Source organism: Adiantum capillus-veneris, chromosome 13 (genome assembly GCF_014529385.1).
Source record: "Adiantum capillus-veneris isolate H3 chromosome 13, ASM1452938v2, whole genome shotgun sequence".
In the NCBI taxonomy this organism is placed as follows: domain Eukaryota; kingdom Viridiplantae; phylum Streptophyta; class Polypodiopsida; order Polypodiales; family Pteridaceae; genus Adiantum; species Adiantum capillus-veneris.
The window spans coordinates 139,890,672-139,951,619 of record NC_140943.1 but is presented as its reverse complement, the minus strand read 5'-3'; the positions used below and the strand labels follow the sequence as shown (position 1 = coordinate 139,951,619).

The 60,948-nt window shown below is 43.8% G+C and overlaps 1 protein-coding gene across 1 annotated transcript; it reads right to left on the bottom strand.

Annotated features, from left to right (window-relative positions):
• Nucleotides 1–381: 381 nt before the first annotated feature.
• Nucleotides 382–42,579, bottom strand: LOC147444968 (dolichyl-diphosphooligosaccharide--protein glycosyltransferase 48 kDa subunit-like). Its single transcript, XM_086527473.1, has 14 exons — nt 42,375–42,579; nt 42,115–42,225; nt 35,888–36,024; nt 35,672–35,797; nt 9,603–9,656; nt 9,418–9,531; nt 4,074–4,129; nt 3,946–3,987; nt 3,771–3,846; nt 3,605–3,676; nt 2,920–3,045; nt 2,684–2,788; nt 1,284–1,367; nt 382–1,131 (listed from the first exon to the last, which is right to left on the bottom strand). The coding sequence occupies exons 1-14, from the start codon at nt 42,571–42,573 to the stop codon at nt 1,084–1,086; spliced, it is 1,350 nt and encodes a 449-aa protein (XP_086383599.1). The 5' UTR covers nt 42,574–42,579; the 3' UTR covers nt 382–1,083.
• Between the last annotated feature and the right edge of the window lie 18,369 nt (nt 42,580–60,948).

Below are 60,948 nucleotides of genomic sequence, written 5' to 3'. Positions count from 1 at the left end.
TCCACTAAGACTAGCAAGCTTTAAAACCTCATCCAAATTAAGCGGGGTTATTAAAAGATTCTTGACTTAATCCTTGATTTCAAACAGCACCTTACAGTTCACACTATATTTATCCAGGATAAGCTCGTCTGGATAAAAACAGTATAGCCACCTTATGACATTCTCCATTTATTATGTTCTCCATCCCCAAAAAATTTGCTACATAGCTACCTCTTTACACCGTGATAAATTGTCTTCTGATGTATCAATCAACTCTCTTTGAAACAAGGTAAGGATCACATTGGCATTCTAAAATAAAATGGAAAGGAAGTCAAGTCATGAAAGGCTCTGAAATGAAGGGATGCATTGACAGACTAGAATAAAAAAAGAAGATTTCCATGCTCACATGAAAAAGTAGATCCAATCAATATAGAAATAGTAAAATATGAAATGTACACCTAACTCTCTACTTCTCTGAGGCTTGTTTTAGCAAGCCAAAAAAAGACCAAGTAGCAAGTACAATTTTGCTGACTTCATATAATGATTGAGTGGAAAACTAAAGCAATCTCACTAAAGATTTTCGAGACAAACAGAACCTTGCATTTGCATCAATCATGTGAGAGAATTCAAAGACATCATGTGTTCATGCTGACTTATGTGAAAAGCGTGTTTCATTTTGATTTCCATTTAACATTTATCCTAATTCTGCACCCTTGAGATGAAACACATGAACCTGTGCACTTCCTGACACAATGCATTTCACAAAAGGTGTTTCTGTCAAAAATTTAGATTTCCGGTGCATTCAGCTGCGAATCGAAGAAGTTATCGCCAAACTACCGATGCATATCATTCTCTTTTAAGGGTAATAGGATTGCGCTCCACTCTGCAACAATATTCTTCAATTTCAAAGGCCACTTCAAAATTTTCTTTTCATAGATCCTTGCAAGATTTGATTTGCACTGCTCCATCAAAAATGCCCGCAACGCACTTTCCGTGCGCTGACGAAGGAAAATTACGCAAAGAGGCATGCGTGAGGAAGTCTCATTCGTAAGAGCTGCATGGATTTATCTGTTTGAGACAGCTAGACGATCCATGTTGCTGTCATCACTTGTGATACAGAAAAGCCAACCCAAAAACAAAGAATCCGAACATCTGGAAAATGAGGGAAGGAAAAGCATACTTAGATCTTCTTATAAAATGAAAAGTGAAAACCAGATTCAAGTCAAAAACACGATGAAGTAGAGAATCAAAGTTAGAAACAGGTTTTCCCTGCCTACATTTTGCAAGGGCATAGAGAAAGTTACCATAGAAAAGCAGGAGCTATAATATGGATAAGCAGCAAAGATAAACCGCTCATAATCATTATGCCTGAAAGGCCGCACAGGTATCTGCAGTGAAGACAAGACTGTCAGTACAAAGAACTTCGCGAAACCTGATATTTGCATTAAGTTTATCATGTCCAAATCACTTTTGAGGTCACCAGAAGGCTTAAGATATTCTGGAGAACACGGTTCCAGCAAAACTAGACACACCTTTAAAGCTTCAATGACCCATAGTCACCCTTTGAAGGTAATGTACAATACATTCAAATTTTAAGAATGCCAAAAAAACTTGATCCTGTGAAAAATCATCAAAGACAAAAATTTATACGAATATAAACATAGTTTGAAACATACGGGAAGCATACACATACACATATGGGCATGGAAGTATGTTTCAAAGGGGAAGCCTAAAACATACGTGACCCTAAATTCTAGCCAATTTTGTAGGTAGATATGCTAATAGAAAAAACAATGAGAAGTTCATACAATGTTGAAACTTACGAGTTACAAGTTATCATGGATAATTCAATACTAGCTTTCAAAGCTCCAAAGTCCAAAATTTTGAAGTTTGAAGGTTTTTTCACTTTTCAAAAGAGAAGTATGGTTGGGTCAAACATTTTCCAAAAATAGCCAATGTTTGTAGCCTCCAACATCCACATAGGTTTCAAACTATGGATATGAACTTGGTTTTCTAAGACACAATTCAAAATACGAAACATTTGAGATAAAAGAAAGGTGACTTATCCACCACCAAGGTGTGTCACGTTTCCTAAGACACTAGTTTGGTCCAATGCTTTCAAGCAACTGGCTAACAAGGGTCCAGCCTATGGACTCCTACTGGGAGGATGAAGGAGGTGATGGAGGGGAGAGAGAGCATAAAGCCCCAAAAAGGGGTCTCCCCAAGTATGAGGCTCTGTGAAAGTCGTCTTATAGGTCCAAGAACCACATATGACACGGGACATCTAGGTAATCAAGGATTTGCAGTCTCTTTTTTTTTCTTTTTTTTTTGGGGGGGGGGGGGGGGGGGGGGGGGGGGGGGGGGAGAGAAGACAAAGAGAGTATTCTGAAAATAGAGCTCTCAAAGACGAGTGGTGTATATAGATAGCCATATGTTATTTCCCTCCATGAGGAAACGCATATGTCATTCACACAGCAGGTAGGGACTCAATAACCAAGGAGACAAGAGGGAGGGTGTGAAGAAGGGGGAGATGGAATTGAGGAGAGCCCACAAGCACAATCGCCTTACTCCTGTGCAGTGTGAGCAGACAAACTTCAAGCACTCAACCCAAGCTGTGTGGAACCAAAGGAGTCATATATCTACTAATACTAATATTTGAACTTCCAACCGTATATATTAGTGAGCAAGCTGTCAGTATGTTTACCTGTTTGCTAAGAGAGAGACTTGTGTAGCCAAGCCTATTATATTCCACTTTGAATTGAAATACACCATACACATCAGGAACTTGAAAAGATGTGCTGTAGAGGCCCTGAATCACAAAACAGAGGGTTTCATAAACCATTTGTTTAAGAATATGAACTGGCTGCTAAAATCATGCACAAAACTGTTACTCTGCAAGCTTACAAGGTGACATGCATACTTATAATTGCTTTACAGTACCTGGCCATTGTGTGTAAGTGTCTTTAAAACATATGGACTCATCATATAGAACTGAAGTTGAACATCGTCTCCTGCATATGGTAGCCATCCATTCACACTCCACTCATAGATCTCCATAGAGTACTCCTGAAAGAATACACAACACAAAGGCATTAAAGCTTCAGCAGCCTAGGATTCAATCTCATGACCTAATTTCCACCTTAATCTGTTAAGGAAGAATCAGACACAAGCTTATGCAAACAAACCGAGATTTTAAAGCATGTGAGGAAGAGTCACCCACAAATGATGATTGGATAGCCATGAAGCCACATGTCAAGACAAAAGGGAACAATACTATCCAACATACATGACGCACATTTTCAAACAAGGTGGTGCATGCCCGCCAGCATGAGCCACAACATACATATTCTATCCCTGAATGTGCTACACCACTGCCATGGGTCAACCCAGACTGCTTCAAATTGATTTCATCTTCAGCAGAACCAAAACAACTCGACAGCTCAAAATAGAATTTATGTCAAGAATATGGTGTACGTTGTTAAACCCTCTTCACTACAAGATAATCATTGAATACAACAAGAAACCAAGTTCAATCAACAATCAGAAGACAGCAAATTAAGCATATCTAGACAACAGCATGAGACATCAGCAAATTGGGCAATCCACGAGACAAACATGAGCTTACAAGATTGTCTGTTATACGGTACATCGATGGCTCTTGTGTTTCTCCAATTCGGTGATGATGTACATTGACAGCCTGCCAGATTTCACAGACAAGCACATCTAAATACCAAATGCACGAGTAAGAATTTTCATAGGTATAGAAACAGAGCACATTGAACAATCCCCACCTTCAAATGTCCCCTTTCATGAAAAACCCATTTGCTAAGTTCCGTTACAAACTGCTCATTGCCAGATTTTTCATAGCTAAACAGAAGCAAGATGTCAGCCACTAATCACCTCAAAGCAAGGAAATAAGGCAGCTTAGCTTCACTTCAGTTTGGCAAGAATTTTCATGAGACACACCTGCTTGCGCCCCCATGCTTCTTCACAGGTGACGTAAAATATCTGCCAATTAAACATCAAAACTTGCATGTTACTAGTATGACATAAACACTCCCAGAAACATGCCATAACCATGGGGGATCTTCTACCTGTTGCTAAAGAGAGCCAATGAGCCAAAAATAACCACTCGTGCATTGTTCCTTGCCTATGAATAACACCATTCCAGAATAAATATGCTTGTTTCACTGTCATTCAACGTACATAAAGAAAAGATGCATATGGGAAAAAGCATATCTCTCTCCTTGTATTGTACCCTTTTGTTACAGTTTCGTTCCAATTGTTGCACCCATTGCATTATGCATATATTTGACGTTTCTAGTGTTAGTCCACTTTTTCAATTTTGTTCACGCAGTTGTATTACAAATAATAGTAACTTTTTTTGGTCTCATAGGTCGTTTTGGCCTTTTGCAAACTATAGCATGCGACAGTGTCGAAAAGTAGAGCAGATCGTGACTTCGAAAGGCTGTGTGCACTAGGCAGCAAGCCACAAAGCAGGCGTACAATTGATTATAGCAGCAACAGTTTGGGCAAATCGCACGCATTGGTTCCAGGTCAGTGGGCTGGACCTAAGGTTGCTCAGGAAAACACAACGCCAGATTTCAGAGCAGCAATGGACAAGTTATAAAACTCAATGACACAACCAAGCACACTTGGAGCACTTTCCAGAGTCATGGACTACCCAGATCAGAGGTGTCTTGGTTTATACTTATTAGAGATACGCAAACTCAGGGGTACACTTCTGAGAGAGCCTACCTATGCACAGAGAGCGTCAACAGAGAAAGACGACAGATTTTTCATCTCCCAGGCTAACAGGCAGGATACACTAAAGGCTCCCACACAGGGTATCCTAGTGGATAGAGCCATTCAGATACAGCACTTGAGACGGCCTAGACTTCGAGGGAGATCATTGTATTGACACCGCTTACATAGGAGGATACACGCTATATTACAGATACAAGGAGAGGCCTACTCGCTTCTTTACTGAAGAGGAAATAGATACCCTATTGCAAAGACCCGTGCAAGAATTCATGGGATGATTCCTCCCCCTCTCCCTCCTTTACATTTTGATCTCTTGTGTTGTAGCCTCTTTGACTATTTGACGCCCTTAGTCACACCCGCTACATATATTTCATTTTCCGAGTTTTTAGGTCATCTTTTATTCAGCTTTGTTCCAAGCAATGGCATCACACACATGATGATTGTAACTTTTGTACGTCATTTTGGCCTTTTTAGTACCCCCCTGTTGCTGAATGGATTATTTTCTTATTTTTTGAGTAATTTCTATTTGATGAACTGTTAAAATTTAAGTGTGTACACTGAACTGTTAAAGTTAGAAACTGATAGAAGCCATCAAGAACGGACAACTCTGATGTGTCATATGATGGGTGACATTAAGCATCGTGAAGGAGTTGTTCCGTAAGTTTGGTGGGAGAGACCTGGGAATGAATATTCTTGATGCGTCACATGATGGGTGACGTGAGTATTATATAGGGAATATTCCATTGTTATGGAAGAAAATCCGAACTGGGTAAAGGATTACCCTTATAGATGCAGGTACAAGAATAAATATAGGTTTTGAGAAGCTTTTGGTAAAAAGCAAGATGTTTTTTAAATGCTTTCCAGGAAAGCATCTGCGAGGAAATCTATGTCTGCATTGCATCTGTGCATGAAGTTGCATGCAGGGAGTGAGCAGCTGCTCTTTGTTATCCACCTTGTGCCATCCTGCTGAAGTATGTTAGTTGCCTCTTCACCCTCACCTTCGTCACCAACTGCTATCTCCCTTCTGTTCCTCCATTATCTTTTGTTGTCAGACTTTACCAGTTAGACAAGGAGCTTTCATCCAAAAGAGCATGTAACAGGATGGGCACCACATGCCAACGGAAAAGATCAAACTAAACAACTTTAAGCACTTCAAATAACAACTGAACTGAAAGAGATTCAAGACACGAGAGATGGGGGAGTGGCAAAGTTCCACCCTAAGAGAGCAATGGCCCCAAACCCTCCTTTCGGTATTTCTTTTTATTGCTTAAACATGGTACAACTCCCATGGCTCTGCTTTCATCTCCCGCGGGTAGACCGCCAAAGTGAGCCCCCATGGGTCTTATTTAGAGGCCCTAGGCCCAAAGGCAGTTTACATGAAAAGCATTCAAGTTCTAAAAGCATCTGGCCTCCCAAAAGCAGCCAACGCAAAAACAAGAAATCCGTACAACTGCCACGTCAACATTATCAATACGTTCTACGGGACACTCTCCGTACAGTCTGCACGTCAACAAGTCAAAGCAAGATCCGAGATTGTCGTACAATCCTGCCACATCATCAACATGAATCTCGAGCGTCCGTACAGCTGCCTCGTCATCACGTTTTTACGCTAGGTCTTTGTGTGGGTTCTGCTCCTAATGCCTTGGGCCCCATCGGACGAGGTCCCATAAGTTGGTACAAACTTTATTATTTTGAACCCCCTCCCCCAAACACTCGGAGGCGATCTGTAAGTTGGTGGGACTTACTTCTTCTTCTTTTGTTGCTTCTTCTTAGGGTTTAGGCCCCTCGATCAAGATCTATACGTAGGCTCAAGTTTTCAGTGACTTGACACGCCAACAGTTTGTGACATCCCCCTTTGTCACGTGCGCACTTCACTTGCTCTACGTGGACATGCTTTTGCTACAGTCTAGCATGATTCTTAGCTTAGGACTAGCAATCCCGGTATGGTTTCGTACCTCGATGGCACGTCACTGACAATTTGGCAAATGTCATCATAGGCATGGAATATGTAAAATACACTCAGCAGGATACGTTGGTTATGCAAGTTGATATTGAAAAAGCTTTTGATACTGTTTTATGGGACTATCTCGCAAAAACAATGCAAAGGCTGGGATTTGGGCCGAAAATTTTGCAGGTGGTCTACCTCCTAAATGCTCAAAGCACTTTTGCAAGTATATTGGGTGGTTCTATCACGGATGCTTGGAATCCAGGGCATTCGGTCAGACAAGGGTGTCCTCTTAGTGCTTTGCTTTATGCAATTGCTTTGCACCCCTTGTTGTTACATCTTGAGGCCCTCACTTCCCCAAAAACGTTAAGGAGAATGTGCAACAGATTATGCATGCTTTGTACTTATTTGGCCTGGCAGCTAGATTGCATGTTAACTTTCCTAAATCCAAGTTGATGCCTCTGAAGGAATTCGATTGACATAGGTTTTTGTGGTCAGGGGAGACTGTTTCCCCTCAAACCATAGTACGCCATCTGGGATATCCGATCGGAGAACTTGAATGGGTGCTACAAAGAATGCACTTAAAGCTTAGCTATTGAAAATTGTCAACCTGGCCATTGCATGTGCGACTCAGGATTGTTCAATGCATACAGCTGGCCTACGTACAGTTCTATTTGCCACTTTTATGCTAGCCACAGTGGTGCCTTGGGTCTCTTATGTCATGTACGTTGGAACATTTCTGGCGTACTTCCTCCCACAAAAAAGGATTGCAGCTTCTATCTACGGATAAGCTATGCACGCCTAAGCGATTGGGAGGGGTTAATATTCTGGATTTACGTCGACACGTTTTGGCTTGAAAAGCTATGCTTCTGCCCACGCTAGTGGATCAACGACAGCCATGGACTCACATTTATGTGATGACATTGTCACGCATTCTTTTGGTCATTGGCATCCTTCATATTGGGATGTCGTTTTTGAGTAGCTGGATGGCCATATTCCAGGATGTCCCTTCACTTCGTCTCTTGCTGCGGATTGGAAGGCTGTCACCATGCACTTATCCTGGCACGGTCGTCAATCTCCTCCAAGAAATTCACTTCGGTTGAAGAGCATACATTAGAGCAAAGCATTCTCTCTTGCTTTGGTTCAACGTTCTCCTCAACAAGCTTACTTTCTTTCGCAAAAAGGGTTCTGCCAAGTTGATCAAGTGGTGGATAATTTGGGATAGGTTCTTTCTTTTTCAGTTGCGGCTATTTGTTATGATTTGGGAGGTCATTTATTGGAGCAAAGCATTCTCTCTTGCTTTGGTTCAGCGTTCTCCTTGACAAGCTTACTTTCTTTCGCAAAAAGGGATCTGCCAGGTTAATCAAGTTTGGGTTAATGCGGGACAAGTTCTTTCTTTTCCAGTTGCTGCTCATTATCGACACTTATGGCAGCAAATTCAGCAGCTACTTGATGTTTCTCCCATGCCTCCACTGTTTGCGGACTCTCGGCTATCTGACTGGCATCACGGCCATATTAGGATGGACTGCATTTTACTGGGTCTGTTTATGCCTTGTTGTAGTTTGATGCATGGATTGTGGCTCACGGAAATCAATTGTGGTCGCTCTCCAGATCTCAATTATGGTGACAAAAAACACTCTCTTGCATTTGGAAGAATCACTTACCACTCAAGGAACGCATTTCCTTGTGGAGATGCATGGTAGATGCTCTACCGGTTGATACTTTGTTGCATGCACGATGCATTGCTTCCGCTCGTTGTGTCCGGTGTCATGGGGTTGACGAGTCACTTAGGCATTTGCTTTGGGATTGCTGCTCCTCCCATACTTTTATCAAGCAGGTGTCCTCTACTCTGGGCCTTCATTTTCCATCTGGAATCTTTCATAGACGAGTTTGGATTTTTAGAGTTCTTCAACTACCACAATCTCCGTTTGAGATCTTTTTCAGTTGGGTCAGATTTTGGGTTATGTGGACCATATGGCATCAATGCAACTCCCGGATGTTTCATGCATTAGAAATTGACCCTTTCCCTTACTTCAAGTTTTGCCTTGGACAAGCCCTACATTATGCTTATAATGTGGGAGATATCTCTCTTGAAGCTTACAAGATTTTCTTTAATTGTTTCTATATACCTTCATAAGTTCATAATAATATGAACTCACGAACACAAATTATAAGAGAGAATAAAGCACTCATAAAACTATAAAAGCAAGGGACACAAGAAAACAAACAAACTAAATCACTTTATTTGCTACAAAATAAAACTAGATGAAACAAAACATTATTAACTTAAAAATGTTTTTAGAAAAGGCATGCGCAAAATAAGTTGACGCATCTTACTTGGCTTAAAACAAGTACTCAACTTTAAACAAAAAAGAATAAGACATCTTAAAAACTTAATCCTAGAAATCAAACTTCACACAACAACTTCTAAAGGAACAAATTCTTAAGTCCTCAAGTAAGCTAAATACAAAATCGAAAAATGAATACTACTACAAACCTACGAAGAGGAAAGATCCATCTTGAAGATTTTCTTCGATTGTTTCTAGATTTCAAAGCATCATAACGCTCCGCTTATTGTACTTTTTTACTGTGGGTTTTCCTTGTTTTAAGATTTCAACTTGTAAATTAAATCATGATTTACAACAAAAAAAAGGTGTGTGTGTGTGTGTACCTATATATACATATACGTGTGTATATATATCCATATTTGAAAATACCCAATCTTCTACCTGTATTGCAGATACGAGACCCACGGACGATCCTGTTAAAGTGGGTGGCTCTTTCGAATGCACCCTGGGATTTGCAGAGTAAGCTGTTGGGGAACCTGTCAATACTTTAATAACCTGCACAGAATTAAATGTCAAGACTCTTGATACAGATATTGACATTTACATACTAGTATATACCACTTTACCATATCATTTGCGGGGGGCACTGAATGAGCAACACCATGAAAAAGAACCGGAGCCTGTTCAAACATTTGCACAAAATTAAACAATTGTTTGCACCGACTGTAATTACAGCCAGCTCTCCAATCCCCTCACAACATGTAATTCTGGGGTGGCTTTCAAGTTACAATGAACATCCATGCAGAAAATGTGATATTCTTTTGATCTTTCCAAAATCCCTGATTCAAATGAAGCTCAAGAGTACTGCAGAAAGCAAACCATTTAAAACTGGGAAAACCATACCTTACAATGAAAATAAGAGGGAAAGCATGGCTAGCATGGGACATATTGTAATGCAAGGTTAAATAAGCAAGTTTCTTGAGAATCAAATTAACATCCTGTCTACTGCAGTTTGTAAAAGAGAAATTGCTTTACTGACCCTCATGAATTCTAGTTAAGTTCCAAGATTCCATGATAGCCAGAAAGAAGCTACATTACAAAAGATCATACTAGTTTAAATCACACGAGTTTGCATGCATAAAAAGGGCCCCATAAAGGTAAAGTTCGCACTTCCTTTCGTCAGTTTCTCGCATATTAGGGCGGGTTCACAAAGGGCGGTGGAAGAGGAAGCCGTATTTTCCTCTTCAGCCAGTTCATGTTCACAACAGGCGGAGGCATATGCAAGAAATGAGCTTTGGGCACGTGGTTAGCTCGAAAATTCCGGCCTTTCATTGGCTAGACCTGGATTCAATCCTAGCTGGACGCACAAAATTACCTTTTCCAGGCGGAAGCAAATGTATTGGCCGCGGGGGGGGGGGGGGGGGGGGGGGGACCAGTTCTGGTGTGGGTCGGGAAAAGCTTGCAAAAGCTCCGTGCCAATTGAGCCACGCCATGTAGGCAAGACACCCCTTTTGGAGCTTCTTCCACCGGGCTGTCTGAACCCAGCCTTATTGTTTGCCCCCAAAAAGCCCTAGATTTAGAGCTGTTAGAATAAGGTAATCAATTGGACAAACTAATGCACCAACATAGCCAGACTGCACAAAAAAACTCGATTTAAAACACTATAGACAAGTGCAAAGACTTGATTCCAAAATGGAAACTATTGCAACAAATCACATAAGGAAAACAGTGCAATTTCTTACTTCCTAAAGTAGACTTCTCTGAGAGAATGTTCTATCTGCAGAAGGCCATCTCTAGGCTGCACCTCAAGATATCTCCATGGACATCGAGCAAAGAAGTGAATAGGGAAAACATGGATAAAGGAACATTCAAGAAAGGGAGTGTTAGGCGGATGAGGCTCTTTCCCTTATTCATGTCCGCTTGTTGAAGTACCAGCAACCACCTCTGAAGGCAGTAGATGAAGACTCCTCTACCTGAGGAGCATCCCTAACTGGCTGCTCATCAGTCGTTGGGAACTCTAGGAAAACTTTACCAGAGTCCCACCATTCGGTGGTCTATCAAAAGGATGATCCTCCTCTGTAATTGGTCTATATCTCCTATGGTATACAAGAATAGGTTGTTTAAACCTAAATCTTTGCCTCTTGCATACCTCGTGACCCGACCGGCACCAACCAACGAAGGCGGAAAACAATGGGCATGAACATCATCTCTTCCCTTCTTGCCCTTTTCTCTTCATTATCAAAACTTTCTTCATTGCTATGGGCTTCAGGTGAGCTTGGATCACAAAGATACTCATATAGCAAAACACTAGACTTAATCCAGAAACATATTCACAAGCTGGAGAAAAAAAAATGCTCATAAGACACCATGACAAGGTCAACCTCTTGAGAACTTCAGTACTCAAGGCGAATACAATCTCGTACAAGCTTTGGGGGTTTCTCAAACGAGAACACCGGGTTATCCACACACGACCATAGAATGGTTCTTTCATAAACCTGTACTTCACCTCCATATACTTGTGAAAGTGGCTGAAAATCAACCACATAAAACATATAGTGGATGTATGCATTGCCCTAGCAAGTTACAACTTGAAATTTCTCGCCATCTCTCAGTAGGTGTCTCTTTTCGAGCTAATAACCTTGGAGGTCCACTGTAATTGCTATGTCTTGGGACTACCATCGCTGCCAGAGGAACATTGTCTGTCCAAGAGCTAATGGACCATGCTGTGGTCCTATAGAAGGAACCTAAACCTAATTTTTGGTGCAGGTTTCAGGATGGAAAGTCAGTCGACTTTTCGAGCTCGACTGATGTCAAGATTGCTTTTTAAGTTTGAATCTGTTTGGGAAATTGTTTGGTGATCCTGTTTGGAAATTGTTTGAAATGGATGGTATTTGTTTTGAACCTGTATTGGTGCCGATTTGAATTGTTTGACTTTGGTTTTAATACTGGTTTCAATGATTGGTGATTTACTCTAGGGGGAATAGTGAGAAATGTGGTTTTGGTATTGTATGAACCTCGGAATGGCGCAGACGGGATGTCTAGCGAGTGGAGCATTTCGTTGTATGCTGGAAAACCTCCGAACGACCCAGACTGGATGTCTGGGGAGCGTTTGGTTGTATGCTTGAACCTCCAAACGACGCACGCAACGATCTGGGGGGCGTTTGGTTGTAAAAGGCCTCTATATCTCCAGTCCCGGACCTTGTTAGGTTATGCGGGAGGAGTGATGAGAGAGTTGTTAAACAACTCATGGCCCGGACCTAGATTGTTTTTTGTGGGGGGTGTTCATCGGCGACTTTATGTTTCTTTGTCTTGTAACATGCATATGTGAGCATTTGTGTTGCACTGTGATGTGACAACCACTGAATATATTCCTTATCGGATAAGATTCTTCTGGGAAGCCACCGACCCAGGAAATCAAGAGCTCCGATTTGGAATAAGAAAACTGATTGTCCCTCGGAATGACCCTGGGAAATTTTTGAGCTAACTTGAGTTGTTTTGTAGATATGTTGTAATCGTCCACGATTACTCTCTTTCAAGAAGGGTGGATGTCATAAATTACTGACGTGTCAAGCCACTAAAGAACGGAGCCAACCTGCAGATCCCGACCGAGGGGCCTGAGAAGAAGCAACAATAGAAGCAGAAGCAACAAAAGATGTTTTACCAACTTATAAAATCTTGCCGAGTGGCCTATTTTTTAAGAAGAGTTCCCAGCAAGTCCTAACCAATGGGATAGATCCCGATCGAGGGGCCTAAAACCTAGAAGAAGAAGAAGAAGAAACAAAAGAAATCCCAGACCATCTCACAAATCAGTAGCCGAGGGGCCTAAAAACCCTCAAAGTCAAAGAAAACTTGTTTAAAGCGCCCGAAAGTGGTCGAAACGAAGGCATACAAGTTTGTAACCTCAAAATATGATGATGTGGCACTTGTACGGACATCCCAAATTCGTGGCGGATTTTAAGGGAAATCCCAAAATTTTTAGGAAAGTGTTTTTTTAGGTCAACTTTTCATATTTGATGCTTTTAGGCTTTGGGCCTTTAAATATGAGCCTTGGGAGCCCTCTCTGGCACTCTTCAACACGTAGATTGCAGAGGAGGTGCTCCCCGGTTGTTGTACTTTGTGGATTAGCAATAATAAAGAAGTACCAAAAGGGGCGCTAGCGTTTGGGGCCAGTGCACTCTTGGGGTAGAACTCTGCCACACCCCGTTTCGTGTCGTGCATCTCTTTCAATTCAGTAGTTATTTGAACTGTTAAAGTTGTTCAGTCTGTTCTTTTCCGTTGGCACATGGTGCCCATAACCGTTACAGAAACTCAATCTAACTCCTAAGATTATGAGCAGAGGACCCTCAAACTTTAAGTGAGAGGGAAGGTCTTTGATCAAAGGTACATCTTTTAGGAAATCATAAAGTGCATTTTTCTGAGGCACTTCACAGCACAAACTATAGAGTCTGGCTTTCCCCTTGTCTTGGATTACCCTACCTACTAACAGGACACCATACGGTGGTGGTCCGTGCGATCTCCTGGTGATTGCTTCAGCTTACGGTAGCTTCTACAATGCAGATTGTTTAGTCTGGCTTTCCTTGTTTCGGAGGACGTTTACGGTAGAGATTGCTACATCTGTCCCTCCTGGAGTTTTACACAGCTTAGCCACTTGACTTGGGTTGCAGGTTCATGCATTGACAAACTTCCAATCATTCTCATGACGGTTCCTGGACTTCCCCATTTTCTCCAAACGGTTTGACTACACACCACAGATCCTATTGGGAAGGACACTTGCAGGTCTATTGGCACTTCTTTTACGACAAGGAGTTGTTTTCACACTCAATTCGGGACCTTCACGCAATACCTTCACATTGCATTAGCGGAGTACAGCAGTTTGCTACACTGCTCGTGACGGCACCTTACCATGGAGACCTCTCGGAGGTTGTGACACCTGAAACCGGCCTGTTAACTTCAAAAAGGGTGGTAGACTTTAGACTTAAACCTTATTTGCTTTCACCCATTTAATTTGTCGCCCACTTTACCTGTACTTTCAAGACACAACAAAGGGGAAAGGGATACAGGCTGCTAGATTGCACCTGTGTGAGAAGACCGACACCAGATTGGCCCCTAACTTAGGCGCCCCTTTCGGTAGTTCTTTATAACGTTGTGGTTCCCTACAAGTTGCCCCGCACAAGCTTGGCTGAATTTCAACTGTTCCTGCCCGATTTCGGCAACATAACTGTACTAGGACCCTTCACAGTCAGTATTCCCACGCATTGACCGGCTTTCCCGTCCCATACGGGCACTTTGCAAAACCTGGCGAGAATCTGCAGCACACTGAATTCTCTGTTTTCAGCCCCGAAAATGTGCCAGATCACCTGTACAGCGGTCCCCTCGCGTCCCCGAACCTCCCGGGGGTATTAGGGTCCGTTTAGGGCCAAAACCCTAAACCTGCAAAAATACACAGCAGGCTGTAATTTACTGTTTCGGGCTCCATTTCGCGTGCCGGTCGCATCCGTAGCAAGTCCTCGAGCTCCCGCACCTGTAGGGCTACTTGCCCTTTGAATCGGACGAGATTTCGGGCGTGAAACCTCTCCGAATCACCTGTACCTGCGGGGGATTAGCCGCTAGCTAATCTAGTACCTGTGCAAGAGGCTCTTGCCTCGGCAATCGCGCATGAACCCACACAATTGTACAGTGGTCAATTGAAAAGCCCACTAAAGGGGCATAACATACTGCCATAGGGGAGAGAGAGGGCAATGCGTAGCATGCAAGGCATCACTCCTGGCACCGCACTGTACATAAGAGGGAAAGGAAGCACTTCATAGCTCTTAACCTGACAGAAGCTGCAAATGAGCCCTCCTCCCTTCAAATTCAGCGCCACTTCTTCCTTGAGGAGGCAAGTGCACAGAAATGTGCCACTTGGCGCATTTACAAGTATTTTCCCGTTTCGGGTTCGCCGCTTGAAAATATCTTGACCGGTTGCCCAGTTGACTTCGCGACAGAGTAATAAAATGTTCCCCTTGTCATTCCGGAGGTAATGACGCGAATACATTTTCAGGTCCAAGAATAGCAGTTCCCTAAATTTTAGGAGATGCTACCATTGTATCTTTCTAGGTCATCCGACCCTCTTTGTACACTGCAGCCACATCAAAAACTGAAATGTAGCCTATGTAGCAAAGGATTCCACTTTGGCTAACCATAGTCCTTGTCCAACCTTAGTGCTCTCTTGCCCTCAGGCCTGGACTCCCTCTGGACAGTTCCACACTAGCTATGCAATGCACGGCAGTTAGATTTCCCAAGGGATGTTTCCAAAAAGTGAAAGTAAATAAATAATAAGAAAGAAATCAACAAAAAGGATAGATAGTAGTCACACGCTGGTGACATACCCCCCTCTTGAAATCTCAAACGTCCTCGTTTGCATCTATGTCGTACATGCTCACAGTCAACACTGATGTATTGAACACCTGTCGACATATGTACGACACATACATGCTCATTGTCAACCCTGGTGTATTCAACACCTCGTCGAGACATGTATTGCCTGCGTGTGAACCCTGTCCCAATGACATAGTGGTAGCTTCGCACTGTGCCATTGCTTTGAGTCATTAACTTTCCAATGACAAAATGGTAGCTTCATATTTTGCCACTGTCTTTTAGTACACGTTGGGCCCAATAACACTTTCGAGCATACCCAAACCGACAGTTTAAGAATGCAGTTACACATGTACCCTTTAATAGAAGCAATTACTGTATCCTGACAAACTGACAAGAAATACTCACTTCTATAGCACTAACCAAACTTTTAGACATTCCATAAGAGCAATTGCCAAACTGACAATCTGTACAACTCTAACATTCATGTAACATGTACTTGATTTGAGCTCACTTTAAATACCATGTACATCATTTGTTTCAGAAGCCATTGTCACACTAACAATCCATGTAGCGTTGAAACTCAAGGGGTCAAGGTAGCTTGCAAATCGAAGGCTTCAAGGTAAAGTGATAACACAGTTGGCGACTTTGCAAGTTCACCTTCTTCCATCCACTTAGCATCCATTGGTGGATAGTTTCTGAACTTTACCAAGTAACGCCTAGCAACCTTGCCTTTCACTTTTCTTTCCTTATGTGCCAAAATCTGTTCCGGGACCAAGATCTCGTCAAATTCCTCGACTTCCGACTGATCTTCAGCTGGCATATACCCAGACGACCCGGGTTCAAATTCCAGCAATGGAACCATGAAACCGGACTGTTAACTTCAAAAAGGGCGGTAGACTTTAGACTTAAACCTTATTTGCTTTCACCCATTTAATTTGTCGCCCACTTTACCTGTACTTTCAAGACACAACAAAGGGGAAAGGGATACAGGCTGCTAGATTGCACCTGTGTGAGAAGACCGACACCAGATTGGCCCCTAACTTAGGCGCCCCTTTCGGTAGTTCTTTATTGTTTAAAAGAGGGAATAAACGTTGTGGTTCCCTACAAGCTTGGCTGAATTTCAACTGTTCCGGCCCGATTTCGGCAACATAACTGTACTAGGACCCTTCACAGTCAATATTCCCACGCATTGACCGGCTTTCCCGTCGCATACGGGCACTTTGCAAAACCTGGCGAGAATCTGCAGCACACTGAATTCTCTGTTTTCAGCCCCGAAAATGCGCCAGATCACCTGTACAACGGTCCCCTCGCGTCCCCGAACCTCCTGGGGGTATTAGGGTCCGTTTAGGGCCAAAACCCTAAACCTGCAAAAATACACAGCAGGCTGTAATTTACTGTTTCGGGCTCCATTTCGCGTGCCGGTCGCATCCGTAGCAAGTCCTCGAGCTCCCGCACCTGCTAGCTAATCCAGTACCTGTGCAAGAGGCTCTTGCCTCAGCAATCGTGCATGAACCCACACAACTGTACAGTGGTCAATTGAAAAGCCCACTAAAGGGGCATAACATACTGCCATAGGGGAGAGAGAGGGCAATGCGTAGCATGCAAGGCATCACTCCTGGCACCGCACTGTACATAAGAGGGAAAGGAAGCACTCCATAGCTCTTAACCTGTGACAGAAGCTGCAAATGAGCCCTTCTCCCTTCAAATTCAGCGCCACTTCTTCCTTGAGGAGGCAAGTGCACAGAAATGTTCCACTTGGCGCATTTACAAGTATTTTCCCGTTTCGGGTTCGCCGCTTTAAAATATCCCGACCGGTTGCCCAGTTGACTTCACGACAGAGTAATAAAATGTTCCCCTTGTCATTCCGAAGGTAATGACGCGAATACATTTTCAGGTCCCATAATAGCAGTTCCCTAAATTTTAGGAGATGCTACCATTGTATCTTTCTAGGTCATCCGACCCTCTTTGTACACTGCAACCACATCAAAAACTGAAATGTAGCCTATGTAGCAAAGGATTCCACTTTGGCTAGTCAATGACCCCACTTTGGCTAACCATAGTCCTTGTCCAACCTTAGTGCTCTCTTGCCCTCAGGCCTAGACTCCCTTTGGACAATTCCACACTAGCTATGCAATGCAGGGCAGTTAGATTTTCCGAGGGGTGTTTCCAAAAAGTGAAAGTAAATAAATAATAAGAAAGAAATCAACAAAAAGGATAGATAGTAGTCACACGCTAGTGACAACACCCCAGACTTCTGCACACATCACAACAGACATCTTCATCATTTGTCTCACATCTTCGACTTCACGTTCAGCATCCGATGCTGCGAAGGGGTGTTAGATTTACACCACTCTACAGCTTCACATAGGTCTACGGCATACTTGCACACTAGTATATCTCCGGCCTAGCCATCCATGTATAGGTTGCACTCTTGTACTTTTGTCCGGCCACCCAAGTTTGGGGCGGCTGCCCCAGTATGGACTCCCTTGGGCACTCTTATATATGGGGCCAGGGGGGTACCCATATATTATCTCTGATCTTAGTTGTATTGAGGGTCTCATGCTCCGGTAGTCGTGGAGGGTGATCGCCCCTCTTCCACACACCAGTGTCTCTCTCTCTCTCTCTCTCTCTCTCTCTCTCTCTCTCTCTCTCTCTCTCTCTCTCTCTCTCTCTCTCTGTGTGTGTGTGTGTGTGTGTAGCAGGCTACAGTGTCACTTTCACAGGACACACAGTTAGTACAGTTGGTCTGGTCTAGTTCACACTAGACGGACTGTCTGGGCTGGGGCAGCGACACGTGGCAGGGATATGATGGTGGTTCTAGTGGACATCGTGGCTAGGTCACCATCACCGAGATAGACTTAGATGGCTGACATTTATGAGCCGTTGGTGGCTCTTTATGGTGGGACATGAGTAGTAGTTGTTGGGTCATCGGATTATCTTCTTCATATATGGTCCCGCGTCGTCGTGAGGAGTAGCGAGTTTATACACACAACACTTCTTCACCATCCCTGCACATTTTGAGCCTAGACACCCCATTGTACCTGTGAGTCTTGGGCTGGAGCTGAGTGTGCTGCCACGCCAGAGTCTGTATCAGTTCTTTGAGATAGTCGAGTCATATGTTGCGGTCTACTGTTGTGTCTCTGTGAGCTCAGTTGTTGTCTATTTGTTCCTTTGTTTTCAATCTGTTTGAGTGAGATTGTCACGCACATTGCATTGAGGAGCACCCACTATAGAGAGCACGACACACTATCCATGCTACAGGTGGTCTCATTTTGGCGATCACAGTGGGACCTCAACTGAAGTCTCACTCTCTGTGAGATACAAATCTTGAAGCTAGTTGGGTTTATCTAGCTTCGCCTACCTTGCCTTGCACGGTTCTCCTCTCGCCCTGGTCCAACTGGTCTAGTCCTATCTCGCCCTAGTCCTCTCTCGCCCTGGTCCAACCAGCCCTCGTCCCTGGACTAGTCCTTCCTGGACCCTGGTCTAATCCTCCTCGACCCTGGTCTAGTCCTCCTCGGCCCTGGTCCAGCCTGGACCTAGTCAATTGCCTGGTCTAGTAGAGTCTAGACCAGTCTTCAACCAGTTCAAGGTTTTCTTGCCCAAAGCTTGGTTGGATTGGTGGTCGCTGCATGACACATACAAGGCGGTCAGTCGAGCGTCAAAGCGCACTACTGAGTCCTCTGAAGTACTACAACAGACGACGACCCTTGGTACCTAGTAGAAGTCCATCAACCTCATCACCCATACCTCCACATACGACATCACCCATTCCTCCATCCGGTTCCACATCTTCCAAATCACCTTCCCCAGTAAAGCTCTCTCCTATTCTGTTACAGCAGGCTATTGAGCAAGGGGCCATGGAACCATTGGCAAGTGTTTTGGCCAAGGTAAACATCAAAGTTCCCTACCTTCAAAGGACTCTCTTCAGAAGATGCTAACGACCATGCAAGGAGGTTTGTATCTCTCTGTAGGGGTCGTGGTCCTAATAGAGAAGATGCTTATTTGGTACTCTTTCCATCTACCTTGGATGGCTTAGCAGATAAATGGTACAGTCAGTTTGCAGAGAACCATTTTGCAACTTGGGCAGCTTTACGACAACAGTTATGTGCGGCATTCAGGCCAGGTGACTACCAAGAAAAGGTTTTAGATGAGTTGGCCAATATGGTGCTCTAGCCAGAGGAGACTTTTGTAGAACTAATGACTAAAACCAAGTCTCTGGTTGCCAAGCTTCCTTAGCAACCAGGGGAATTTATTGTTAAGAAGTGGGTGGAGAAGGCTCTTCCCAATACTTCTCAGCAACAACTCCGAGAGACTCTCCGACCTGACGCCACTCTGGAGGAGTTTGTCGCGGCTGCTACCAAGATAGAGGGAGCTAGGAAGCTGTTCACCAACTCTCCTCAGGTAGAGACCCCCTCAGTGTCTTTGGAAAGTCCTTCTGATCCTTTAACTTCTTTACGCAGAGAACTGGAAGCCCTAAAGTTACAGCGAGCTCTTCAAGAGGAGAGGTCCTTCTCTCTTAGACAAGAGAAGCCTCCACATCACAAGGCATTGGAACAGATCAAGCGCGAGCTAGAAGAGCTCAAGTCTCAGCAGGAGACTAAGGCTATGGTTTGGTGTAGCTAACGCCGCTCTCCAGGGCACCCTCCACAAGAATGCCCCCTTCATGTTTACTGCCACTTTTGTGAGAAGTCTGGACATGAGGACAAGGACTGCTACTACCTCAAGGGATTGCGACAAATACAGCAAAGTCTTGGTCCTACTCTTCAACAAGGGCCAACGTCTGCATCCAACATGGTTTCTCCTTGTGGCCATCCACACCATATGCCACCTTTATTGACAGCCCCTCCTATGCAAGGTATGCAAAGTACTTTTCCGTCTCACAGCTTTTATCATACCCATGCTCCCTCATCACCTCAGAACTTCTATGCCTCCACCTCCAACTCCATGCACCACTAGTAAGGACCACCTCGCCCTTCGACTCGCCCATTGAATTGGCCCATTTTGTGCTACAAGTCATTACCAAAGCAAATGCCCTTTGCCCGAAGGGTCCCCTCCCTGCCGTCATTGCCCCGAAACGCAAGATCACTGCAGTAAGGATTGCCCTAAAATTCGTGCATCCACGGCTTCGAACCCAAGTCAAAGCCAGAATGAGTTTGCCTTTCCCAAGCTCAATTTGATAGCAGTTAGCAACGTTTCTCAGCCGCCCCCTTCTACCCACGTGGTTACCCCTCAAAATAAGCCGTCGCAGTTGGTAGAGGAGCCATTTGACCCAGGCCCAGAGAGCCGCTCTCGGTCTTAGCATTCCAGCAAGTCCAACTCCCCTACACATTCTCACACCAGTGGATACCTTGCCTTCAGCTGTTATAACAAGCCATCCCCCAGTGCCATGAAGGAATCCAAATCTTTGCTCTCCGATATTGATGAAGCTTTCTTGGAAGCCATTTCAGTTTTACAGAAGATCAAGGTACCAGAGAAACCACTGGTAGAACAAGAAAAGCTTACAGCACAAACAGTCTTGAAGAACACTTTCCAACAAGTGTCCCTCTATCACATGTTGCGGCTAGATGCGAGTTTCAAAAGTGACACCCTTGCAGTTATTCAGTCATTTTACCCTGGAGCAGGTCCTAGTCGCGGGCACCTCCCAATGCGACTGTCAGAGTCCTATATGATATCCAATCCCGCTACTCCACTCACTGTAGAAGCCCTCGCCTGACAATGTCCGTTTTGGGTCGGCAATTCTCGGGAGTGATAGTGGATGGTGGATCTGACATCAACCTGATGCCCGAGTTCACTATGTTAGCTCTAGGTCTACAACCTACTCGCTCTGCTCCCTTCACAGTTACATTGGCCGACCAACGGACAGTCTACCCAGTGGGCATAGTGGACAATGTGCCTCTGCAGGTACAAGACTTTACTTTTGACTTGGATTTTGTTGTGGTTCGTCTTCCCCAGGTGGAGGGCGGATTTTCCTTGCTCATTGGAAGAACATGACTGCGACACACTAAAGCACTTCATGATTGGGAAAACGATACAATGTGGATACATACTTCTAGCTCCCCGATGCAACCCATTCTCTTAGGAGGAGGTATGGATCCTATGGTGCAGCAAGTTTCTTTGTCAATGGAAACTAACCCTGAACAAGAACAGCCTACTACACCTGAAGGGTCAGACGAAGATCTACTGGAGTGCTTGGAAGCTACCAAATCTATGCCATGTTATGGAGTCTCTATTCACTCCTTGCCTAGAGAGAATACTCCTGATGCGCCCTTGGTGGAAGCCTTTGAATTTGGTGAGCCTATGAAGAATCATAGAAGCGGAAAGAAATCCCCTCTACAGGAGTTCACCCCCCTTCACCATCAGCCCCATCAGCCCCTGTGCCTGCTTCTCCGACCAGAACAAAGCTCTCCTTTGTGTCTAGCTTCCACAAGTTGGGATACGACCAAAAGGATGCTGCTTTCAAGTTTTATGAATTCCCTACTCATGATAGCTGTTTTGCTCATGATACCTCCTCATGCTCTCCATCAGCTGCTGCGCTCTGTAGCATCTCCTCTTTCAGCCAGTGGACCACGGAATTCATCTACAGTGGAACACGAGCTCTTCCGGCTATACTTTGCATTGGAGATGAATGTTTGTTGTCTCCTATCCCCTCGACCCTACCCTCCCCCTCACACTCACTCGCCCTCTGTCCACTCACCCTCACCCCCTATCCTGCCCTCACACCTCCCCCCTCCACTGCTCTCGCCCCCCTACTTACCTAGCCCTCGCCCCTACCCTTTCCCCGTACCCACCCCTCGCCCCTAGTCCGCCTACCCACCCCTAGACCCCCTACCCACTTCCCCCTCGCCCCTACCCACCCCTCGACCCACTATCTACCCACCCCTCGTCCACCCTACCCACCCCTAGACCCACTATCAACCCACCCCTCACCCCCTACCCACCCCTAGACCCCCTATCTACCCCTCGCCCCCTACCCACCCCTCGTCCCCCTATCTACCCCTCGCCCCCTACCCACCCGTCCACCTACCCACCACTAGACCCCCTATCTACCCCTCGCCCCCTACCCCACCCTCGTCCCCCTACCCACCCCTAGACCCCCCCATCTACCCCTCGCCCCCTACCCACCCCCTACCCAGGGCTCGCCCCTCATAGTAACAGGGAATGGCCATTTTCAGGTCTCCGTTCCCTGTTCCCATCCCAATTTCCCGTTCCGGATTCCCGTTCCGTGTTTCAGGCGTGAGTATTCGAAACAGGGAATGGCAATTCATGCATGTTGCCGTTCCCCGTTCCCGTTCCGGGTAATTATGTCGCCCCTACCCACCCCCTATCTAGCCCCCCCTCGCCCCTATCTAGCCCTCAACCCCCCTACCCACCCTTTCCACTCTGCTCTGCCAGGGTTGCTAGCTTTGGAGTTTCTTGCTAGCTTTGTAGTTTCTGAAGCAGGTCTTTTGGTGTTTCACAGCAGACGATCAAGATGAAGAGCCTTTTAGCTGTTTTTTTGTGGCTTTCAAGCATTCACCTGGTTGCCATTCCATTGCTGTAAATGCTTTTCGTTCTGACCATCACAATGGCGCTTAACCTTAGTTGCGGTTTACTCGAGCTTCTGGTCATCCCTATTTTCGAGCAACCTCATCTGCAAGCATGGACCAGGTCATTTTCCTCTCACTATGGTTATGGAGGATAAAAATGCGCTAGATCCAACCAAGTATATCTCTTTGTTGTGGAGCCTCGTTCTGTTTTGTCAATTGGGATTCTTGGACTATGCAATCATGTTGGGTTCTTGCCTATTCAAAGGCTTAAGGTGTTTGCAAGCAGTGCAGTGTTTTTAACTCCACTTTTGAGGCATGTAAGCTCGTGGTTGGGCCTAGCACCTGCTTCAAGAAAGACGTACAAATGCGGTACCTAATGGTTTTCTTTCACAGTTTTTTCAGTAGTTCCTCTCACTGAGACGGTGAGCGGTTTTGCAACGGGCAACCTGTAGCAAGCTACAGTGTCACTTTCACAGGACACACAGTTAGTAGAGTTGGTCTGGTCTCGTTCACACTAGACAGACTCTCTGGGCTAGGCAGCGACACGTGGCAAGGATACGATGGTGGTTCTAGTGGACATCGTGGCCAGGTCACCATCACCACTCAGTCTGGAGATAGACTTAGATGACTGACATTTATGAGCCGTTGGTGGCTCTTTATGGTGGGACATGAGTAGTAGTTGTTGGGTCATCGGATTATCTTCTTCATATATGGTCGAGCGTCGTCGTGAGGAGTAGCGAGTCTATACACATAGCACTTCTTCACCATCCCTGCACATTTTGAGCCTTGACACCCCATTGTGCCTGTGAGTCCTCGGCTGGAGCTGAGTGTGCTGCCACGCCAGAGTCTGTATCAGTTCTTTGAGATAGTCGAGTCATATGTACTGGTCTGCTGTTGTCTCTCTGTGAGCTCGGTTGTTGTATATTTGTTCCTTTGTTTTCAGTCTGTTTGAGTGAGATTGTCATGTACATTGCACTGAGGAGCACCCATTGTAGAGAGCACGACGCTATCCGTGCTACTCTCTCTCTCACATCACACCAGCTAGAAGGGAGAGCTGCACATGTTCCCAGAGTAGAGAGGATATGCAGACTTTGCACAGCAGAGGTTGAGAGCGAGGAGCATTATGACATGTGCATATGAGGAGATTAGAGGCAGATATGCGACCTTGTTTGCAGATCAACCCACTCTACATCAGATTTTTGAGTCCAAAGACCAGCGACAATTCGACCGCTTCCTCATATAGGCACAGCAGCATCGGGACTCCCTCCTCCAGGCGGCATCAAGTGTGAGAGATGAGCGCCAGACACAACTCACTGACTTTTTTCAGAGGCCTTCAGCAACACCAGCACCTCCGACCATCCAGAGAGGAGTGACTCTACACCAGGCTGAGGAGGTCCGAGCTGGCAGACGCCCACATACCCATGGACGTAGGGCACCTCGCCTACACCAGAGAGAGATTCAGGAGATCCAGGAGCACTACTGTAGATCTTTGGAGGAGCGACGCATTCGAGCTTTTGTAGATCCAGCCGCCATCTTACGCGGATTGTTCACACCCTATCCACCCATGCATTATGTATTACATCCTGACTATGCGACTGGATGGAGCTAGAGATAGGATAGCATCTCGTGATTGTATTTACCCTAGCATATAGGTTTGCATCTTCCCCCAGTTTTGGAGCTCCCCCCCCCCCCCACCCTTGTATCACTTACCTCCTCCCCCAGTCATTACACAGGATAGCTTACTTTTACTTTTGTACCTTTTATCCTTTATGGATACACAGAGGACACCCACCTCATGTACTTTGATTTGTCTCATAGGCCAACTTCGGCCTTTTTATAGACGTTAAATATCTCTCTCTCTCTCTCTCTCTCTCTCTCTCTCTCTCTCTCTCTCTCTCTCTCTCTCTCTCTCTCTCTCTCTCATAGAGGAAAACGATATAACCTTTCTATCGGTAGATTGGTTATGCCATTTCCCTCTTGAATAACAAGTCTTGAGTTCAACTCTCGTCGGATATATCTTTGAGGTCTCTTGGAATAGTTTCCTGCGACGTTAAAATCCTCCTCTTCTCGTGTGTGTGTGTGTGTGTGTGTGTGTGTGTGTGTTAATAAAAAGAGGAAAACGATATAACCTTTCTATCACCCAAGTGTGGTAGATTGGTTATGCCATTTCCCTCTTGAATAAGAGGTCTTGAGTTCAACTCTCGTCGGATAGATCTTTTTTGAGGTCTCTTGGAATAGTTTCCTACGACGTTAAAATCCTCTTTTTCTTCTTCTTCTTCTTCTTCTTCTTCTTCTCTCTCACACACAATTACCTCCAACTGTAGGTAGGACATGATGACGAAATCATTCCGAGATTTTAAGCAAAAAAAAGCTTTAACTAAGCTTGAGTACTCTTTACGTCCACACCTCCTACCCGGTAAGGGAAGAGATGGTAGTGCTTTTCGCACTAGTGAAAGGACTCTCTCTTTCTGAGGGACGGAGCAAGTAAAGGCTACAGCATGTGCTCAAGGAATTCCACGATTGAAATCTCAATTTACTTAATGAGCGGCTTTGCCCTACGATCAAGTCGAGGGATCGTCTGATTGAACGTGTTCGCTCTAAGAATCTTAAGAAGAGAGGAAATCTCCCAAGTTTACCGAAGCTCTAACGCAGCACAAGTATTATGTACACCTTCAGGCACATGGATAATTGTAATCGGCTTCTCTCTGTCAGATTCTCCGAGAGAACCCATGAGTAATCTGGAACTCTCTAGGGCTTATGCCCTGTAAGACAAAGCGATGAAGACGGGAGTGCGCTCGATGCGCGATGTACGAAGGGTGGGAGTGGCTAATAAGTCCAGGGTCGAGGCACGAAGATTCTTTCACAAAAACCTGCATGTGCTGCAAAAAGGATCCATGTCACAAGACGGGCACCACATGCCAATAGAAAAGAACAGACTGAACAGATTTTTAGCACTTCAATAACAACTGAATTGAGAGAGAGAGACGACGTGCGACACGGAGTGGCGGAATTCCACCCCAAAGAGTATTGGCCCCAATCCTTGGCACCCCTTTCAGTATATCTTTATATTGCATCAACACAGTTCAAGCCAGTACTCCAAACTCTGCACCTTCTCCAGGAAGCATGCTAGAGAATGAGCCCTAATCTCATATTTAAAGGCCCTTGGCCTAAAAAGCAGTTACAGTGAAAAGCTTCAAACTCAAAAGCTTCTGGTCCAAAAGCAATGCCAAAAGGCTGCCAGCGTAAATCACGGAAATCTGTATAGTATGTCACGTCAACATGTCAACACAATTTCCGAAAATCCGTACAGTGTGCCACGTCAACAGTGAGCGCCAAAACCGGGCTGTCCGTCCAGATTTGCCACGTCATCAGTTGCTTCTGCTTCTTATGCTGCTTCTTCTAGGGTTAAGGCCCCTTGGCAGAGATCTGCAGGTTGGCTACGTTCTTCAGGGCTTGACACGTCAACAGTTTGTGACATCCCCCCTTCTTGAAAGAAAGTAATTGTCCGCGATTACAACATATCTGCAAAACAACTCAAGTTAGCTCAAAAATTTTCGAAGGGACATTCGGAGGGACAATCAGTTTTGCTATTTTTTTTGTTAAGGAGTTGGCTTCTCCTTTTGTAAGGTGCAACGGAATGAATGTTGAACTTTGCTCAAGATGAGTGCTCCGAACTGTGCTCAAGGTTCCTTTTACTTAGGGAAGGGAGAGCCTTCTGTTCTTTAATGAGAGAGATGCAACGGACACAAACAAAGTGAATGGACACTGTGAGTGAAGGTGTTGAGACTGAGAGATAGAGAGAGAAGAGAATACGAATCCAGAGACGTTGTAAAACCCTCCTCCAAGGACCCCTCTCGATGGCAAGAGTGGTCTATTATTGATTGCACAATCTGGTACAAGATGCTGATGCAATCTAAATGGGGCTATGTCGAGGCCGACGGTGGTGACGACGAGGACGAGACTATGGCCGAAAACTGAATGCTTCGAATCGCTGATTTGTTGCTGAAAAATCGTGTCTTTATGGTGCTTAAAGGTTGCCCCAAACCGCTGTATTGCTGCTGTGGTACTGCTGCAGGAAAACGCCAATGTAGGGGATGAAAAACGCTATGTGCAGAGGCTGAAAAAACGCTGCTTGCAGAGGCTCTTTCTTGCTGAATTGGATGGCTGAAAACGCTGGAAACCTTGCTGAAAAACGCTGGCAGAAATGCTCAGGCAAGCGCCAAGTGCAGGGCTGAATTTGCTGATGCAAAAACGCTGGTATGGCTGAGTGTTGCTGCTGCAGAATCGCCAAGGCAAGGGCTGATAAGCACTGGAGTTATTGCTGAAAAAACGCCACGCTGCTGGGTCAAAAAACGCTGGAGTCCTCTGCTAAAAACGCCAGGTTGAAGGGGTCCTTGTTCTTGCTTGAGAATTAGCCTATTGAGCAATGCTCCCGTTGCCTCCTTTGCCAGAAAGTGCTAAGTCTGATTTGCTTTTATATTATCTTGGCAAAATTGCCCTACTTAGTTCCCAACAAAAGTCACTTAATAAATAAGTGAAAAATGTCCAAAATAGGTTTAAAGCACTGGAAAATTCCCCCGATGGATTCTGATGGGAATTCTGATCATCATGTTGTGTGCAACTGGAGGATATGCATCTAATCTAAGTGTATGGTCTGCGAACATATTCACAAAAGTGCCACATCACTTCCTATCCTAGACTGACTTGACTGACTGAACCCTGGTCATGCTGTAGCTTGTCCACGGACACATAGGATTGGATGTGTCACGTGACACCTTTCGGCTCTTTTGATCAAGGAGTTGGCTTCTCCTTTCGTCCAGGTCGTAACTCTTGATCCCAGACCGCACTGATCTTCCATGGGTGTCTTAATGCACTAAAATTACATACCCACGCAATCTCATCCAGTTAGGAATATTCAGTAGTTGGCACATCACAATGCAACACAAATGCTGACATATGCATGTTACAAGACACAACAAACAACGCCGCTGAGCACTCCCTCGAGACAAACGGTCTGCGGTATGAGCTACTCAACGACTACCTCGTCACTCCCCCCGCAAATAACCTAAAAAGGTCCGGGCCATGAGCTCAAAGGACTATACAACCAAACACTCCCAAGACCGCAGTCTGCGTCGCTTGGAGGTTCAAGCATACAACCAAACGCTCCCTAGGCATCGGCCTGCGTCGTTCGGAGGTTTTCTAGCATACAACGGAATGCTCCCCAGACATTGGCCTGCGTCGTTCCCAGGTTTTCAAACATACAACGAAACGCTCCTCGAGCATCGGCCTGCATTGTTCCAAGGTTTAAACAATACCAAAACAATATTTCTCACTTCTTCACCGGGGAGTAAAATCACCAATCATTGAAACCAGTATTAAAACCAAAGTCAAACATTTCAAATCGGTACCAAGAGAGGTTCAAAATAGATACTATCCATTTCAAACAAATTCCAAATAGGATCACCAAACAAGTTCTCAAACAGAACTCAAACTTAAAAAGCAATCTCGACATCAGCCGAGCTCAAAAAGTTGACCAACTTTCCATCCTGAAACTTGCATAAAAAATTAGGGTTAGGTTCCTTCCATAAGGTCGTAGACCACCAGAGCATGGTCCATCAACTCTTGGACAGACAGTGTTCCTCTGGTAGCAAGGTAGTCCCAAAACAGCAATCACGTTGGACCTCCAAGGTTTTTAGCTCAAGAAGAGACATCTACTAAGAGATGTCGAGAAATTTCAAGGTATAACTTGCTAGGGTTTCCATGGCAAACATTTCAGGATACCCCCCTCTGTCAAAAGTAGCACTCCGAAGGAAAATGTTAGAAACCATATAACTTCGGGCAAAAAATTTCTTGAAAGCTTGTCAAGTCCTTGAAAGTGTGCGACTTGGTAGCTATAGACTTCCACCACTCCATGGCACTGCCTCTGAGAAAAACAGCAGCTCGAAACAAACCTTGGATCCTTCTCTTGCAAGTGATCTTTATGGCTTATGCCTTGTAAGACAATGAGCGGTGAAGACGGGAGCACGCTCGATGCGCGATATATGAAGGGTGGGAGTGGCTAATAAGTCCGGGGTCAGGACCCGAAAATACTTCAAATTAAATTCTAGTAGACTTTTGGAAGCGCCGGTTTGCTCTGTCTGCTCTTTGGTAGGACGGGTACGCTTTTAGAAAAGCACACGCCTGATGCTCAGATACCACTATCACAAGTCGGGCACCACGTGCCAATAGAAAAGAACAAACTCAATACACTTTTAGCACTTCAATAACAACTGAATTGAGAGAGAAGACGACGCGCGACACGGAGTGGCGGAATTCCACCCCAGAGAGTATTGGCCCCAAACCTTGGCGCCCCTTTTGGTATTTCTTTATATTGCATCAACAGAGTACAAGCCGGTACTCCAGACTCTGCATCTTCTCCAAGAAGCATGCCAAAGAATGAGCCCTAACCTCATATTTAAAGGCCCTTGGCCTGAAAAACAGTTACAGTGAAAAGCTTCAAACTCAAAAGCTTCTGGTCCAAAAGCAATGCCAAAAAGCTGCCAACGTAAATCACAAAAATCCGTACAGTCTGCCACGTCAGCATGTCACCGCAATCTTCGAAAATCCGTAGAGTGTGCCATGTCAGCAGTCAACGCAAAATCCGGGCTGTCCGTACAAATTTGCCACGTCATTAGTTACTTCTGCTTCTTATGTTGCTTCTGCTTCTTCTTATGTTGTTGCTTCTAGGGTTAAGGTCCATTGGCCGAGATCTGCACATTGGCTCTATTCTTCAAGGCTTGACACGTCAACAGTTTGTGACAATCCGATCCTCCGTAGAAGAAGAATCTTTCTGTGCTCTTATACCAGTGTAATCGACTAGGACACTCCAAACCCGAAAATCAATCGCAACACACAAACAAATACTTCAAAATTACTGAACTTCAATTAAAAGAGAGAGAGTCGACACGGCCCAGCATAGTTCCGTGCCCAGATGTATTGGCCCCAAAGTGTGGGCCCGGCCCCTTTCGATATTTATTTTTCATTAATCATTGCAAAGTACAAATCCCGAAGGACCTCTGCTCTCAAACTTTGCGTCCAGATCCCCTCAGAGTGAGGCCCCCAGGGCTCTTATAAAGTTTACAAGGGATGCCAAAAGCAGAGCCCCAAAAGCTTCAAACTCAAAAGCAAATAGTCCCCAAAAGCATCTAGTCTAAAATCTGCCCCAAAAAGCAGGCAACACAAATTATGAAAATCCGTACACGCTACCACGTCATCATGTCAGAGCGTTACGCGAAAATCCATATTGCTACCATGTGGCACCTTGCCGTACAGTCTGCCACGTCATTTGCCATACAATTTATGCGACGTCATCAATTCTATCCGCAGGGTCATGCCACATCTCAACTTGTGCCAATAACGCATGAAGGTGCAAACCTTGTTGCCAAGGAAGAGGAATATAGTTTGCGATACTCTCTGCAACGCCTTTTTGTGTGCAATGATACTTCAACATGAGAATCTCTATATAAGATGTGTTCGGTAGCCGTGAGTTTCTCTACTCACACGGGGTTTTCTGATGGTCATTGATCATCGAGTACGCTATGTGGATTGACCACTGAAGTAGCAAGTTATGGTTGCAACTTACGCTACTCCATAAGCAAGTCAAGTACTATTGACATACTGCTAGAATGAGCATGAACACTTATGTTCGTGAGTGTATGATCGGTCAACCGTTCTGAGACGGCAAGAACTACCTCAACCACATATGGAAGAACATCCCTAGGGTTCAACCGAGTTTGAACATACATTTTGCAAGCCATCATTGATACTTGCAAGGTGAAAATTTATTGATGATCTCCGCAAGGAAGAGTCGTCGATGCTTGTTAGGAAAACACTGCCGGTAGCAATAACTCGTAGGAGAAAGATGCGAAAAGAGATGCCGTAGTGCACAAGGGATCTTCAGAATAGAAAAATCGGCCTACTCTAAGCAAAGGCCCAGAACAAGAACTTGATTCTAGGATAAGGAAACTTCCCATCTGTTGGAAGACGTGACTAACGAGTTGCCTACGTGACTCGTAACATTCATGATTGGTGAAAGACATCCTCGAGGAACTAGAGTAAAGACATGAATTTCTCCTAATGGAGTTAAGTACCCATCTACTTTCAAACCGGTAAGGTAAGTATTGAATTATTGATTTTTTGTTTGAACAAATTTTTAAGTTCTCTCCTGAGGAAAAGAAAAAGCTCAACACACCATTGAGCTAGATTTGGAATTTTTCCGGTTTCTCCCCAAGCAGTTCAGTTGGACCTCTACTATTGAGGACAACTATTTATAAGTGAGGAATGTTGTTAAAATCACAAAAAAAGAATTTTAAATGGATTATTGGATTTGTAAGTGAGAGGGTTTTCTTGCTTGAGACACCAGGAAAAATAATTCTAAATGAATTATTGGAATTATTAGTGAGAGGGTTTTTCTTGCTGGAGACATCCAAGTATAAATATTTCTCGTGCATCGTTCAAAGTAATGATGGGAGCTCTGTGAATGGGGATATTTGTAGGGTCACCAAGAACAGGTACTTTTGATGCATCAGATTGGATGGTTGACAGGGAGCATCGGGAAGAAGTATTCAACCATCTGGAAACGGACACCTTTGTTGCATCATAGCATGGGTGACAAAGAGCATCGCAAAGGAGATTGTACTGTAAGTTCGGTGAGAAAGAACTAGGTGATGGGTATTCCAGATGCGTCACCAGGTGGGTGACGGGAGCATCAGAAAGGAAATATATATAGTCGGGAGGAACTTCTGAACCGGGTTAGGATTGTGCACAAGAATGAGCAAGCACTTGAATGAAGATAGGTCCAAAGGAAACTTTGAGGAAAAACGGATTGTTTTAATCCTTGAGTGTTTGTTTGGAGGAGTACTTCCTCTTTGCAAGGGAGTAGGGCAAGGGAAGGCATAAGCCTCTACAGGAGAAAAGCACTTTGAGCAACTAGAGCCAGATCAGTCGAAGGGTTTCGCACCCTTAGTTTGGGAGTAGTAGACTCTCGAGTTGGGATCCGGAAGTTGAGATTCCCAAGAAAGGACTTCGCGTCCGGGCAAGCAAAGTTGTTGTGCAAGAAGAGGACTCTAGGAGTAGAGTCGAGGAAAGAATTGCAAGGATGCCATGCCCAGAGTCTAGACCTAGAGGCAAGAACCTTGGTTCTCGAGGATTCAAAATAAGGAACGGAAGTTCCTTGGAATAGGGTTTTTGCCCTAAGAATAGGAAGCCGAGGCTTCCGAATACCATCGAATCTGATTCTAGAACCAATGTGGTAATTCGGTTCGAGTGCTTGTATAGACTTCTCCCCAAGAATAAAGATACTCTTACGAGGGGACCAACCCATCGTCTGGTGCCTAGTGCTGTGTCAATCTTCTCGGTCTTTCTTTCTAATTCTCTCTACATCCATTGGCTTTAGTATTAAGAGATAAATTCTATTTATCCGAGTATATTTTATATTGTTATGCACTCCATCTCTCTCTCTCTCTCTCTCTCTCTCTCTCTCTCTCTCTCTCTCTCTCTCTCTCTCTCTCTCTCTCTCTCTCTCTCTCTCTCTCTCTCTCTCTCTCTCTCTCTCTCTCTCTCTCTCGCAACAGCTGAGTAGATGGGCAAAGAAGGAGGGGATACGCGCAACCGAACATGCAAGGTTCAGGAGGGGTTTTTCTACTCTTGACCATATCTTGACACTCAGAGCCATCATTGAGAAGGGCGGATCACGTGGGAGACGGATCTATTGTAGCTTTGTGGATTTCCGCAAAGCATGACACAGTGCCCACAGCTAGATTGATGCGCAGATTACAGTAGATGGGAGTACCCACAGAGCTCATTTGGGGGATGATGGCATTATACAGGTCAATAGTGGGGCATGTACGCACCTCAAAGGGTCTATCCACACCGGTTCACTCCACTATTGGGGTGAAGCAGGGCTGCCCGCTCTCTCCTACTCTATTTGGTATGTATATGGATGAGGTTTCTGACTACATTGAGAGAGATGGTGATAGAGGTGCACAGCTCACAGGGACATGGATTCCACTATCGTTACATGTTGATGATATTGTGTTGATCTCCGACTCTCCGGAGGGGATGCAACGTCACTTGGATGCTTTGCATAGGTTTGCCTAGGAAAGTGGTTTGTCCGTCAACCTTGGTAAAACCAAGGTCATGGTATTTAATACCACCCCACAGTAGATCAGGAGGTCAGCGCCCGCATTCACATACAACCGGGAGACAATGGAGTATACAGATGCTTACACTTACCTTGGAGTGGTTTCTAGTGGGCCAGCATTTTCATTGAGGAGGGCAGCAGAGACCAGATTGACCAAAGCCCATGCAGCATTGAATAGATTGGAAAGGATGTGTTCACAGGTTCAGTTTCAGGAACCTCCGACGAAGCTCTAGCTCTTTGACACTTTGGTGGCTTCTGCATTGCTTTATGCCATATGGAGCTGAGATTTGGGGACCTTCATTGGATCATCACGGGAGGATAGGCTTGCAGTGATGGATGGGGGGACATGGAGAAGCCTCTGGTCTCTATGATCTCGCGGCTCATTAGAGCCAAGGCTTCAGTACCACGTGCTATTGTCCGAGCAGAGCTAGCTGCCCCCCCCACTAGTGGTTGAGGCGCTCACCAGATCTGTCTCCTTCATACACCGCATGTGGGAACTTCCCAGAGACAGATATGCCCGCCTTGCACTTGATTCCTCTCGACAGTTAGCCATGGAGGGAGATACAGCATGCTGGTATGGGGAGATGACATCATGGTTTCAGGCACATGGGTTCAGCATAGACAGATTGCCTCCCTTCCAGTACTCATTGGATGCACCCTCTCTGACTCTTACACAATCCGAGATCACCAGGCTCATCCACCAGGACTTGACTCAGCTAGACACCAGGACATAGATACAGCCAGCACAGGAGCTGGGCACGAAGATGGCTTTCTACAGAGAGCATCTTCTCCAGCTTACGGAGGATGGTTTCGTGACGAGGCCCAGATACATGGGCACCCACTTGTCTCATGGGATACGATGTGCTATTGGCCAAATACGCACATCTTCAAACCAGCTGCGGATCAAGACTGGGAGATACAACAGAGTACCAGCAGAGGCCAAGACATGCCCCCTGTGTGACATCGAGCCTGAGACAGAGTTGCACTACACATGTCACCGCCCTGTCTACTACGAGATACGAGGCCGCTTCCATTGCTTGTTCAGAGAGGGCTTTGGACAACTCTCCAGAGTCATGCGGTTCGAGGATCAGAGATGCTTGGGTTTGTTTTTGCTCGAGCTGCGCAGACACAAAGAGAGCCTGATGAGAGGAGAGGCTAGCCGGTCTTCTTTAGAGCTGCCACGGGACACCCGGAGGAGTTACTACCACAGCAGAGCTCGTCGCCTCACACCAGAGGCACTCTAATCGACCGAGCAACTCAACTGGGGAGATCCAGACGCCCACGACTGCAGAGGACTACACAGCATCGACGGAGGCTGCATCAAAGGATTCGCATCACTTTGGCCCGATATGCACGACGCCCGGTTAGACTACTTACCATGGAGGAGATTGGTGAGATCCACCAGTGAGACAGATGCTGGATCTCTTGTGATCTAGCTATCCCAGCTAGCTGCTTAGTTCACACCTAGCAATTTAGGATGCCATAGTATTTTATTTTGTCATTTTGTCATCTTGTTACTCTGACTTTGTATCAGATCCACCCCATAAGATGTTAATATAACATTTCCTCTCTCTCTCTCTCTCTCTCTCTCTCTCTCTCTCTCTCTCTCTCTCTCTCTCTCTCTCTCTCTCTCTCTCTCTCTCTCTCTCTCTCTCTCTCTCTCTCTCTCTCTCTCTCTCTCTCTCTCTCTCTCAGCATCTAGATGCGACGACCATGCAATGAGCAAGGCAGGTACAATCCTCGCTGGAAGGCATGCAACAACAAGCAGCAGAAGGCAAAAGGCAAGGTGCAGACAACGAGAGGCTGAAGAAGTAGCACATAGCCACCTAAGGGTGCCAAAGAGGAAAAAGGAGAGGCCAAGGAAATAGGGGGTGAGGCCGTGGGGTCAGGTTTCTAGGGTTTAGGAGCGACCTACACATTCCAGGCACTGTCGACGCCTCTACATCAATACACCGTCTCTAGGATTCCTCTCTTATTCTCTATGCTCCAAAAGGGCAAAAGGAACATCAATAATAAAAATCAATAGAAGGATTCGTGATTTGTGTGAAGCTCAATCTTGTCGCATTTATCATAAAGTTGTGCGTACCAACACCCTTGTGACTAAAAATTTATATCTGATAATTGTGTTCTTAAGGTGTTTAGTATACATATCACAAAAACACAACTAGAATTCTTTGAAGTCCACAACTAAAATACCCCAAAAAAAAATCACGTATAGAATTCTCTGATATAGATTCGGCGCCATTAACCAACAAGGACAAATGAAGTGAATTCAAAATACCCAAACAAATTTTTACAATCATATGGTCTAAAGATCCTTTCCTCAAAGGTTTGAGGATGAGAAACACAAACAATTCCTAATTCTGAGAGGAAAAACAATGCTAATAGCCTTTCAACTACTAATGAGATTTGTATCCTTTGTGCTTAAGATGGGCTCTTTAGGGATTTGCTTTTTGAATTCGGAAATGTAACTCATGGTTAGTCAATCTATTTTGTTGTATAAAATGTGCGGGGAAGATTGGTGGCTTGTATGCTTTGGGCTTGCATTTGTGAGGTAATCTTCCATGCAATAACCTCTTCAAATGTGAGTTTCTTTCCGATTCAAGGGCAAGTGAAGAGGACACGAACTCACCTGAATACCCGCTTCTCCCAATATCACACTTGATGCAATGAAGGAATCTGCGGAAATCAAAGAATGATCTATATCACTTTTGGCAGATACAAAATTAAAGTGATCGAGGACAACTGCATCTGGTTCCTGCAAAAGGAAGAGTTTCCTTTTCTAAGTACTTCATTACAGCCAAATCAACCTTACAATGACAATTGGGAAATCTACGTAGAAGAACACCTCTTCAAAATCTACACCGCATTCGTAAGCAATATCTCGTATAACATCTGACATGCCAACATCTCCTGCTAAAATAAGATCCCTGCCTGAGTCCACAAAGTCTATTATGCTAGCAGCATCTACAGAGCCTCCAAATTCTGCACATACATTACAGAAAACGCTCAGTAAGCTCTTGTGGGACCAGCTCATAAGCCCTTACCAATAATACAAAGCCAGCCTGACAAGTCCCTTTGTTGCAAGTTTATATTCCTGTTGAAAGTCCTCTTGTCAAGCTTAACTAAGCACTCAGCAAAACAGCCAACAACTCTAAATAGACAAATAAGGACACCTAAAGGATTGAACTTTCAAAAGATAAGACACTTACAAACTAAAAGAGGGCTAAGACCTTGCACAAAACATGAAATTAGAACACACAAGAAAACTGTTACAAAAGTATGACTGAGTCACCAATTACAAACAAACATAGAATTTTTAAAAACTAATAGTTTACGTAGGTATGCCTTGTGAATAGACCTAGGCAAAATAAATGAGAAAAGCTTTCAATGAAACTTTGAGACAAATAAACAACCACAAGAAGGATAAGACAATGCCAATACTTAATCCCTAAATTTAAAACTCACTACAACAACATAAACAAAAGACAAAAGAGCAAGTTCTTAAATCCTGATATGAGCTAAACTTTACAACAAGAATCACAAAGTACAACAGAGAAGAAACAATATATATATCGCTAAACTTTACAACGAGAATCACAAAGTACAACAGAGAAGAAACAATATATATATCTTAATAAGGCCAAAAAAATGTCTCAACTGAAAAATCAATAGTGAGGCTAAAACATTTGCAAAAAAACACAAAATCAAGCAGCTAGCACACATCACAACGTATAAAGAACCAAGACTAAATTACTAAATACCTTATTTGTTCAAAACAACACAATAAAAACGTAACCAAATTAAAACTATACATCAAAGAAGCCCAAATCCATTATTATACAAGTTCTGAAACTCCCCGCAACACTCCCAAGTTTCCCTTGCGTTTTTGCACATTGCATCTGTGTTTTTCTTTGTTGGTGCCCATTTGTCCTCCGTTGTCTAAGAACTCACTTTTCTTAGCATTAATTACCGGCCGATGGTCCTTCAAAGCTGAAAACGCCTAAAATGTTTCATGGGCAGCGAGGTGGCACATAAGTTGATTACCCCACTAAACATTCTAAAGACACGCGTGAGTCCTCCAAAGCTGCATAGGAGCGGAAAAACAAGAAGGCCAAAACTACAATTGGATTAGTACTTGATATGCTAGGGATGCAGCTTGAAGATGACTCTATGAAGTTATGTCAAGCTTGAGGAAAAGTCCGGGATTAAGAGGTGTTAATCTTCTTTGATGATCGAGCCACGGCGAATTTTTTCTCTCCTCAAGTTGCGGCAAATCTTGGTGTTAGTCCCTAGCCGGATCAATCCTGCACACATGACATGAGTCAATGACACAAGTCATATGCATAAACAAGCATAGAGAGCAGACATCGGGCTCACGTCCCAGCCATAGAGACAATACAGGCTCACCCTCGAGCTTGGGAGCTTGCATCCAACGGGCTAGCCTCTACCACAAGGGCTAGTGTCCATACCACCAAGTCCACACCAAACGGGTGTGCGGGTAGAGTTGCCAAGGGCCTAGATTCCAAAGTGTGGTGATCACAGAGATAGCTCACAAATGAGCCTGGGGTCCTACTTATAGGATTCCTTAACCGCCCTAACCGTAGGGCCATGTTCAAACTTGGCCGGACATAGCGCGAACGCCCATCCTCATGTCTGGGGACGTAACATTAGTGAGTGAAACAAAGAAAAAAGGGACCACCAACGCATGTTGCCATGGCAAAACCAAGACATAAAGTGGCGGTTACTTGTTTGGTCAGCCAATTGCGCTTGCATGTCCACAATTATGCTGGACAAGAAGATTTCTACATCACACCTCTTGAAGGGTGTGATGTCTTGTTTGGGATGCCATGGCACCATAAAAATCATGTAATAAACTCCCGAGATAAGAAGTTGTATAGTTTGTGCTCAATGTCAAACTTCACAGTGAGTTTACTCTAGGTGTATCTACTTTGACCGTTTCCAACTCAATGAAAACACATCTTTCAGTTTACTTGATTTTTGTCAAAGAGAGGTCGTCTTCTTCACATAATTCTAATCTTTCACAAATGAATCAAAGTCGCTTTCTTGCAGGACTATGAGGATTGTCTCTCTGAACAATTACCAAGGAAATCTTCCTCCATGACAGCCAGAGGTTCTCAACAAGATTACGATTAAGAACCAATTTCCTGTTCCAAGGATTCACGATATTCTTGACAAGTTACAAGGATCTTCTTGGTTTACCAAGATTGATTTAAAGAGTGGCTATCATCACATACAAATAGCACCATCGACGTCCACAAAACTGTTTTCATAACTACTTTTATATTATACGAGGTCTTAGTGATGCCATTCGGTAATGCTCCCACTACCTTCAACCGAAGGATGGATCACATATTCCGACGACACAAGAAGTTCAAACCTTTTTCAACGATATACTTGTTTTCTCTAAACCAAAAAGTGAGCATAGATCATAGTTACCGGGGAACGCCCCCTAGCCCCCGTTCCGGCGTTCCGGGGGGCAGTTCCCTTCCCGAACGTTCCGGAACGTCCCGGAATGTCTGACGTTCCGTGTGGCCAATGCAAACCGGAACGGCCGTTCCGGAACGTTCCGAAACGTCCCCGGACCGTTCCGGAATGCCCCTAGAACGGCCAACGGCTACAAACAAATTTGGCAAAAATTGAAAAAATTGAAGTAAATGTTTGGGCTTCTTTTGAAAGTGTGCAAGGCCTCAAGGACTCATAAAATGCACCCCCCTCCCCCGTTCTCTTCACAAGCTAATCCTCAAGGCTCAAGCTCTCTCCCTCTCACTCTCAAGATCTCTCCCTCTCAAGACTCACTCTCTCAAGGCTCAAGGCTTCAAGGCTTCACGCCTTCAAGCTCTCTTCCTCTCCCTCCCACTCTCTCAAATCTCTCCCTCTCCATCTCTCTCTCTCTCTCTCTCTCTCTCTCTCTCTCTCTCTCTCTCTCTCTCTCTCTCTCATCATCTAGTCATAGCAAGGTTGAATGGTCTTCAAAACGAGTTTTTTGTGAGTATTAGAGTCAAAGCACTCTAATACTCCTTGTATTTAAACACAAGGAGCTAAAAATTGCACTATTTGGGTGTTTTTTATACCTCCCGTTCCGCGACGTTCCCGTTCCGGACCCCTAGCCGTTCCCTCGTTCCGCGGGGATCCCGTTGCCGTTCCCGTTCCGCGTTCCGGGTAACTATGGCATAGATAGCACTTTAACTTGCTTCCTCTCTCGAGTAAGCAACCATGTTTGAACTAGTGTCAAAGTAAGTGTCAACTACTTCCAAAAAAGATATTAGGTAGTTATTTCCTCCCACGTCCGTCGAAGCCTAGCTCTCTAAATCTCTAACTGATCCTAGATTTCCTAGCACCCAACCTGACCTAAGGTTCATAAAGGTCTCACTCAAATCATAACTTGAATTTAAATGCTAATCTAGCCGAGTTGATTCCCAAGTATCCAACTATTTGTAGCACCTTTCTATTCCAATCTGCTCCAAAGCACTTCCAACTCAAGTAATGCTGGAAGTCTGCAAAGTAAACTCTATATTAGCAACATTGAAGTTCTATATATGCACTCTGTGAAAAACCTGTTTTTTACAAGAAAAAGCCCCGTTTAAAGTCTAAAATCTACAACAAGGTTTGAATAGCCCTTGAAACTTGTTTTGCTCGTATCCAGGTCTTTGATGGGTATTTTTAGCCCAAACTTGAAATCTGAGATGTACTTAAGTATATCTACAAGCGTGTCAAGTCAAATAACCCCACTGTGAAGGAAAATTTGGTATCCTTTTTTAATTTCTGAACTTGTTGTGAAAGGTTGGACTTGATACACTTGTCCCCTTTGTCAAGATGAGCTCCCTCACAAATTTTGGTTCAATTTGAATCACTTTAGCCTAAAAACCCTCATCTAATAGTCACAAACTGGTCTCTATAGTACAGCATCTCCAGACGAAGGGGCTGTACAGGTGTGATCCAAGTCTCTCTAATGTAGAGATGCTATAAATCCTATCTGAGCACTATGTTCCTCTCATTGTGTGAAAGGTGAATGAGGGGGGAATCTGGGTCGTACTAGCAAGGGGGTAATCTCTCCATGTCTAAATTTTGAGAAGAGGAAATTGGAATACGTGGTAGAGTATTCAACCCAATTCCCTCAAGTATCATCAAGACTCGTCGGATAGATCTTTTAGGTCTGGTGGGATTGTTCCTACGACATTAAAAATTTCTCTTCTTCTCCTACAACTCGTTATAGCTCTCTCTTTGGTAAAGCACTCACATCATGGAAACATTAGAAGCAAGCGACGCTACTTCTTCCTATGTTAGCTGAATAGCATGCTTACCTTAAGAGTACAATAAAATCCAAATGGCTATGCCACATTTTGGACCATCTTGCTAAAAGATGCTATTTAAGAACAGATTAAGTACACTGTTACTTTGTTTGAAATTACTTGACCTAGAGCGGATTATCTTCTTCAACGATCTAGATTTGAACCACCCAACTAGCATTGCAGATGTGTTAGAGATATATCATCACAAGATGGTAGCATCTTAGGTTGCATCTCGTGGTTGCAGGCTAAATTGGCCTTGCATCTGAAATTTTAGCCCATTTTGGTCTATTAGTATTGTCTGCGACTTTTTATTAGTGAATTAATCCTTTTTTGGTCCAACTGTCTCTTTTTTGGACGATGTGGCAAATTATAACTGCAAGAGTCAACCCTAATTGAGCATCTTGTCCCTACACATGACAACCCTTTTAGACTAGGGCAAAAAATGTTCCTATACATGTCTAGTAGGGACCGCTTGGGGCTGCCAAATGCCAAACTTGTCTAGTAGGGGTCGCTTCAAGCTGCAAAATGCCAATCTGATGGTTATTTGCAAACTGATGTCCATAGACGCCGGAAATGACACCACAATGGGATCGCTTCGGCAAAGGGGAGCCTCATCTGAGGCTGTCCATCAAGATCAGCAGGAGGAGGAGGAACTTCTTGAGTCTACATGTCCCCGATGAGCTCAAAAAAAAGAGACACAAATTTGAAGTGATTTCTCACAAAAAAAACTCCACCAAACGCGTCTCCAATGAGGTGGGCTACAAATAGAAATGAGATCCCACAAGAATGGGAACAAAAAACGATGTTTTTTGAGACGAAATCCGTCAAAACTGAGGGCTGATGCAAAATGCAGCAGATTGAAACAAGTTATTGCAATGAAATCTTTTATAGAAGCCTCTCAATGTGTCATAGAGTCTAAAAGTGCTCCTTATCACTCTAATACCATGAAGGAATGAATAGAGGAATACACGAAAGAGGAGACAAACACAACATAAGACGGAGAGAAAGACCCAGAGCAATAACTCAAGAGAGTGCTCCTACAATTGAATAGTGAGGATGAGACAAAGAGTCATTTATATTTATTGATAAGTGACCTAGAGAATTATGAAAACAAGGCTCCTAGTCTCAAGCCAACTCTTACAGTGTATATTGCTACCACATCATCAAAATCATGACGCAAAACATAAAACCTAATAAATATGCCACATCGTCAAAAAAAGAGGCAATTGGTACCAAAAAGGAAAACTTGATTCATAGAAAGCTATGGACAATCATAATGAACCAAAATGGGCTTGAAATGCATATGCAGGGCCAATGTGGCCTACAACCATGCCACCATCATGTGATTAAATACCTCCAACAAAATATCTTTCCTTTGGGGGGTTGCCCATCTTCAACCTTGATTGTGTCTCTCTTTGATTATCCTTTTGAACATTGTGATTAGGTGGACTTTGAACAATAAATAAGCACATCAAGTTGTTTGAGGCACTTAAGGGGGGGTAACGCCATTGCTGGAAAATTGGCAGACTTGAACAGCTTTAGCATTGAGCGCAGACGGCAAAGATTACTGTGGGAGAGCAAGCTGATAGCACATAGAGGAGGAGGGAGCACGGTGGCACAGAAAAAAACAGGCAATGTGGCATCTCTCTCTCTCTCTCTCTCTCTCTCTCTCTCTCTCTCTCTCTCTCTCTCTCTCTCTCTCTCTCTCTCTCTCTCTCTCTCTGAGATTGAAAAAATTTATAGAGACGAATACTGTACTTACTCTCTGTAGTTGGGCTGAATACAATGAGTCCATCAAAGAAATACTCCCCAAACTTCTTCAAGGCAAGGGAAGGATCGGAGGCACGCTTGTAGTCGAGAATGTAACCACGATCTGAGCAATAAAGAAGGGAAATATCTCTCTCTCTCTCTCTCTCTCTCTCACGATTTGTTTTTTATGCTCTATGAGTGAGAATGCTACACACACACACACACACACACAGAGAGAGAGAGAGAGAGAGAGAGAGAGAGAGAGAGAGAGACCAGAGAGGGAGCTGAAGAAGGAAGAGTGAGAAGACTTCAAAGCGAGATCGTCGAGGAGGACCAGAATGCGTGGATGCGGGGAGCGCAGCGGCGAGAGTGAGAGGCATGAGGATAGTGGTACCAACGATAGGAGAGAGGAAACGAACAGAAGCTGCAACATGCTGGTCTCCATTGTCTTCGCACACTTCCTCGCTCTCATTACAACACACCTCTTCTTATATTTATGACCGACGTTTTATTAACACACACAAAATTAACCCAATTTCGAATCTTTGGGGCTGTTATTCTGCATGCCGATTAACCAGAATATTTTTTTAAGGATGCTTTCTTTGATCAATTAGCAAAGGCAAGCAGAGGGAGCCGACGAGGCAACAAGCAGAGAGAGGTGACGAGCAAGCAATACACTCGCACGAGAGGCAACCGATGAAGAACTAGCATGTGGATAGCCGACGCGCACGAGAAGGGAAGTTTAGAGGTTTATGCAATATTCACAGGCAGGGACAAATGGGTATTGCTGACCAGTTGGCTGACACCATTGCAGTCAGCACAAGAAGTTTTGGACAGATTCTCACAACAATTCCCACATTATGACTTAACTCAACATCATGAGCTTTTGTGAGGGAGGCACGGCATACCTAGCTAGGTACGATTGGGGGCAGGGGACCGCCGGCTCGGTGGGGGACCGCCGCCATTACAGGTGCCATTGTTGTAGTGTCTTCCACTTACGTGAGCCCACAGCTCATTTGAGAGTGTGTAGCCTCTTCTTGGAGTGGCCTCATACACACAGAAAGAGTGGGAGTTTTGGCGACATTGTCTTCTTCGACTACAGGTACAGGTACAGGTACAGGTACGAGTACAGGTTACAGGTTACAGGGAGCTTTGGATACAGGTCTCTTCTGTGGTTACAAAACATGTATTTTGATTGTGGGACAGCCATGTATATGGTTGTGGTTTGAGTGGGAGCTTCTACTCTTCTCGGCAGTCTGTTTATGCGTGTTCTTGAGCTACAGGTTTACATCATCTATGTATGTTGATGGATGTGGATATGGAAGTTTGACAGACACTCTTTATGCATGATATTGTGGAGATTTGGTTCACTTATACATAGAGCGGGTTTGCTCTTGCTTGCAGTGTTGCGGTTTGAGTACGGATAGGTACTTGGTTGACAGTAGAGATTGGACTTCGTTGAGCTTGTGCATTGGTTATATGCTCACTTGGAGCCATTTATGCTCACGGATTTGTGTAAGCTTGGTCAGCTTATGTCTCTATTGTGGTTATTCAGACATGGAGTATGTTTATGCCTCTATGACAGCTCATTGTTGATGCATTTTGTGGCACAGTTTGCCTAGGCCGGTTGAGTTACAGGTGTCACGGGTTTATGCATTTGTTTGTGGATTTCTACGTACATTTTTTGACCATATTATGGGCTGATTTATACTCTATGCGTTTGCTCTTTGATTGAGCAGCAGGTGTTGTCAGATTTGCAACACTACTTTGTTGTGGCAGTTTGTTGGTTGGTTACAGGTTTCTCATTGTTGCATTCTTGTTGTAATGGGCACTAAAGAGGACACAATTTTCAATATTGAGAAGTTGGATGGTGCTAACTTCTCATATTGGAAAGATCAGATTTGGGATGTCTTGGTGCAGAAGAAACAGATTCGACCTCTAAAGTTGCAGGGAGTTAAGCCAGAGAACATGGAGAGGGATGATTGGGAGGAGTTGGATGAGATGTGCAGGTCTACCATTAGGCTTTCCCTTTCAAAGTCTGTTTATTACAATGTGAAAGATGCACAGGGTGGAGCTTATGAGCTATGGCAGCGGATTTGCGATATGTATGATAAGCATTCGGCTGCTTCTATGGTGTATTGGATTAAAAAGCTTATTGATTTGCGAATGGAGGAAAGTGCTTCCATGAATGCGCATTTGAATGAGTTCAATACAATTTTCAGCCAACTTGCTACGCAGAAAATTACGTTTGAGGACAATGTAAAAGCTATGTTTTTACTTGTCACGTTGCCTGAGTCATGGGACACATTTAGGACAGCCATAAGTAACTCGGTTCCTGCGGATGAGTTGACAAGTACTAATGTGGAGTCTAGTCTTCTCACGGAAGAGATTAATCGAAAGAATAATGCAGGTAGTAAGTCTTCTAATGCAATGGTTGTCAGAGGCAGGACTATGGACAAGTATAAGTCCAATAGGGGTAAATCTAGAAGCAAGTCCCGTGCAGGCACAAGTAAAAAGGATGTGGAATGTTTTCATTGTGGTAGAAAAGGCCATTTCAAAAAGGATTGCTACAAGTGGAAAAGGGAAAATGGAGATGGTAAGAAGAAAGACCATGATGCTAAGGACAAGCCTAAGTCCAATGTCAAGATTGAGGAGTTAAATGCAACACAAGGAGAGTGTAGCTCTCAAGATGACCATGTATGTGCTCCGACTAGTGCTACTAGTGAAGAGCTTGGTGATGTGTTGCTTGCATCCTATTTTGATGACGCTTTTCTTCTCACTCATGAGCGTAGTATGCCTATGGATTGGGTCATTGACAGTGGTGCTTCTTTTCACGTTACGCCTCATAGGTCGTGGTTTCATGACTATGATGCTTCGAGCACAAGTACTGTCAGGATTGCCGATGGGCGTTCTATGCAGATTCATGGCATTGGGGATATTCATTTGGCTATGCCAAACTCTACTACATTTGTCTTGCAGCGTGTGCGTCATGTGCCGGCTCTTGCAAAAAGCTTGATTAGTGTGAGTCAGTTGGATTCACTTGGTTTCAATGTATCTTTTGGTGATGGAGGTTGGAAGATCACTAAGGGCAGCCTTGTTTTGGTTAAAGGTGCTAAGAGGAATACGTTGTATTCCCTTTGTGTAGCTAGTGTGGCTGATCACATTGTGGGGATCACTGAGCAACCTCCTGCTTCTTTATGGCATCAGCGTTTGGGGCATATGTCACTGAAAGGTTTGAAGTTGTTGGCACGTGCGGATTACATTCCCGTTTCAGATTTTGGTGGTTTTGAGTTTTGTGAGCATTGCCTTTATGGTCGACATGCTCGATCTTCTCATAAGAAAAGTGTTCCACACAGATCTTTGGAAAAGCTAGCTTTGGTGCATAGTGATGTATGTGGGCCGATGCCCAATGCTTCTCTTGGAGGTGCTATGTACTTTGTTACGTTCATTGATGATGCTAGCAGGAAGGTATGGGCATACCCCATTCGTAAGAAGGATATGGTGTTTGATATATTTAAGCAATGGTTGGCTCTTGTTGAGAACCAATCAGGTTGTAAGTTGAAGTGCTTACGTACGGACAATGGGGGTGAATTTATGTCTCATGCTTTCACAACATTATGTGTTGAGAAGGGTATACGGCGCGAGCTTAGTGCTCCCTATACACCTCCTCAAAATGGTGTGGCAGAGCGCATGAATAGGACTATACAGGAAAAAGTCCGTAGTATGCTTTCTATGGCTGGTTTGTCAAATGGATTTTGGAATGAAGCTGTTGCCACTTCTGTGCATTTGATAAATCGTTCACCTAGTGTTCCTTTGGGCTTCAAAGTGCCTGAAGAGGTATGGACAGGTTTGCCACCTTCGTATGGTCACCTTCGTGTTTTTGGCTGTGAAGCTTATGTACATGTACCTAAGGCAAAACGCAGCAAATTGGATCCAAAGAGCAAGAGATGTATCTTCTTGGGTTATGGTAGCTCTGGTGAGATGGGTTATTGATTGTGGGATCCTATTGACAGGAAGATTGTGCGCAGCCATGATGTTGTTTTTCATGAGGACTCTATGTATAGAGCATCACCGCGAACGGTTGAGGTTCGGCGTGTGATATTTGAGGAGGATGGTCATCGGTATGATGGTCCCATGGCTGCTCGTGGGCAGCCCATTGACCCTCAAGTGGGAGATCAGCCCTTGTTGGGAGATCATGTAGATGTGGGACAGCCAGATGCACCTCCTGCACAGTCTTTGAGGCGTTCAGAGCGGCGTGCAAGACAGCCTCAACGTTTTGTGCCTTCTATGGATTATGTATTGTTGACTGATTGCGGGGAGCCATCATGTTATGATGAGGCCATGTCTAGTGTTGACAAGCTCAAGTGGGAGCAGGCTATGTAGTCAGAGATGGATTCGTTGATCCAAAATGAAACGTGGGAGCTTACTCCTTTGCCAAAGGGTAAGAAGGCACTACCATGCAAGTGGGTTTACAAGATAAAATTGTGTTCAATGGATGCAAAGCCTAGGTACAAAGCAAGGCTTGTGGCTAAAGGATTCAAGCAACAAAAGGGCATTGATTTTGACGAGATCTTCTCCCCAGTGGTGAAGATGTCTACTTTGCGTATGTTGTTTGCTTTGGTAGCTACAGAAGACATGGAGTTGAAGCAAATGGATGTAAAGACAGCTTTCTTACATCCGGACTTGCACGAGGATTTGTACATGGAGCAACCAAGTGGGTTTGTTATTCATGGCTCAAAGAAGATGGTATGCCGGCTTCTTAAGACCTTGTATGGGCTGAAGCAATCATCTCGTGAATGGTATCGTAAGTTTGATGCATTCATGAGTTCATTGGGCTATGTACGCAGTTATGAGGACCCATGCCTCTATACTCGCAAGGCTGCAGATGGTAGTCTTATTGTTTTGGTTTTGTATGTGGATGACATGCTGATCGCAGGGAAGTGTATTTCTGATGTGGATGCCTTGAAACATAGGCTACATGAGACCTTTTCCATGAAGGATCTTGGGGATGCCAGTCATATTTTGGGTATGCGGATCACTCGTGATCGTTCTCGCAAGATGCTCTTTCTTAGTCAGAAAGAGTACATTGACAGGGTGCTTGAGCGTTTTCATATGGAAGGGGGGAAGGCCATTAGTACCCCGTTGCCTCCATATGTAAAACTCAACCATGATGACTGCCCTCAGACAGATTTGGAGACTACAGAGATGTTTCAGATTCCCTATGCGTCAGCTGTTGGTTCCTTGATGTATGCCATGGTGGCTACGCGTCCAGATCTTGCTCATGCAGTTGGTGTGGTTAGCAGGTACATGTCTAACCTGGGCAAGCGTCATTGGGATGCAGTGAGAGGTATTCTCAGATACTTGAGAGGGACTTCAGAGTTGTCCCTATGTTATGGTGAGAAGGATATGTCTGTTTGCGGATATACAGATTCAGACTATGCAGGGTCAGTGGACTCGAGGAAGTCTACTAGCGGCTATGTGTTCACAGTTGCAGGTGGACCGGTTTCGTGGGCATCACGTTTACAGCCATGCGTTGCTTTGAGCACTACAGAGGCTGAATATATGGCTGCCACTGAGGCTGCCAAGGAGGCCGTATGGCTCTCACGACTAGTGGGAGATCTTGGTATGGCTGGTGATGCTCCGATTCTACATTGTGATAGCCAGAGTGCCATAGCATTGGCACGGAATCCTGTCTTCCATGCGAAGACAAAGCACATTGAGGTGAGGTATCACTTCATACGAGAGGTGCTAGAGGACAAGCGCATAGAGCTTGTCAAGGTACACACTGACGATAACCCTGCTGATCTACTCACGAAGTCGTTACCCTCACAGCGGTTTGCACACTGTAGATCGCTGATGGGTATGGCTTGACTTCTTTTGCTGTACTTTGGCCACTTTAAAGGCACACTGTCTTTAAGTGGGAGATTGTTGGGTTAAAGGCCCGTGTGCCCGGCTGCCCGTTGTTCAGCCGCCCATGTACAGCCATTCATTTACTCATTCATAATAACTATACTCACAACTACACATTGTAGTGTGAGTACCGCCCCGCCACACACTGTGTCTATCTCCTTCTTCGTGTTGGCTCTCTGTGTGTGTGCTCTCCGATCCCAACAATTGGGTATGCCAGTTGTTAAAGAGTCTTTATGGCTTAAAACAATCACCGAGGGCATGGTACCATAAATTCCACAAGTTTATGCTTTCTCAAGGCTACAAACGTAGTGAGTTCGATCACTGTCTATATACAAAGAAGGCTACGGATGGTAGTTGGCTGATCCTTATTTTGTATGTGGATGACATGTTGATTGCTGGCAAGCACTTGGAAAAAATTTCAGCTTTGAAGTCAAAGATGGCAAAATCGTTTGACATGAAAGACATGGGTGAGGCAAGTCATATACTTGGTATGCGCATTGAGAGAGACAGATCAAAGAAGTTGATTTGGTTATCTCAAACAGAGTATATTGACAAGGTTTTGCAACGTTTCAATATGGAGAAGGGAAAGGTACTGAGTGTTCCATTGCCACCATATGTGAAACTTAGCAAACAAGATTGTCCTGTGTCTGAGGAAGAACAGGCTGAAATGGATAAGATTCCATATGCGTCTGCAGTGGGTAGTTTGATGTATGCAATGATTGCTACTCGCCCAGACATTGCATTTGCAGTGGGAGTAGTAAGTCGATACATGTCAAACCCAGGCAAGAAACATTGGGAGGCAGTGAAAGGAATATTGAGATACCTGAAAGCTACAAAGAGTATGCGTATATGCTATGGGAGTCAAGAGCTAAGTGTAAAGGGTTTTACAGACTCAGATTATGCAGGTGACTTAGACAACCGAAGGTCTACGTCATGGTATGTCTTTACATTGGTTGGTGGAGCAGTATCATGGCGTTCTAGATTACAAGATTGTGTTACCCAGTCTACTACAGAGGCTGAATATGTTGCAGCATCAGAGGCATGCAAAGAATCAATTTGGCTTAATCGACTAGTAACAGATTTGGGAATCAAAGAAGAGATGCCTGTGTTATATTGTGATAGTCAAAGTGCTATACAATTGGCTCGCAATCCAGTTTATCACTCAAAGACAAAGCATGTGGATGTGAAGTATCATTTCATCAGGGAAATGCTCGAGGATAAGCAACTTCAGCTTGTCGAAGTTCACACCACAGAAAATCCTGCTGATCTACTTACAAAAGGACTTCCCTCAGAGAGCTTTGCGCATTTTCGCAAGCAGTTAGGTGTAGGGTAGTACATCACTTCTCTACATCTCTTGTATATTAGCTTGTATAGTAGCTTCTCTCACACTTAAAGTACCACATTGGACTTTAAGTGGGAGGTTGTTGGGGTATAAACCCCAATGTGGTTGCCCAGGTAAGTGGGCGGGCCGCCAGGTATGTACACATATTCTTTTGTAAAAACCTAATAAGAACTCACTATGCTTAGAGCGAGTTCACCATATCGTCGTGCTCTTCTTCTCGCACTCTCTCTCGCGTCGCACTTCCGCTCGTACTCCTTCAAATCCTGTTGTCTATGATGCATGCATGTCAGTTGTTGCAGATTCACATGTGTGGTATTTGGACAGTGGTGCTACAAAGCACATTACCTCACATTGTGATTTGTTCACCTCTCTTGGGTCTGTCCCTCATGGACTTCAATCACTTGTGCCAACAATGCCTCTTATCCGATTCAGGGAGTTGGAAAAATTGTGCTTACTACTGCAAATGGCAGTTCTTTCACACTTGTTGATGCACATTATGTACCTGGGATCAAGAAGAATCTTTTGTCTGTATCTGCACTTGCTAGACTTGGTCTTGTAGTCGAATTTGTGGATGGCAGATGTACAGTACATGATCTCAGTTTTGGTGATGAAATTGTTGCATCTTGCATTTTATGCCATGGGCTGTATAAGCTCACTTTGTATGACAAATGTGGGTAGAATTTTGCAAATGCAGTTGTGGATTCAAAGGCTATTTCTGATGCAAAACTTTGGCATGCACGTTTTGGTCATTTGAATTTTGCCAGGCTGCTGCATTTGCAGAAATCTAATATGGTTGCTTCTTTGCCGCCTCTTGAATCACCTGTCAAACATGTTTGTGAAGGTTGTATTTTGGGTAAGATGCAGCGCTCTAAGTTTCCAAAGGATGGTTCAGTTAGGGCCACATGCAAGTTGCAGCTTGTCCATAATGATGTTTGTGGGTCCATGCAAACTCCGTCCTTGGGCAATTACCTTTACTTCGTGACTTTCATTGATAATTACTCCAGGCATGCATGGGTGTATCCGCTTAAAGCGAAGTCCGAAGTTTTTATGTGCTTCAAACAATTCCTGGATATGGCTGAAACTGTCTCGAAATGTACTATGGACTCCCTCCGTTTCGATCGCGGGGGGGAGTATATGTCTCATGAATTTAATGCATTTCTAGCTAGTCGTGGGATAAAACACCAATGTACAGTGCCTTATACGCCTCAACAAAATGGTGTTGCTGAGAGGAAAAATAGGTCACTTACAAAAATGGAACGATGTATGGTCAAAAGTCAAGCTTTGCCGCATTTGTTTTGGCTTGAGGCCATTATGTGTACCACTTATGTACTTAACATGTGTCCTACGAAAGCTTTGCAGTCTATTACTCCATATGAAGCATGTCATGATAGAAAGCCTTCTATTGAGCACATGCGTGTTTTTGGCTGTTTGGCATATGATTTGGTGCCACAAACATAGCGCAGAAAATTGGATGATAAGGCTGTCAAATGTACTTTTGTTGGCTATAGTGCTGAAAGCAAAGGTTACAGGTTGTATTATCCACAAAAAAAGCGTATTCTGGTTTCACGGGATGTTGTGTTTGTGAAAGATTCTGTTCAGCCCTTGTTGTCATGTACTAGAGACAATAATGTAAGATCACAGGACATATATGACACTTTGTTGTCTGTTTTTAGTGGTGGAAATCTGAATGTAAATTCCAATGAGGTAAATGTACAGCCTATGGGGGTTTCTGAAAATGTTACAGATCAGCCTATTATTGATGCAGATGTACATGATATACTTGATGAGGAAAGGTTTGAAAATGAGCAGGCTAGAGTTATGCCAAAATAGTTGGTGCATACATTGCGTGACAATAAATTGGATGCACCTTTGTCTAGTCAAACTCGTTCAGGCTAACGCCATGCATCTTATGCATCAGATTGTTATGCTTTAGCTGTGTTTAACTTACATGATGTTGAGGAACCTCTGTCTTTTGATGAAGCACAGAATTCAAAAAATTGGATGACTGTATGCAATCAGAATATAATGCACTAAATGACACATGGACTTTATGTGATTTGCCTCCTGGCAAAAGGGCCATTGGTATGAAGTGGGTTTACAAGTTGAAACGTAAGCTGGATGGTGAGATTGATCACCATAAGGCTCAACTTGTTGCAAAAGGTTATGCACATAAAAAACACATATATTATGAAGAGACTTTTGCTCCCACTTGTCGTATGACTACTGTGCGTTTTCTATGTGCATTGGCATCTCATTTTGGTTGGGATGTACATCAATCAGGCATTGTTACTGCTTTCTTGAATGGTGACATATTTGAGGAAGTTTATGTAACGCAGCCTCATGGTTTTGTCAAGAAAGGACAAGAGGTAAAGATGTGCAAATGTAGCAAAGCTTTGTATGGGTTGAATCAATCTCCTCGTGCTTTGGTAGGCTGACACTCATTTGATCAAACGAGGCTTTCGTAATAGTCCAATAGAAAGCACATTGTATATAAAGCGTGAGGGTGATGTGCTTCTTTATGTGCATGATTTGTTGATCATTGGACCAAATGAGAGACATATCGCTGAATTTAAGGCCGATTTAAATGCTACTTTCAAGATGAAAGATTTGGGACTGTTGCATCATTACTTGGGTATACAGTTTAAGCAGTGTGATGATGGTATTGTTAGAAAAGTTACATAGAGACATTGCTATGTAAGTTTGGATTTGAGGATTGCAAACCTATTGCCACTCCCATGGACACCTATTTGAAATTGAGTCTAGATGATGCTGGTGATCCTGCAGATGTCACTCTTTACCAAACTATTGTTGGATGCCTCATTTATGTAGGCAACACGAGGCCGGATATTCAGTTTGCAGTCTCACAGGTCAACAAATTTATGCATAGCCCAGGGTCTAAGCATTGGCAGGTTGTCAAGAGGATTTTTTGCTACTTGAGTGGCACTTTATATCTTGGCTTGTTTTATCCCAAGGGGGGATCATTGCCGCCAGACCTACATGCTTTTTCGGACTCAAATTGGGCTGGTTGTTTTGACACGCGAGTGTCCACAAGTGGTTTTTGTTTCATGCTTGGCAGTTCATGTATATCATGGTTGAGCAAGAAGAAATCTATTGTGGCCACTTCGAGTTGTGAGGCTGAGTACAGGGCAGTCTTCACAACTACGATTGAGTGTATATGGCTCATACACCTTATGGTTGATTTGGGTGTTGGACTGGACATTGCCAACACTATCTACACTGACAGTCAGAGCGCATTGGCAGTTGTGAGGAACCCAGTTTTTCATGCTCGCACAAAGCACATTGAGGTGCATTACCACTATGTCAGGGAGAGGCTCTCATCAGGAGAGATTAGCTTGGCTTATGTGCCAACATAGGACAACCATGCAGATCATTTCACAAAGGTGTTGTCTCGTAAGAAGTTCGAAGCTTTCCGAAAAGCTTTGGGTTTACTCCCTTTTTGTGGACTGATCATGTCCTTAGGGCATGGCACTTCCCTTTACTCTCTGTGCCAGTTCTCATTCACCGCATCACTCCAGGGGGGATTTGTTACCATATACATGTGATAGTGATGTGTGTGAACACACTTAGGATCGTCGGGGTACTTTTTCCCTCTCTAGGAGGTTTTTTACCTGTGCATTGTTATACGTCCATCACTCTAGGGCTAACTTATCTTTCCATTGCACACTAAGTAATACACACTCAGTTGTGTGCGTTGAGCTTCCTTTGTCTTCTCCAAGATGTGTGCTTTTTCCTGTAATCCTAATATGCATTTGGGAACATGTGTAACATGGAAAATGCATACAATGCATTTGGGAACATGTGTAACGTGGAAAATGTCAAATGTTGGGTTCTCAAGAAGTATCTTTTTGACACATTGATGACACCGGTTCTTCTTTATGGAGTTGAAGTGTGGGGCAGGAAAGACTTTGAGAATGTCCAAAAGAATTTTCTTACAAACCTTCTCCAAGTTAAGACACAAACACCATATATGCTCGTACTTCTTGCGTTGGGATCTCTCCAATTGAGGTTCTGGGCATGGAAAGGGTTGTTGAGTACATGATAAAGATTCATCAAAACCCCTCATATTGACTTCCTACAATTGCATGGGAAGCAAGAAAAAAAGATCAAAAGATGTATTTAAGCAAGATCTTGAGCAAAGGATGGATGGAAGACGTAAAGAAGTGGTTTGGGAGATGGGATGCATTATACTTGCTACATGATGCCTTAATAGACTCCCAAGTGAATGAAGCTTTTCTATAATGCCAATGTATTACGGGTTGGGAGGAATCTGGTGGGTCACGCTTCATACATTACAACACCCATATTACCCGCAACTAGAAACCATGTTCTTCATTGAAAGAGGAAAATTGTACTCACCCTTATATGCTTGAGAAGATTAAAATAGATTGTGCAAAGTATGCTCACTATAAGTTCGAGAGTCTAAGTACCACACACTACTAGAGTGCTCAGCTTTTGGTCACATCCGAACTTGGTTCCCTCACATTTTTAGCCATGACTTAGACCTACACACTATGCTCTCCCAACCACATTGTGGGCTCTCCTTTGTGACTCTCATCACCACAATTTTGGAGCATCGAAAATCACTTATCAGCCCAATACATGCACATCACATGCAACTTTGGTCCCATAGGTCATAATTTGACCTCCAAGGATGATAATAAAATCTCTCTCTCTCTCTCTCTCTGTCTCTCTCTCTCTCTCTCTCTCATGTACCCTATCTCTCTCATCTTTGTGCATTAAAGGGGGGTGGATATGGAACAAGCATGACACACGACACACTGTTCCTTTTCATAGCCTTTCATATTCTACCATGTAATGAATTCTAAACTAAACTAATAGCAATAATCTTTGGCATTCTACTCAAAGAATCACACATGACATTATGTTTGATAGATTTTTGTACAATCTCAATGTAATAATTATCTAAGAAGTATTGCCAACAATCTTGTTTGGTCCATAGCTTTGGTTGCGTTTGGAACTATTTCGAGGATATGAGAGAGAGAGAGAGAGAGAGAGAGAGAGAGAGAGAGAGAGAGAGAGAAAGAGAGAGAGAGAGAGAGAGAGAGAGAGAGAGAGAGAGAGAGAGAGAGAGAGAGAGAGGTTGGAGAGAGAATTATAAGGTGGGAGGGACAAAGTGCAAGACATTAAAACTTGTGAAATTTTTCATATTTTCTTCTAAGCAAGCTCAAAATCTACCCAAAATTTTGCAATTTTAATTGGGTTAAAATAGATTAAACCTTGCTTTTTACAAACACTGTGCAGACAGGTGTGTGTGTGTGTGTGTGTGTGTGTGTGTGTGTGAGAGAGAGAGAGAGAGAGAGAGAGAGAGAGAGAGAGAGAGAGAGTAGATGCAAAAAATTTAACCAACCTAAAGAATGGACTCCAGCTAGGCAACTTTATTTCCAATACATACCATCATTTGGACAACACATATCCTTCATATCAGTAGGTAATATATCTTTTAAATTAAAAATGTGTTTACCAAGATATATTTAAAGTTTAAGCTTCCTTAAGTATTTCGAGTCGTCCTAGGCTAAGAATTTAGAAGATAGTTAAGCCCCATCATTATGTGGGCTGTACTTTTACGTTACAACCCCATCTTTATCAATGGATCATCTTAGCATTTTAATGCTTAAAAAAATACCATCAGTGCCTTAGCTACAACTATATCAGAGGAAAAAACATGATCCAGATTGCCAATAAGCATCAATATTGATATTATGACCAGAAAGAATCAGATAAACATAATGTTTATAGGACAACAAACCCAAAATTAAACTCCAATGCCTTTGATAAGCTTTCTCAATGCTCAAATTGATTTCCAGACCACAAAATATTCTTGTTTACAACAAGTTATCATGTGAAAGAAGTATCACATTCAAGCAACCTTTTACCAAGATTTTAATTCTGGTGCTCCCACCCAATAAACCAATATAAAATACAATATTCAGATGGGTTTTAGGTCCATTTTAGAATCTTTAAGAGATAACAAGTGAGCGTCAACAATATTCACCCTACACACGACCTATGATCACTTAGTACAATGAAAAACTTTATCAAAACAAAGAATTAAGAGAACACTCCCAGTATATACAAAGCAGCATGTAATCTAGTTTTCTGCTCAGTGTATTAACCAAGTGATAATCGACAAGCGGTTATGCACCCACCTGAGAGGCAACGGGTTGTTCTTTCCATGATGCCAAATTCAACACATGTGTGGTATTGGCTATTTCCCTCATATCTAATGGTGGATCAACTACCGGCTCTTTTTGGTGTTTGTTTTCAAGGCCTCGATTCTCCATTTCCTGGATTCTTTTGCGGATTAATACCTCAGTTTTTGGAGCATCCAGGACATGTGTTTCCATAAGATCTTGGGCCGCCTAGATGAACTCCTTACACATCTGCAACCTTTCTTTCTCATACCCTGGATGAGGATACATTAACCATCTATGTTCTTGGGTTTCATTGGGTTTTAGCCTAGCTTCATAAGCGTTCAAAATTGCATCTAAAGGCTCAAAGCCTTTGTCCACTAAGACGAACCTCCCAAAGGTATTTTTGATGGTTTTGCTGCTGCAACAATTTTTTCCTTATGGTCCCTTTCCAATCTCAACTATTCTTCGATTTGCTGCAGTTTGGTTTCTAAGGCCGATTTTTCTTTTATCCTTTTCGATTTCACTTTGTCCCTTTTTGCTTTCCAAGATTTTCTAGGGTCCTAACCGACAAACTCTTTATTTCAGTTTGACTGGGTGGGGTGTTTTTGTCTCTCATACGCATATTCCTTGCGGCTTTTTGGGCTTGTGCTCTTGTTACAACTTTCATTGGAATTGTTGGTTTTGTTTTTGATCCACTTGAGCTTGATAAAACACCGATTTTGTTTATGGTAGCTTTCCCTTTGTTATCAAGGTTTTTTGGATAGTGTGGAATTAGGTGGTCATTTGTATATCCCTCACAGTACCCAAAGATTTTGATGCGCTCTCCTTTGTGTGGACAACTTCTTGCCCAATGATCACCTCCACATTCATAGCATGGTCCTACTGGTGGTGGGAAAGCTTGTGGAGCTCCCATCAGTTGTCCTGTTCTAGGAGGGTATCCCCTAGGTTTATAGTTCTGATTTACCATGAACATGAGCATATTTTCATTGACTAGGTAATGGTTTTTTGTTGGTTGTGTTATGTACGATGGTTTTGTCATCCCCTCAGAGCCTATCCATGGAATTTGTCCTACAGAACCATAGGCACTATTGTCTAACCCTCTCTCATAAGGGGTGTTTGAATCTTCTAAGTATGAAACTACTGACATCATTCTCTGATCCGCAGGTGCCTCTACGAGTTGTGAAATTCTCACAAAGACTCTGTTTCTTGGGGTAAAGGAGGTTGTTGTCCCAACACAGGTTGATGTTTTTCCCCCCCTTGGATTGTGTTGTTTTGTCCTACTTGGTATCTTGGAGGTGGTGGCAAATGTTGCGCTCCAAGTGGCCTATATGGTCTTTTCCTAACATAGTTTCTGTTGTAGAAACAATAGTGGTTCTCATGGTTTTTTCATTTTTGTTTGATAGCACACCACTTCAATATACGTTGTACGTTTTCTCCTGGCCTTGGCTGCATGTTGCACCATTGAGTCGGATGGTCTCCTCTACAAGTGTCACATTTTCGTGTGTGCTGATGTCGTGTGTTCGGGTTCGGCCTGTTACCTTGGTTCATCCTTCTGATCACTTCCTCAATCATTTGATCAACGTCCATCACAATTGGGTTCTACTCACCCAGTTTCAATGTGGATTCACTAGTGGTCGAAGAGGTGCTACTTGTCCCTTGGTCAATATCCTCAGTCACCTCTCCATATGCTTTACGATTGTCTACTAGATACAGTGCCTCTTTAGTGACTTGCTTGAAGGTAACACATGCCTTCAAGTGCCGATATTTTTTGAGAGTCTCATTTCGCAATCCTTCTATGAAAAGGACTTACAGTCTCTCATCTTGAGGTAGCTCTCTGGCGGGACATCTTTCAATGTACTACTTGAATCGAAGTGAGGTTTCTTTCTCATTTTGTCTAAACGCATAGATTTGGGAGAGTGTATTATGCTTAATCCCTCTCTTTGAGAATTCCTCTGCAAATTCTCATAGAAGTTGTTCTATGTTGAAAAAATCCCGGCTAGTTAATGGTTGGAACAAGGTCAAGGCTGTTCCCTCTAGGGTCAATCCAAATCCTTCATACTGAGTATGGAAATCCATTATCTGCTCAACTCTCAATACTTGTTTGAAGATTGAACCATGTGCATACGGATCCCCTGACCCACTATACTTTTTGGGTACACACTTGGTCACCTAAGAGGGTCGCATGCGTCTAGTCTCGGCAACCATTCTTGGTCCTCCTGATATGATCTCTCTAGCTTCATATTCTCCTCTTGGTATTACAATCCGTGTCCCTCTCCGCTACTCTTTCATCCGGTCGTTCTGTTCGATCTCAAGTAATAGTTGGAGGGATCTAATTGCGTAAGTCAAATCAGGTGCTTCACTGCCCTTGTGTGTGTTCAAAAAAACTCTAATTCCCAATGATCCCATGGGTACTATATTTGAGAATTGTTGATGCCCAAATGAATCTTCCACTCTTGTTCTTACTGGACATTCGTATCCAGTTTCTGGTCTCGTTTGAGTCATCGTGGGTCTAACTTGCTCGGGAGTTACATAATATTGATGGACTGGTCCACCAAAGTTTGTATACCACTCTAACTCCTTACATTCTATAAGAGAGTATTTACGGCCATGCTTATCCATGATGACCACTTGGATATTTCTCCCCTTTGTGTGTGTAAAAACATACAATCTCTTGTGGTCGGTCAGCTCCTCAATCCGGGGTTCATCACATCTATAATAGAGTGTTTGTTCTCCATTATTGAATTCATACAGTCCCACTTAAGTGTTGTCTGTATTGATTTGTTCTATCTCATTAACGTGCATGAGCACATCGTTTTTCTTGTCCAACTTGGGTGGCTCATCCACTAATTCCTCATCTACTTTGTCGTTGGTGCCAATCAACCCCCATTTGTCCACAATAAAGGGGTTATGCACAACTAGATACATCATTCCTTCTCGGTCAAAGTTTTCATCTCTGTTATAGTCCACATCTACAAGGTCCTTGAACTCGCTTGGTTTGTTCTCCAATTTAACACCGTAGCGGTTCATTCCATCAGATTTTAGCTTTCAGCTCGTTCTCGAATTGAAATTTTAGATACAGTAGCTTGATGTCCGATGCAGATCTAGAAGGACCTGCCCCCGTGGAAGTTCCTTCCTTAAATCTCACCCTGCTAAATCTCTCAACCATTATGGTGCATGATCTTTCCGATGATGTATCAGATAGACTTTCCTCTAAAATGGCTTCTAGCGGATGCATTGGATTTTGATTCACACTCTATTCAGTTGAAATGTTGCTCACTTGGTCTCTTAGGCTTGGATTCCTATTCTGATACAATCTTCATGATCGCAAATACATAAAGAAATGATCTTACAAAACCCTAAGCTTGTTACCTCATTGGCTGCCTTGTGTTCTCTCCGGTTTGACTTAGTTGTTGAGCCGCACCCTCTAGCTCTTGCACCCTGTAAAAAATTCTTGATGGCTATGAGTTTATAGCCGCTCTTGTTAGTCCAGCTTACAGTCTACAAAATTTTATCAGACACAATTTCACAATTTTGCTTGTAACATCCACAACTTAAGTCCAATTTCAATTTTTAAAAAACCACTAGGGTCCTGGAGACTATCTCTGGTTGTGGTGAAGTTATGGTCTCAGTATGTCTCAGAGGAACATGGATCGCGATCCATGTACCTCAGTGGAAAAATGGGGTGATTTTGATCCCGCACCTAGTGTAACATTTAATGGCCTAAAATCTTTTGTGTAGCGGAATTTAGCATGAACATAGTGGGCATTTCATTAGAGTTGATTCCTAATGAGAATTACAAGAGTGCTTGGGTGGAGAGAGCAACAAAAAGCATAACACCTAGTTAGATAGCATCGACAATACTTTCAAAAGAGAGAGTAATTAAACTATTGACAACAATTGAGGACCGGATTTGCATGGAGCCGGTCCCCCCTCCAAAAGGCTTTGTATTATGGTTTCTCCCATCAAGAGAGACATTGTACAATACAATTCTTTGTGTTCCTTCAAGACTAGCTAGTGTAATGAAGATGGAAGCTTCATACACCAAGCAAAACACTTAATCAAACACAACTTGAATTATCCCCGTTCTCAGACCCAAGACCTCACACACCTTCGAAGATGGTGAGAGCTAGCAGGGTATGAGAGTAGATTGAGAGGAAAAAGAAGTATCTTACGAGAAAGAAGTACATCTCCTCACATAATCACTCATATTAGCATAGCTTAGCTTAGTAATTAGCTTGGTAGAGAAGATGAGCATGCATTGAAGCTTGGCTCTTGGTTGGATTTGCATCCACATGCCAAGAGAGTGTTGATGTAGGCTTCTATCTCACAAGCTTGGAGTAGGTGATGAGCTCTCCATTAAAGCTTGGGAGGAGATAGAGTATTTTTCCTTCACACATGGTCCAGTGTGAGAATGTGAGAGTGAATGCCAAGCAAAAATCAGCCCCCTCTCTCTCTTGGGCGAGCCCTAGCTGCTAAGTTAGGCTGGCTTTTGCCTCATTGGACCTCCCCAGGTCAAGCCAATAGGGAATTAAGCAGCATAAGTGATAGCCTTCTGACATGTGTCCCCCTTTCCCCTTTGGTGAGAGCTTTAGATAATTAAATAATTAAACTAAACTCTCATTGGACCCCTTTGCCTCCTGGCCAATAGGAATCAGGCAAGCCATAGGGCTCCTGAATGCTCATTGGACCCCTTGGGAGACTGCCCAATAGTCTTCTAGGACACTTAATTCTTATTGGTTTCTTTTATTAAATGTTTTTAAATTAATTAAACTAGATTTACTCTAGCTTAATTCTCATTGGTCCACTTCAAGGGTCTTCCAATAGGAATTGGGCACACCTTGTGGGCATCTGGCCTAGGGAGCTGACATGTGTCCCTCATTCCCTTTGTGTAAAGGGAGCCTGTGTGTGTGTGTGTGTGGTTTTCTCTCTCATCCCCTAGCTTTGGGGCTCGCCCCCTCCCATGTAGGGATGCAGGAAGACTTTTTGGGCACACACACTATGCATCCAATTTTCCCTAAGGTTGACCTTTGGACACAACCTTTGAATTTTGGAACCTTAGCATTTTGGAAGTCTTAATGGGCTGAACCTTAGGGTCTTTTTAGCCCGTTGTTTCACATGGCTCTTTTGCAGATGGCCCCCCCTTTGGATCCCTATTTTCCCTCCTTTGGATCCCTACTGTGGCCGGTCTGCTAACTTAACCAATATTCTAGCTTTTTCTCCCTTGGCACTTCCCCACATTAAATGATCAGTTTAATATGAGAAAATCATTTAGGAGAATTAGATATTGATTATTATGACATTACCTCTCTCTTGAAATCATAGTCGTCCTCGACTATGGTGTAGAGAAGATAAAGCATATGCATGAGTCCTTTTCTTAGCGGGTAGAGGATCCCTATGTTACCCTACGACATCATTCCATAAT

Excerpts from the sequence above, each read along its gene's own strand:
- LOC147444968 (XM_086527473.1), bottom strand. The coding sequence starts at position 42,573 with ATGAGAGCGAGGAAGTGTGCGAAGACAATGGAGACCAGCATGTTGCAG. Across the intron at positions 3,988-4,073 it reads TTGGCTCTCTTTAGCAACAG|ATATTTTACGTCACCTGTGA; the intron begins GTAGAAGATCCC and ends TTTAATTGGCAG. Across the intron at positions 2,789-2,919 it reads CACTTACACACAATGGCCAG|GGCCTCTACAGCACATCTTT; the intron begins GTACTGTAAAGC and ends TTTGTGATTCAG.